We start from the raw sequence: 72,089 nt of genomic DNA, 5'->3' as shown, positions 1-72,089 counted from the left end.
ATCAATGAGGTTTCAAGTGAAGAGGATTAGCTTAATCCAACTAGTTCCCCCCCACCTTCCTTGGGGGTAAGGGAGGGGACCAGTAGTTTAGGTTTCAACCTCAAGTGATACCTCATTCATTTAGAAAACCCCCCAGCTAAGAGAGGAGATGCAAGGCCTCAAATTCCTTACACAAAAGAAAAAAAAAATCCAACATTAGCAAGCCATAATCCATTTGCTATAATAGCCATTTATCAGACCATAAAGAAGCAAAGAATAGACTAATTCAATTTTGCCTTGGTAAAGGCTCAGCTGTAAGTGAAATCTGAGCTTGCTATAGGTTTCTACTGGACAACACGAAGAGGGTAGAGAAGATGGATGTCCCTGAATCCCATGAGTCTGGGAGCAGCTCGCAGTACATGGAGCCATACTGCTTCCAAAGGGTACTCCCATTTGGTGACGGCCCAAACAAGACATCCCTTATGTGCACTAGATCTCCCAGCCTGCTGAGCCTTCATTAGCAGCTGAGCTTATTCGACAAAATCGGGTCAATTAGACAGCATTCCCAGGAATTAGATCAAAAGACACGCTGGCACCAAGGAAGGACAAGGAGGAAAAGCAGGAGCCAAAATTGCCCACCTTGCATTGCAGACCCTAGTGCTTGATACACAAATAATCCTATGGCAGCACGGCTCACCTCTGCTTCAGAGAGTTCTCATGCACAAAACCAAGGCATTGGTTAAACCACTCTAAAAGGCAGGTTCATAATGATCCAATTTTAATTTGATGTTTCACTTGGCTGAATTTAGGAAACCAAAATTTAGATTCTCTTTAGACAATTGACATTCTTGATTTTACAAAGAGCAAAGGCTGACATGAAAAATGCCAGAACTAAAATAATTTTTCAGTAAAGACCCCGATTTTTATACTGGTACTTGCCTGCAGTTCCTCAGTTACTGAGCACAAATCAGATAATAACCCAGGCAAATTGTTCACATATAATCAGCCATCTAATTGGGCGTGAAACTGTCAGGCTGAGAATATGCAAATATACCTGAAAAACTAATACACACATTCTGAAAAGCAGACTTCAGAAGGCCTGTGGCACCAGGACGGCATCCTGTTAACCAGCAAGGTCTAGTTCCAAGCATAAACATTAAAAACAATAAATAAATAAATAAAAAGAAATGATGGTACTCAGCTAAGGAATTCCCAAACCATTTCTGATATTTTGACTTTGAGGTGACTTTTCCTTGGCACAATGGCCCTACTAAACTGCCTTCCTTACTGTCATCCTTCACACAACACTGAGACCGATTAAAAATTGCAGCTTCAGTAGGGTTCTTTGTCAAGGTACGTGCACCAGCTCTGCTCCATCTCCTGGACAAGTTCAGAAAGCCGGTCACCCTCGCTTCAGTCGTAAAGCAGCTGACAGTAATTGCTTGTTCTGTCTTGCTTCCAAGTGAATGAGAACAAGGACCTAAGGAACAATAGAGCAGAAATGACACTTGTGAAACAAGCATGTTGTAAGTCCTGCATAATCGACTATGACAAATGCATTCATAAATGTATAATTGTTACATGAAGTTTGGGGGAGCTGGAGAGGTACTGTGTTCAGATTCACAAATCATTGAAATTAGAGAGGAAAAAGAAACGAGCCACCTGGGACCAGCACTGAAACATCATCAATGGTATTTCATTAATAAAAGGCCCCAAGGAAGCAACATATGGCTAAATGGGAAGATTCAAGAGGCTATTCAGGCCCAGCTAACATACAATTGCATGTTTGGAAATCCAGTCGTAATGAAGGCAATGATAAATGAGTAACTGCAGGCAAAAAAAAAAAAAAAAAAAAGGGGGGAAATAGAAAGATCCAAAACTGAATTTGAAAAATGAATAGACTGAGATACTAAAACTTGAGGTCCTTTCAGGATTTGTCTACATTAGCGCTTCAGTTCAGATCAGAAGCATGCTTTCAAAGCAAATCCGATCATCATTATTAAAGATGCTTTGCTTAGGAGAATGTGGTCCATGAGATCAGGCTACACCTCATCTAAAATGAAAACTTCTTGGAAACTGGAGAATGTGGTTGCATATTCTGAATACTGCATCCTCACCAGCGATTGTTTTACAGACCTGTTCCTACTTGCCTTACTACATCCTAATATATGCATAGCCTCAGAGTCTCGAAGTCATAAAACACGAATCTGAAATGAAATCCAAATCAGGAAATATGCAGAGTAATCTGGGCACTTACTAGTTTGGCTAGGCTTTAGGGGAACAGCTAAGGCAGACATTGCAATTCTGGGAAGCTGAAAGATTCCTTTGCATCAATCTTTAATGCTAAAGATGTTGAGAAGATGCCCATCACAAACACGCATTTTTTAGCTCCTAAAGCAGTCTGCCTCAGAGATGAATTTGTCAGCAATAACATCTTGGGCCAGAGCAGAAGAATGGATTAGAAAGCATCCACTTGCTGGGTCTGTAGTGGTAACCTTAATGAGTCTGAGTGAAACTTAAGTACAAAGCAAGTGAGGTTCTTGCAGAAATAAGTAATCTCATTACAAACAGTTCCTGTTTCAAAGGTTGGAAGGACAGCACAGGCTTGCACCTTTTTTCAAAAGGACTGAAAAGCAAAGATAAAAATCACCAAGCGTCACAGCTTAAAAGGATTTAAAAAGAGAACATGATGTCCTCAGAAAGACCACTCAAAAATAATCACTCTAACAAACACGTTTTCTGCCCTGCAAAATCTTATGATGTCATCTGTTTCCTTGAATATATTGATAAAGGCACTGGAGACCTGCCTGGCCAAGCTTTGCAGGCTCTCAAAAGGCTAACGGCAGGGAATGCTACTATGTACAAGTCGTAAAGTCTCTGCAAGGTAGTGAGGCAGGATTTATCAGCTGACAAGTTCTGGTATCTCGTGGTGCACAGTGGTACCCGAGTTAACACAGTATCCATCCTCTGCAGACACCAAATATCCTAGGCTGTGAGATCAAATATTCTTATGCAGCAAAAATGATTTAAAAGCCAGGATGCAATGCAGTGAGAGTGAACAGTCAAGTTTCCCCATGGCTGAAGGTCACGGTTGGCCCCTTCTACTGCCAGATAGGGTCTGCTGTGTTTAAGCACAAGCACTGATGACCTAGAAAGAGAATTACGCAGGGAGACAGCAACATTTCCAAATGGTGCATAGTTATTTTAGGTTAGTTAGACAATAATATTTTCCAGAGGGCTTGAGAATAGCTGTTTGACACTGAACAAAATTTAATGCTAATAAATAATAAACAGTGCAGAAGGTAAAACTGCCTTTACTTGTTGCATAACCCTACCATAACTGCATCAGCACAGCAGTGGGCTGTGCATGCTCACTTTAGATGAGCTCAAAGTACCTTGACTCAGGCACCATCAAAAAAGTAACTAACTAAGATGTTTTGGCTGCAGAAGAAATAGTCTGCACAATAACACAGAAAGATTATCATTCTGTTTTCCTACAGAAGTGGAAGGGCAAGCGCAGCTGGGAAAAAGCACTGGTCACCTCATTTCAAAGTCAGCATCACATAAGTCACTGCTACTAGCTGCTCTCTTGCTGTCCTCTTCCATCTGTCAACTCAGTTAAAACAAAGTAATTTAAACAGTTTATACAGTAGGGTTTTGCTGCCACACACTTTGATTGAAACTGGTTAAGGAGTATTCACACAGGCAGTTATGCCATCATATCAGAGATAAAATACCTTCTGTATGTAGCAAGGTGTGAGATATATGTAAGGACGAGCTTGGAGGAGTGGGAAGGAGTAGAGGAGGAAAATACAACTTTTGAATGCAGTCCCAGAAACAGGATGGATTGACTGTACCCAAAAACTGGAAGGCCGATTGTAACAAAGCCAATGTATCTACTCAGTTATCTACCACCAATAATCATAAGTGCATTTAATGGGTTTTAATGCAGTGGTTGATAAAATGTTTTGAGTACTGGTCTTATGAATCAGTCTTTCCAGGCTTACTGTGGTAAATGCTAATCCCTGAGGATCCTGAAGAGTAAACTGAGAACAGACTCTTGTTGAAATCTCTTCTTGGACATTCCGCAGGGCATTTGTGACTTCTTCCAGCTGCTAGCATCTAGGTGTAAAATGCTTGCGATCAGTCACTGGAAACTCCAAATTATTGCCAATATTATTGGTTAATATTCCCCTTCCCCTTCTTCTGCCACTATACATGCCCTCTTCTTCCCTCAGAGCACATCGCACGTAGTAGACAGGCACAGGCCCCAGCACTCACAGCATTGCTTGTGGCCCTCGTGGCAGCTAAGAGGCCTTATCTTCTCAGATCAGCAGCTAGTTTCCCATGTGCACTGCAGGATTCAGTACTCTCCATTCAATTATGCCATGTGGGGCACTACCAGCTGTGCAGATGCCTGTTCGAGTTCACCAAGATCTGCCATAGGGAAGGGATGGAAAAAAGAGTTGAAAGTAGATGGACATTGGCTCTACACACGATACTCCATTTTTGCCATTGTCAACACTTACATTTTTTGGCCAGAAAAGGATACGTACATTGGGACTGTTTGTTTGGGAATGAGGGAAGTGGGTATTACATTTATCTATTAACTATCACTCTCCCCCAATGCTGTATGCACTTGTTCTGGCAGCAAAAAACAGTATTCCCAAACCCTCTTATGCACACAAGTAAACAGAGCTTAAGGTTACTAAAGCCATGCTTACATGATCACTTTAATCCCATACAAGTCTATACTGCCTCTAACTGAAGCCTCTTGGCTCTCTCCTTTACCCCAGAGCACATGAGCACAAGTCCGTGCCTCGTGCCTTCATGCATCAAGAGTTCATGTAGCCAAATGGTGATCAAGATTAGGGAACTGATTGAAAACTAAGCTTTTTCCTTTGTCAGGTTGGTTTGCAGGCAGATCAACTCATCGATCTGGCACAGCGTGCAACTATGTTGGCGTTAATACCATGAGAGTCACAGTGGAAACAAGAGGACAAGGGAACAGAGTGGCCCTTTCAGCATGATCAGCTGCTTATGTGTAAAATATCTAAATTCTGCTGACAAAAGAAACTTAGGCACATACTTAAAACTGAGGTTGTGTCTCTGATGTTGAAAAGAGTTTTGTTGTGGTTTTAAATTCTACTATAAATAAAACTCTACAGTACTCTTAAAATCTCTACAGCAAGCTTTACGGAAGAAAAATTCTTTGTATATTGTGATTGTTCACATAAGGTAATATTTGTATAGTTGCAAAAAGTCATAAAAAGGAAAATCACCCAAGATCATCATCTGACTAGAGTTCCCAAAGTAAACGTTCAATTCAGAGCCAGTCACAACTCAGAACTTCTTTTCTCATTGAAGTTTGACATTTTGAAATTTCCTTTTAATCTGTGCTAGAATAAAACCAAATATTCCAGCAATTTCTCAAGGAATAGAAAATCAAGAGGGAAAAAAAAAATAAGAGATATGTGGTTTCCAAAGTCAGTTTCAGGAGCTGGAATATTTATTTTAAAATCTATTCTGATCTATGGAAGTTCTCTTACTTCATATTTTCATGTTATTTCATGACTAATCAATAGAAGTATGCACTGACTAATACTGACATGTCATAACATGACACATTGTAATTTAAATATCCTACCATTCTACCAAAATGTGTTATTTTTAAAACTATTAAGGGCAGTTGCTGCTTAGAACAGATCAAAACATCTTTCTTTCTCTCATAGGGTAGTTTTATGCTTTGACACAGGAAGAAAGGAAGATAAAATATTTCAGTCAGCATTGAGCAGAAGCTACTGTAAATTATATTTAAAATAAAAGAAAAAATAAAATCAGTGATAGGATGTTTGAGCTGTGTGTCATATTGTATGTACTAGATCAATGCCAAGAGCACATACAGTGCCACAAAGTACTTTAATATAATGAAAAATACAAAATAAAACACGATAAAATTATTCTGAAGTATAATATTAAAGGCAATATAAAATTAGATCATTTCCCAAAGAAAGGCACAGCCGAAGGAAGAAAGCAGCGATGCATTTCACTACGCTGCAACCTTCTGAGACCAAATGTGGCTCCATCTGCCTGATAAAAGCTGTTTCCTCCACAGCTGATAACGGTCAGTTCTGTGAGAACAGCAACAAACCCGGCTCAGAAAATTTCCTTTTCATTCTCTCAAAAGAGGAAGTGATAAAAATATACACTATACCAAACTCTTCCTTTTTTTTTTTTTTTTTAAATCAATATGGACATAGTCACACTTTTGGCCTATTGAAATGCTGAGAGAGAAGAAGCCATCCTTGCAGCGAACAGAGCACTGTCCTGTGACTGCTATGATGGTTGGAAGCTTTGCAGGGTCCACGAGCCAAAACTGGGCAGTCTGGTTTTTGGGACAGCCCTCTCCTCCCGTTGTGCCCACACAACCTCTGGCACAACTGGTCTGGGAGTCAGGTTACCCCAGATGAGCAGTCGCACCTTATTTCCTAGCTCCCTGTAATCCCTGTGGGGTCACCTGGAACACTGCAATAATATCCGACTAATTTGCCCCGGCGCACTGAAAATGCCAAGGTAACCTAAGTCAATAAACAGTATCTCCTTGACCTTTCTCCTTTTGCCAGGGAATGTATCTGTTTTTTTGTCTTTTTTTTTTTTTTTCACTTTGCCAAGGCTTCTGCAATGCCAAAAAAAGGAAAAAAAAAAAAAAAAAAAAGACTGACATGCCGCACGTCCACTCCAATTGCGCCCAGCAACCAAGCGCAGCCCTACCCAAAAGCAGAGATAAAACTGGAATTTGCAGCTGTGAAGCCCCGGAAAGCAGCAAAACATCTCGCAGCCCCCTAGTGCATGGAAACACATTCCTCCGGGAAGATAAGGCTGCGAGCAATGGCCCTTCGCAGTCGGCAATACGCTGGCACCCAAATAACACTCTGACACAACGGTCTCTTTCTTTGCTTTATTTATTTGTTTTTTTCTTCACAGAGAGCTCCAATGGATGCTGGCGGAGCCCCCCACTAACGCTCATCAAACTGACATCTGGAGTGACTAAAAACACAAAAAGCAGAACAAAAAAATAAAACAATTTTTTAAAAGTGAGTATAACCAGGCAGGCTATATTTCCCTGGTTTGCCGTCAGGGAGGCCAGGGCTCCCTCATGACCACCACAACCTGCCACTCCCTAGCAATCCAGCCTTGAGCCTCGGGTGACCCCCTGAAATTCCCAGCCGCCCGGCAGGAGCTCCCTGCCTTGCTCCCTTTAGACAGGGAGCCTGAAACAGGCCCGGCCTAGCCAAGCCCAGCACATGGTGGGTCCTGGAGCCATTTTAAAGCCACACGGGAGACAGAGAGGCAGGGGGTGGGCACCCCAGCTGAGCCTCCCTGAAATGGCTGCGAGCCCCTCCAGCAGGGGGAACTCAGAGGGGGAAACATGAGGTGTTCCGGACACCCACAGCCCCCATGCCTCCGTTTCTTTAGAAACTAAAGAAATTCTAAAATTTTCACTGCAAAGCAAGATTTTCCAACTGCTTGCCTGACAGCAAGGAGTTAACCAAAATACAGATACTGGAGACCATAAGAACATGATCCATGAGAACATGATCCAGGTTCTGGTAGTCTCATAGCGTCTTTAGAAAAACTAAAGAAAATAGTGAAGAGTGGAGACAAGAAAAATCAGCTTCATCACTGAAGGAAGCCCTGGGTTGCCGCACTCAGGACAGGGCTTGGGGAACCCACACTGAAGAAGGCTCTGTTGCTAGCTGAGCCCACAGGCCAAATTAGGCAGCAAAAATAAAACTCCACATCTCCTCAGAAGAAATATGCGTTTGAAGCTGCAAGATACCAGATCTGTATCTTACTGTGATGCTTGATTTAACAGGAAGCCGTTTCATTAATAGGCAGTGGAAGAGGCGAACGCTTGCTAATGTCACGCCATCTCCTCGTTGGACAGCAAATCCTAACCTAAGCATGGCCTTGGGTGGAGAGAAAAGCAACAGGACATGGTGCCACAACCCCAGAGCGACCCAGCAAGCTGTGAAGGGAAACTGCTGGATCTGGTTTCAAAATAAGTAGTTAGTTTCACACCTTCCTGCATCTATAAAGGTCATCTTAGTTACAACAGCACATGTTCACATGCAGCCTTTCGTCCCAAGTGGTATTTGGAGTGTTTTATAAACTCACCCGGTTCTGCAAAATTACATGTGCACAGATGCACACTGCTGCATTTTTGTCTGCTCCTGAGCAGAGGAAATGTAACCTTTTTTATTTATGCAGCAGTGAAAGGTGGGCGATTATTTAAGGAAAAAAACATGTCACTGTGTGTCTCCATTACCCTTGCTGGGTCTCAGGACATAGCAGCTGTTGAGTATCCACCCAGAGAGCTACATGCATCATTTAGCCAAACAGCTACAGCCATAGGGGAGCTGCAGTGACATGCAGGGTTACAAGGCTGCTCAGGCCCTGGCCCTGAGATCTTGAGGGCTTCTCATGCTATCCTGCAGCCGGTCTCTTCCCAGACAATTTTACGCACCGGTGTGGAAGCTGAGTAAACGCTCCACAAGCACGGTCCTGTGGCAGCTAGCAGCAACCACAGCGTGATCCTCCAGCTCACTGTCAACAGACTGAGACAGCCCTTCTACAGCTGGCTGTAGAGGGCTGAGCAACACAGAAATGGAAGCTAATGAAACGATCACTGAAATGCTAGCCAGCTGTGCAGAAGCTGGGGGCAGTGAGTGAGCAGGAAGCAAAGAAGCCACAAAACACAGGCCCAGGGGGCTGTAGGAAGACACCATGAGTCCTCCAGAACCTAGATCATGTTGTTATGGATCATGTTCTTATGGTCTCCGGTATCCATATTTTGGTTAACTCTTTGCTATCAGGCAATCAGTTGCAAAATCTTTTCTTTACAGTAAAATAAGGCTCTAATATGGGTGCCCCAGCCAAGTAAACCTAGCTTTCAAAGAGTCAGCTATAAGGCTGGGACCAAAAGTTCCACATAAGGAAAACAGGGGTAATCATAGAATGCTTATGGTTGGAAGGGACCTCTAGAGGTCATCTAGTCCAACCCCCCTGCACACGCGGGGTCACCTAGAGCATGTGGCGCAGGACTGTGTCCAAGCGGGTTTTGAAGATCTCCAGAGAAGGAGACTCCACAACCTCTCTGGGCAGTCTGTTCCAGCACTCTGTCACCCTCACTGTTAAGAAATTTTTCCTTAAGTTCCTGTGGAACTTTTGGTGCTTTAGTTTCTGGCCGTTTCCTCTAGTTCTGTCGGTGGCCACCACTGAAAAGAGACCAGCACCATCCTCCTCCCGTCCCTTGGGGTATTTATATACACTGATTAGATCCTCTCTCAGCCTTCCCTTCTCCAGGCTGAACAGGCCCAGCTCTTTCAGCCTCTCCTCATAGGGCAGATGTTCCAGGCTCCTGATCATCCTCGAAGCTCTGCGCTGGACGCTCTCCAGCAGCTCCACATCCCTCTTGTGCTGTAGGACACAATACTCCAGATGTGGCCTCACCAGGACTGAGTAGAGGGGCAGGATCACCTCCCTCGACCTGCCTGGAGACGCTTTTCTTAATGCACCCCAGGATCCCATTGGCCTTCTTGGCCACGAGGGCACACTGCTGCCTCATGGTCAGCTTGTCGTCCACCATGACACCCAGCTCCTTCTCTGCAGCGCTGCTCTCCAGAAGGTCGGTCCCCAGCTTGTACTGGTGTCTGGGGTTATTCCTCCCCACGTGCAGGACCTTGCACTTGGCCTTGTTGAATTTCATAAGGTTTCTCAGCGCCCAGTTGTCCAGTCTGTCCAGGTCCCTCTGGATGGCAGCGCAGCCCTCTGGGGTATCAGCTACTCCTCCCAGTTTTGTATCATCAGCAAACTTGCTGAGGGGCACTCTGTCCCTTCATCCAGGTCATTGATGAATAAATTGAACAGGACTGGACCGAGGATTGACCCCTGGGGGTTCTGATCTGAGACAGAAGGGTAAATTTCTCCTAGATTCAGATTCCAGGACATTAGGTGGAAAAACAAGATCCTCACCTTTTATGATTATTGAGATTCTTGCCACTGGACCTTGTTCTTATCTTTTTTTTTTTAGTCCCGCAGCATCCACATCTCCAGAGGTTTGCTTGGCCACACCAGACCAAATACATAACAGTTTGTCCTTGCTTATGCCCTGAAGGCTGACAAAGCTCTTTACAGCAAACTGAAAGCAGTGGACCATACAAGGGCTTTCAAAGTCAGGCAGATCACTCAGCAGTAGTAAATGTGCTGCTCTGGTTACCTTGACTTTATCCACATTGAGCTTGGAGATTAGTGGTGTGAATTGGTAGCATCAAAAGTGTCTAAAAGGGCAGACCTTGAATATAAGCTAACCCCCTCCTGCACCTAACCTTCCCTGCCTAGAAAGCAAAGTGCCACATTCCAGTCACCAAAGAAAATGAACACAGAGGCAATGTGAGCAGGGAGTTGAGGCTAAAAGCAGCCTGAAGTATGTAGACAGTACATACATCATCTGTGTTTATTCATTTTGATCTCAAACAATTTATGGACAGTTTAGAAACTCAGATGCGAGAGTGCTCAAGGCCATAATTTGGCTGATAGTTTTCTATAATGTATCTATAATTCAGTTCTTTCCTCACTCCCTCTTGAATATTTTTTTTGATAGACCACGAGCCAAATTCAAACACGTATTTTCTCAAACTATTATATTATTTTCCTTTTCTTTAAGTCTCCCCATTCTTCTTTCTTTGAAAAATGTCCAGTTTGGCCATCCCTTTTTCCTTCATCCTTCAAGATTCCTCCAACTAAACATACAAGTCTACAACAAAGAAGTAGACATAATAGACTGCTTCTGCAACGAGGCTAATAAGACTGTTCTTACTAGCGTTAAACTGTGTGTCAGAGAAACATAATCCTGAGCAGTATAAGGCTTATAAACAAGAAATACACATAGATTTCTGGTTCAGAAGGTGACATGCACAGCACCTTGTGCCTTCTTTGTTCTGAGCTTACGCCTTCCCGTTCATCTTTTTCCATTCTCCTGATGGACAATATGGTGAAGCTTGTCTATTAAAGCTGCCTAACATCAGAGGCAGCACGAGTGATAGCAAAGACAGTGGATAGATTTGGAAAAGTTCTGTACCTACAAAGAACTAGGCTATCATTTGATGTAAGAAAGACCAGTTTTTATCATATAGCTCATCTCTTTTTTTTTTTTTTTGAGGGTCCATGGAAGAAAGATAAGGTATATTTTAAATACTAACTCAATGGCTTTCTGAAACCTACAAGTGGAAACCTGTCCCCCTCAAACAGATGGCTGGTTAAAGGAAGCTGGGCAGAAACAACACTATTATATTTAACAGGGACAGTGATTACCAGTGGAAGAGGCTCATGGGGAAGCAGGCACAGGATGGGGTGATTGGCTTTAAATTGAAATCTTCATTTTAAGGTTGCTTGCCTTTTAGAGAGAGAAGCTATGCCAAACCAGACTTGGGCCAACTCAAAACAGCCTGGAGTATGGCAGTAATTAGATAACCAGTAGATTACACTAAACGATGTAAGGCACCTTCTGGTCTTACACAGATTCAACTGCATGATTCTACGAAGCCAGGAGAGTACGGCTCTGAAGAAATGCTCCAGGAGTTGTTGTACACCTCACCTGATCTCCTCTATAATCTCTGCAGAGGACATTTTAGCAATTTAAAGGCAGTAAGTTCCTCAAACAGTTGGCTGGCCATGGAAGAGCTCAATTAGAAGAACTGAAAAGAGAAGAAAATATTTCAGGAATGCACTGAAGAAGAGATGAGGGAAGTGTAGAAGAATATGTGAAAATTAATCTAATTATGGAAAGACACCTGGAACAGCTTGAAAGTCAAGTGAAAGCAAGTACCTCTGAATTGCAGAGTTTCCTGCTGCGAGAGGATTGATATATCCTGCTTGAAATGGTTTGTTTCCTGACAATGATGCCCAAATTAAAAGATAAAATTGAACTTGTTTATGGTAAAAAGTGCTGTAGAAATCCTACAAAGAAGTGGACAAAAAAATAGTCTAGACACATCCACTGAAATTCTGCCTAACCTGTAAGTAATGGACAGAACTTTGAAAGAAGACAGAAACAAATAGCTTCTGTTTATTTCAAGTCAGAAAAAGTCTTCCTGTTTTCCTAAGCATACTTACAAATGTGCAAACTTGGAGAATCCAGCAGGCTTTCCAGAAATTCCACAGTTAACTTGAATTTTACAAGGTTTTTTAAAGTAATGGGGGAAACAGAGCAAAAAGGAGAAATCTCATTAAACTTAATTGGGCCACCCAGAGAATCCTCTTTGTGCCAAGAGTTGCTTTCTTTTTCTTTTTAAAACTATTCTGTTGCTAGATCAAATTTTTAAAAAGGTGAATTCTCAGAGAAAACACCCAAGGTTTTTACTTTTACCCAAGTGTCAGAAGAACTCTGGTGTCTGAATGAAGAAAAAACTGTCATGTGGGTGAACGGCTATGCTTTATCTCTAGGACAAGAAAAAAAAGTATTACTTTTCAAGAAACATTGCTTAAAATCCTTTAGGAAGAAAGCTTTGATCTTTGAACCTGGATGTTATATAGGAAGCTGCTGATCCTACAAATTTTCAGGTACGTGGATAGCTTTATGCAAGTAAGCAGTCAGAGTGAAATCAATAGTGCAAGCCAAAGCAAATACACATTCTCCCCCAGATTCAAGGAGAAACCAGTGTCATAGGAATAAAACAAAGCATGTGCATGTGTTTCCAGGAATGAGTTACCTTGCTGACCATCTGGACTTCTTAATTTTCATATCCTCAAAAATACCTTGGCAAATATTTTTGGTAAAGCCATTGACTCCGACTGGAGCTGACCATATTTACCATTAAAGGGAGGCATAACATATCTGTGGGTTCTCACATGAGGAAGACCACTATTGTACTTTTTTAAATGCCAGCATTTAAGGACCATGTAATTCAAATCATAATAACACTCACAGAGGTTCTTGCTCTTACCAATTTATTTTCACAGCACAGTTAACTGGGGATTTTAGACCACAGCTGTTTTTAGAGTTTCCAGAGGTCAAGAGGAATGTCACGTGCAGGAGTGATTACAATGCCATAATTTACGATCCTCTTCACAGTCAGTCAGTGGCACCACTCATCCACGAGTGCTTATTCAGTGCTAACAGAGCCTGTGGAGAAGCACAGACCTACACAGGAAGAACTGCTGCACTTTTCAGCAGTGATTCACCCACCTAATGCAGTAAGACATCAGAAAAACCCTCCAAAGCTGCCTCCATGGGAGGGAAGGTGGTGCCTACATGGCCTCGCTAGCCTGCTTGTTGGTGCCCCTTCCTTCCCCGGGCCTCAGCCTTGCTCTGTCTGCAGGGAGCCCATGAGAACAGCACAGTTGACACAGTGGGCTGGGAACCTCAAAAGTGGCTTTCCTAGAGCTGCCCAAACCCCTCATGCCCACAGGATAACACGGCGCCAGGCAAACCACAGTGCCCTCAAACTGCTCCTTCCCCCACCACAGACACTGTGTCTCCTCAGAGGCCTCGCGTCATGCCCACCCAGTGGCACTAGTGCAGAAGCACCGCTGCAAGCGCCAGAAATTACCTGCTTGCTACTTGTCCTCAGCAAAGACCATGCCTGGCCCGTGCCACAGCCCCAGCAGAACCAGCCAGTCCCAGCAAGGCTCTGCAGCCATAGCACACCACCCTTTTTGCCATGTGCAAGGCGATTGCTCCTCATCCTCCCTGTCCCAGCCAAGCCTTCTTCACACACCAGCTCCTAAACCTCAAATCAAGGGTCCTGCAGAGGGGCAAACCCAGCCATCGTTGGCTGGGCAATCCCAGGTGGTGCCTTCATTTCTTGGGGATGAAGACGGAGTCCCATGTGAAGATCCATGAAGCACCTCCAGCTCTGGCCTGCCCATTTACCAGCTGTGATATCCCCAATCTCTCCCACGAGCCACGCGCCCACAGCTCATGCTGATTTTCCACCTACATTTAAGGCTAATTCTCAGCAGCAGCTTGGGCAGCTGAGCTGGCAGTCTCAGGCAGCCAGGCATGTGTAAACAGCAGGTGGTGGAGGAGGGCTCCTGGGGAAGGGGCAAAGGCAGCAAAGGAGACACGCAGGCTGAGCACTCGCCCTCCCAAGAAACATCTCCGTAATCCCCATGGCACTTCAGGGGTCGTAAAATGGGCCATGATCGTCAGCTCTAACCCAGCCTGCCGCTGTGGCCTGCACACAGCCTGATAAAGGATCCCAGGACTCTAACTGTACATTGAGCACATATATATTTTAAAGCCTAATCTTATGCCCATTAATCACAATTCTCTGTCTTTTTTTAATTCCATGGCCACAAAATAAAGTTTCCTTCAGCAGCATTGCAAATATCTCCCACTAGCTCTGCCAGCATAGTCAGCCTGGGGAGAAAAACCCTTTGCGGCTCTATCTCCTGATCCATTAAATCACTTTTCAGTGAAGCCTCGCAAGGATGCCCGTCCAAGCCAGCAGTGATTTTGCCACGCGCTGGCCACGGGAACAGCACGAACCTCTCCGCATATGGAGCAGCCACCAAATCAAAGCAGGGCCAACGCTACTGATCTGGATGCAAGTCAGATGAGGAAATTCAGGATGAAAGGCCCCTTGATCAGGTAGCTGAACGTGACCCAGCAAATCGATCCCCCACCTTCCAGCTCAGCCTGCATCCTGCATAACAAATAAAGCTTCTGGGTCTGGACTTTTCTTGAAAACTACTTTTCCAGCCCAATATTACGCAGATTTTCCTTCATGATGATAGTCGCCCTTCTTTGGCGGGAATCCTAAGCTCTCCTAATGCAGCTCAGATGAGTCTGACCAGGATCACGAGTGCATTGGTTGAATTTTCGTTTTGTTTATTTTCTGCTTTTTGGCTGGGTATCGCTGTTATGTAATTTTTTTCATCAATATAGGGGACGGCATTATTTATAGGGGATTACAGGGATTACTAAAGCAAACCCTTTGCACTTTCCAGTGGCTGGTGCAACTTGCAACAGCCTACCCTGCCCCATAGTTAGCAAGTTGGAGGATCAAACAATTTTGGTTTGATTCCCCTCCAGCATGCTGACGCAGCACAAGTCTTGTGTCTACACTTTGAGCACGCTGGGCACAGACCCATACCCACCAGCTGCTTCCAGCGCTCCTCTGTGCAAACATACGGATTGCTTTCGGGGCGGAGCGAGGGATGCGCTTCGGTTTCTCCCCGCAGCGTTTCTCCATGCCTCTGTGGCCTGCGCCTCGTGTGGATCCCTGCGGCTTCTCCACACAGACCCTTTGCTCCTTTGCCGCCCTCCTTCATCACACTTTTCACCCCGCGTGGTCCGTTATTACCTCAGTCGCTTAAAATTGAATGAAATATTCAACCCCGCTGCCACCCTCCTCTCCAGTGCTATCAATCATAGCATTTCTAAGGTGCCTACCTCCTTGACATTTAAGGAATGAGTGTATTTCTTTCACGACATTCCCACCCACTGAGTGAGAGAACGGGAATGATGCCTGTGCATTAATAAGATAATAAACAACCTGCTCTTTACATTTTTCCTCAATCATATATCTCCCAGGCACAAATGCATACAGGCAGTACAGAATATATATGACATTTCCATTCTACCTGTCACATACAGAAAAAAAAAAAAACAGCAGAGCAGATGGCCTGAGAGAAAACTAAGCAAGCAGCTAAGCCTTCCTCAGCCTGCCTCACCCCAGTGCTGCTTCTCAGGTGAATTACAAAGGGAGACTCAAAATTAAAGTCCTTTTTTTCCCTCCCTACATGATGTCACATCAGCCCTCAGCAGAAAGTTTAGCTCAGCTAAACCCTGCATTTGCTAGACTGTTTCCCAGAGTGCATCAACTAGCCCCTGCTCTGGAAAGTTGCCTAAATCCTCCTCAGCCAAAGCTCAGAAGAGCTCTACAAACCCTGCTAAGGTGGCTACACGATTTCTCCTGGAAGGCAGTAAATCACCCTGTCATGAGACAACTGTTCCTGTAGAAGTCCGTGAGAGGCCTCTTACTGATTCAGCGGAGCAAACTTCCCCTCCCCAAACTATGTCCAACATAAACGTGTCAAAGACTTTAATAAGCCAGATTTTCTACGTGGAAGTTACCACTCTCCAAACAAGGTTCACTTGGCAGCCTAAGCACAGTACAAAAATAACAGGAATGAAGCCTCTCCTTGGTTTACAGTGAATATTACTCCCCCTTAAAAAATGCTTTCAGAAGGCAACCTTGAGTACTCCAAAACTGGAATCTGTCAGTGCATCACTCCCCCTCTACACCAGCGTTCAGCAAGTGGTGACTCTCCCACTCCTCCGCAGTGTTGCACAAATAGCTTTGCAAAGAGGAGCAGCATTAGCCTAAGGTAGTCCACCAGCTGCAGCCTGCGTGTTTTTAAAGGTCTGTTGGAGCAGAGCTAAGAAGCCTACACTTTACATAGATCACAAAGAATAACACATTTCCTTCGTGCAACAGTTGGGAAAATGCATGTTTTGGCTTCACATCAACTCCCGCTGTTCGGGTATCTGAGCCTCAAAATTCTAGGAAGGGAGAAAATAATGATTCCCTTTTTAACTTTTCATATTCTCTTTCAGTGGGTGTAGGGATACAGGACCAGTCCCAATGAATTTATCAAGAATATCATATTCTATAGTTGTATTTTTTCTGGAAGCTCTTCAGTAAGATGCTATGTCAAAATCATGACAGCAACAAAGTTTGAAAAAAATGAATCATAACAGCTCAAAAATCTAAAAGGCCAATAAAAAGAATCTCATATTTTGAAGAGTGCTCATAATTTTTAAGCCAACAATTATACTCTGTGAGTTCAAAACACCTGGGGGGAAGGTTGCCTCATCATTCCTGAATGTTTATGCTGGAGATACTGGCAGTGTTGAACAAAGCCTAAGAGCTACTCTGAGAAGAAAGAAAATGTGGAAGAACACGAAGTCTTGGGAGAGTTTCTGTGACCCAGTACTCCAGCGGGATTGCTTTATGTTTTGAAGGCTCCTTTGCAACAGGGGAGAAACTTACTAAACAGAAGCAGATCTCGTCAAGTGGCAGGTGATGGGTCTCAGTGATCAAAACTTAGTTTAAGCACGAAAATACCATGAGTCTTTACAACTGTTGCCATTCTAGTAATTTTGGGGGAGATTTTGAGAGTCATGTAAAGGGTCTGCAACTGTGTTGCAGCGCAGCAGAGCTCCAACACTTTGCTGCTAACCAGAAGTTAAAAGAACATTTTCAGGCAGTCGCATTAAAACATTTACAGTCATAGAAATATTCTGTTGACACTGAGCATCGTGAAGATCATTATGTTCACACTGTTGACAAATGGGGTTTTGACAGATTATTCACGTGCCCAAGGTGCTTGGACCCAGGCTCTGTGGGACCATATCATTGCGAGCAGGAGCTTCCCGGGTCACACTGGTGGCTGCACCGAGGGCTTTGTAGGGTGGCCCTGGCCTAGGGAAGAAACCTCTAGAGGGCAAGATTCAGCCAAGTGTGAGAGAAACAAAAAGCGGTGATTGAGGACGCACCTAAGATGTTCATCATAACGCCACTTGTGCAATGTGTCCTCAAGTTAAGACAGAGAAAATAGGCTTGAGAAAGGGGAACTGCCAACTATTATTTTAATACTTGCCCTCTTCTCTCCACAATCCTCAAGCAAACAAAACAAACTGGAGCACATAGCAGAATAAAATATAAAATATTTCTCTTGCATGTTTGGGAATATAATCTAAGGAAGGGTAGAAGACCTGCAATATCAGCTTCTAGATGCATCTTTAAGTATAGGCATTCAAATTAGGATTTTAGGAATGCCAATGGAGTCCAGCATTTTAGCTATTTCACAAATCAGCTATGAAGTATCAAAAAGGCAAACTGGTCCCCAAACACACCTGAAAGCAGAAATTTTCCTTTTTCTGTAGGGACCATTCAGGACACAGTCACTAGCTAACTTCTTCCATGGCACAATCCAGACTGTTCACTCAAAACCAGAATCACTCAAATCTGGTAAAATCCAATGCCCATTCCAAAGTTTGAAGTTATTGAAAGGGAATGTGCATCCTGTTATATATTAGTTTCCTGAAATAGATAACTACTAGGCTGCGTGGCTGACTGGGCTAAACAAATTGTAACCCAAGACTCCTCTCTTATCCCCCCACCCTATTCCCCATTAAAAAAAAATTATGTTCGTATTAGAAACTATCAATTATGAAGAAAATAGTACATACAGTTGTAAGCCAGCTATTGAGCAGACCTTTTATAAATAAATCCTGCTGCTGAGAAAGTTTGAGTGCTTATATAACCATGCACGAATCCTCCAAATGTTTCTTTGCTTGTGGCCATTGGTTTCAGTGGTCAGTATTTCTATCCCAAAGGCAAAGAAGATTTTTGGTTGTCTCCCTTTATATGCTCAGTGACCCAGAATACATGAAAACAGGATTGGCACCGTCTCCTTATGACTTGTTTTGTGGCCAGTTGAGGCTGTCTCTCGGGCTGGCACTGCTGAGTTTCTTCAGCACAAAATGAGGACGAGATTGCAAGAGAGTCACTACTGCAGACCCACTCTTTAGAGGGACTGGACTCAGGACTCCCAAGGCTTCTTGCTCTTGAAATCCATGATCTTCTGTGAAGATCAAAAAGGGGCTCCACAGAAGAAAGAGGCATGAAAGTTTGATGGAGCCAAGATCCTAATTGGCAACAAACAATGTCATATTTAGCATTAAGCCCATCTCTACTGGGCACATAGGGTTTTCTTTCTGAACACGGGCCTCAAGCTAGAAATTAAAACACACTAAACACAAGATTTATTTCTACCCTATATTCTAGAAAAAGGGTATTGAATAAACATATATTTATATGTTTATAGCCTCTCCTGACATAATTTTCATTTTCTAAAGTTCAAAGCTTATATGTTCTCCTCTCTATTCAAATGAAAGACAGGACTCAAAGTCCTACCCAGAAGCAAAATATTTTTAGCTACATGTGATAGTGATTTTTTTACAGAACAAAATACTAGAAAAGTGGTCCTGCTTGTATCATTTTTGGTCTTCCAGTTCTCCTCACAAAAAAAAAAAAAAAAAAAAAAAAAAAAAAAAACAACCTTTGAATCGCTTGCACGTTTGTCCATAACAAAGGAGAATCTGCCTTGTTTTTACATAAGGAACATCAATGGTTTGTCTTTGTTGTGTGACTTTGTTGTGTGTGGCGTGACAAAAAATATGGAAGCAGGCTATTGCTAGAGCCTAAAACCCTGGAGGAGGATGGGATTTTTGGTGAGGCTTTAAACTATAGGCTTTTTGTTTACATTCTGTTTAAGAAAAGCTTCTGAGAAACTTTTGAGTAAAAACATGTTACTGCATTACCGTGCTTCCCTGTTTGCAAGCTCGTGCCTTCTGCACTGCAAATCTGAGCTTTCAGCAACCCACCAAAAGGGCAGGTCTGGGATCCAAGCCCATGACATAGCCTTACAGCTCCCTCCTGTCTGAACTCACACCCCTCTGAGGGAAGATCTGTCCTACAAGCAAAAAACCTGGGCAGAAAAGTTCTGCCTGGTGCTGGCAATGGTGCACACACCAACCAGAGGGACAGAATTAACTAGAGAAAAAGGACCTTCTTTGACTTTCAGTAAACACACAGTGCATCCTCTCTAGTCTACCACATGCTTTTCCACGCTGTCACAAAATGCGACAGTCCTGCTTTTGAAAGACAAACAGATTTTAAAACTGAAAAAGTTAAAGCCAACACATTCACACATGGTCATGTCTCCTGAATAAAGACACAGAGCAAGAAATTTTCCTCTTCTGCATTTCTATCCAATTTGCCATTTCCTTGAGGAAAAGAAGAAACCCAGGAAAAGCTAGTTGTGCTTTGCCCCACCAAATTTGTGTATCTAAGAAAAGAGGACAGCACTGCTGAGAAAGAGACCCACATACCTGCAAGAGAGTCGGCCGAAAGCCCCGTCACTGGGCCACGCGCTAGGCGGCAGCCATGTGTCAGCAAGGCCCGTCGAAGCTCCTGGGGATCTGACGATGGTTTCTAGACTTGGCCTCCCTTTGGAGCAGCCAGAGGAGATTTCCAAATGAAGTTCAGGCAGATGTCAGACATCCTCTTTGTATCACAACGTATCATAATGTATCAGGGCTACAAGGATGATCAGGGGCCTGGAACATCTGCTGTGTGAGGAAAGACAAGAGGGAGCTGGGCCTGTTCAGCCTGGAGAAGAGAAGGCTGAGAGGGGATCTAATCAGAGTCTGTAAGTACGTCAAGGGAGGCAGTGAGGAGGATGGTGCTGGTGCCTCTTTTCAGTGGTGGCCACCGACAGAACTAGAAGAAACGGCCACAAACTGAAGCACCAGAAGTTCCACAGGAACTTAAGGGAAAATTTCTTAACAGTGAAGGTGACAGAGCCCTGGAACAGGCTGCCCAGAGAGGTTGTGGAGTCTCCTTCTCTGGAGATCTTCAAAACCTGCTTGGATGCAGTCCTGTGCCACGTGCTCTAGGTGACCCTGCGTGTGCAGGGGGGTTGGACTAGATGATCTCTAGAGGTCCCTTCCAACCTTAAGCATTCTGTGATTCTACGATTCTATGATAACCTGTTTCGCTACAAAAATCCCCATGCTGCCCTGTGGTGGGAGAGATGGCAGGCACCATCCTTTAGCAACTGGGCGGAAATACTGGGCTCCCCTCTACAGGGCTGAATTAATGTCAGACCTGCAGGAGGTCGTACAACAGTAGTGATCTCATTCGTGCACTTCTGTTTCTTTTGCTGCTAGAAGAGCAGAAGAAAGACAAAATACCTATAAGACCTTTTTTTTTTTTTCTGACATTTTTCTCAATCAAAAGAGTCCACCTGAGCCTAACTCATGGTAAAACAAAGTATCTCTTATTCTTCTGTTCATACAGAAGCATGGTTATTCTCTAACCTGTCACCTGGAAATTTCTAGGTTTTTTCTATAGAATGATTGCCTTAAAGAAAGAAGTTTGAATTTTTATTTATTTTTACTTTTTTTTTTTTTTTTGCAGTGTAAGTTGTTTTTTATCTTGTACCTTTTTTGGTCTTAAAAATGAGTCAAGTTTTATTTTTAATCACACTTTTATTGTCTTTTTCAAAAACTCAAAAAACCCTTAAACAAATCACATATTATACTGCTCTATTTACACAGCAGAGTTTTTAATATCTTATGTAAAACATACATATTCTGAAGAAGCTTTCTTTAGGAAAGAAGACTATTTTTAGCCTTCTAATGATGGATAAATCTTCATTATTGATGTAACGCTTAAGGGAAAAAAACAATTTCTAGAGGCATTATATATCAAGATAAGCATGCAGATAAAGCCTATTCAAATTATTTTAAACAAAAAAAAGAGAAAACCCAAGTATTACAATAGCTTAAGATAACACACTATACCACACACGTTACATGATAAAACTGATTATTTTTCATGATCTGATTATTTTTCATTTTTATCACAATTGGATCCCAAAACAAAGCTATTTTTTTTTAAAATGTTTTGAACATGTTATTTGGAATATTCATTTCTTCTTGGCAATTAGTTTGTCTTCATAGTTGACTGGGATTATGCCACTGCATTCTTCTTTCTTTGATACTGGATGCTTTAAAAAAGCACGTCTAATTACATCAATATCACGTCCTAAATGATCCATCATGGTCGATACAATCGAAGGTGGGCCCTCAAAGTCTACCAAAAAATACCTGCAATGACAAACATACACACAATAAAACAAAAGACCTGCACTCCCAAAACTTTAAGTCAAATCACTCTTCTGCGAGATTTCTTAAATCAAATTTTCCAATTATTTCCTAAATGTTAGTCTCCAAATTGTTTTTGAAGAAAAGCTCGGCATTATTCGGATTTCAGATATGAGCAGTTCAGTTGCAGCAGGCTCAGCCTGATCTGATCTGTTGTGTAGCACTGCTGACATGAAGAGCTCGAGGGCAGCTTGCTCTCCTCCTACCCACTCCATTCATCTACACACCTCCACTCGAGCAGTTTAAAACCGGAAGGTGACACGTTCATTTCAGTTACAACGTGCACTCTCCTTCTCTGAATTTACTGCATCTTTCATGGGGGCAACTTTCCCATTTGATATTTGGAGGATGGAGCCAGGTCACAGGTGTCAGTGTGAAACATCTCAGGTTCATATGTATATGGGCATGCTTCTTCTTTAGAAATCCTGCTCCAGAGCTGAATGGATATTAACACACGTGCACAGGCACAGCAGAAGCAACAAGGAGATGGACGGAGGCCAAGTTAGGCACATCTCCATGTGAACACGGCTTAAATTTCCCAACTGCGGGTAGGAGCTGCCAGCTTGTGCACTTGGCATTTGAGGAGCTTGCTGTCTTGCTGACCCTGGCAGCAGTGAAAAGCTCTTACTTCCACACATGCAGAGCATGTGCAAAACATGCTGCTCCAGGTAAATAGTGTCCACGACCTACTTATCTCTGACAGATATAAAGAGAAAAGCTCACGTACTGCAAGTAGAGCATTGCTCCACGTTAATATGAGGTCACTGCAGTTACTTCTGCAATAAATTCCTTTGTTGAACAACTGCACTTTGTTCATGAGCTCGATTTTAATTTTGCAAGAGGCTTTCAAGTCTCCAGCACACGTGAGCAAGTGATATGGCCTCCAGGAGTTCATGAGCAGTGAAACCGCCTCGTTTCAGATTAGGAACCGCGACCACACACTGGCGTACTCTCAGACGTGTGAATTCAGATCCCTTATCTTAACATGAGATATACCTTCAATTCATTTGCAATGTAATGTCTACTGTTCCTGCAAGTTCTGCGTGGCCAACTGCCAGCCGTTATATTCATATAGAAAATAATGATGTTGTCTATCTCTCCTCCACTGAAATTCTCTGGATGAAGTGGCATTTTCAATCCAAATGCAATCAAGAAAACTTTTTGGTCAGTCAATCTGCATTTGTCATGGCCCTAACTCCAGTATAGTATAAAGATACTGTAACAGTTTCTCAGAAATCCCATTAAAGCAAACTAACTGCTCGCCTTGTTTCCAAGACCAGCAGTACTTCAAAGCTTCCCATTTAGCCATTTCTCTCTAATCTTTATGAATCCTCTTACTAAATCTCCCCGTTCCTCCTTGTCCATGCCAACACACCTTCCCTATTCAACTGAAGGGTCAAGATAACATGAAAGTGGCATCCCTTAAATGAAGTCACATTACATATGAAAAAAAAACAAAACAAACCAAAAGAACCACTCCCAAATCTCTTGTGCCCAAACAGGATTGATTTAAAAATTCTCCCTAAGCCCAGGATTTTGTTCTACAAGAGGTCCAGGTTCTTATTAAGCCAAATATACCGTGAACATCACCTGCTACAGTCCAGTTTGTAACGATAATCTTAAATGGTAAGTCCCCAAGAACAGAAATGGAATAGGGACGAGAAGAGGAAATACAGGAGATGGGCTCATCAACAACAAAAATGCAAGTTTTTCACGCTGCTCCCCATGTGCAGAGCTAATTCTCATGCAAGTGAGTTACACAGGGTGATATCAGAAGATTCACACACAGAGCAGCAGGTCAGAAATGACTCAAGCTGGACGGCCGCACAGGGGTGGGACCTGCGCATGGAAAACCCCACGGAGGAGCTTTTCCACAGCCAGACATGCTGCTGGTGGCGTTCTGCTGAGGGTGCCTACACCAACAGCCCCAGCTGAGCTCTGGAGTCCTTTTCAGAAGGACCAGACGGAAGCACGGAGCTCTCACACGCGAGGGCCGCGCTGAAGCAAGCAGGCCTGCGTGCACAGCTGCCCAGCTGGCGCGGGCGGCGCGGAGCGTCACCGACGCCGGGGCAGCGGTGCCAGCTAAGGGGCATTTGCTCCTCCAACTGCAGTGGGGCTATTCAGAGTTGCGTGGAGTAATTGGCCTTAGGAGAGGCTTGGCGGTACCATGGCCTGCTTAGTCCTCCGTGCAAATCCTCAAAGGCTTCAGCGGGGTACAGGACTGGGCTTAATGTGTTTCAGAAACTGAGCTGCCTGCTGTTCTCCGGCCTTCAAAAATAAGAGAAATCACCCAGGCACGACTTTAAGGAGAAAAACAATTTTTAAGCTCAGACGATGCATTAGAAATACTGCGCAGCAACTGCTCAAGGATGCACACCCTGTGAAAAGGAAAAGGCGCATTTTCTGTTAAAGCCATTAAAAGCCATTGGTAAATTTAACAGATGCTGCTTAAATCTTCTCTTTTGGAAGAACCTTCCAAATCCTCTTACAGTTGCAACTAATAAAACAGGGGGAGGGGGAAGAAGGGAGAGAGAGAGGAGGGAGAGAAATTGCAATGGGTAATACAACAACGCTTACATGCCCCCTTCCCCCGGGATCTGTCTGCAAGGACATTCATTTGATTTTGCAAACTGTGGCCTTTTCTGTATCATTTTAGTCCCACTTCTCTAGAATTCCGTTTCATTTCTGCTCGCAAGTTGTATGCTGCTTTTCATTGTGTTCCTAAAACGGCAATAGTTTTTTTTTTTTCTTTCTCAAAAGGCTGCTTTGCAACTTTGTGCTTTCTCTCACATTAGCAAACGGTGGAAATTTCCACTGACGCACTGTTGATAACTGAAGGAGAAGTGGGGGCTGGGAGGATGAGCTGTTACAGCATATCTTTATGACTCCTCTCAGGATAGGTATTTTATCTGAGGATACAAAACTGCTGTAATTGAGGACAATGCAATTAAAAAAAAAAAAAAGAAACAGCATTTTTCAACATAACAAGCAGCAATTGCCTTGCTCTGCCCCCCCCAAAAAAGAAGGAAAAGAAGGGCAGCATAAAACATACTATTCCCTCATTAAAGAAAGAGACAAGAAACTAATGGCTGCAAAAGAAACCACCAGAAGTGAAAGTGCAATCTCTGAGATGTAGAATGTTTCCCCCAGAATATATGTATTTATTTCATCTGTTCTGAGATGTGTTTGTTTTTTAAACCCACCTCTCGATGAGGCACGCAGCAACCTTTTAAGCCAACGAACTATGACCTGATACACGGTGTTGTGGCTACTATTTGTTTAGCAAACAAAACCAAACCCCGGTGAGATTTAAATACGGGGGAAATACAGGAAGGCAGGAGGGAAACCACCTCTCTCTTGCAAGCACAAATCGGCAAGAGTTGAGGCTCTCCAGGAGTCAGCGAGTCATCGGGGGAGAAAGGCAGGAAAATTCCACTGATGCGCTCTGAGACCACAGTTTTATTTTTGTCGTTCTGCCGTACCGTAAATAGAAGGTCGATTTAAATACAGGACAGCAGACTCACTATCTACTGAAACATCATATTAAAACAGTGCATTAACGGAAAAGTAAGCAATATCATATGACTGCAAAAAAGGGAAGACTTGCCTTTACATATGAAATAAAAATGCTGAATTTCCTTCATTCTTCTCAATGTATCCAAGCCAGAAATTGTTTGAACTTTGAGTCCTAAGGACACTCAAACAGTTTGCTTTCAGATGGACATTCTTTGACTTCCAAGAATCCTGAAAAGCACCTGGATCAAAACTGTCTTTTAAGCCCTCCTGGAATATGGCTCTAAGGCTAGGTGCAATGTGCCTGGAGAGACGAGGGGTAGCGCACACAGGACTTGGAGGAGGCTGTGTGATGCCACAGCTGGGCCTGGAAAACATGTGTATGCATAACCATGATAAGCGTGAACTCAGTTACCTCTCCTGCTTTCAAGATAAGTCTGAGTCAGCTTCGCCAGTGGGGAAGCGGAAATATAAAGGAAAGAAAATGTTCTGGTAAACAGGTAGAGCACCTAAGAAAGAGACAGAAAACAGTCTGGAGGAAAAAAAAAAGAAAAGGCACTGGTATTCTTGTGAAAGCAGCTGCGCATTTGTTCTCATTTAATTAATCCCAGGTTAATGAAGGCATTTTGCTACCTGAATGATCATCTCGTCTTCGGGCCCACTGCGCTTACTCTGCAGAGGGGCAGCTCGCTCTTCTTCCCAGCTCTCGTGGCAGCTACTCTTCCTCAGCAGGGCAAGCAGCCAAGTTTATGCTCTGAGAGATTTCCAATTTGTAGCTGGAAGGACTAGTTAACATTTTACGTTTAGCTTTCAAAAAGCATATATGGAACAGATTAAGTCGCCTGAAAATTACCAGGACAGCAACTGGCAAGTACCAGAATAAAACCAAGAGCTGCACCCACTAACTAGACTGTGCCACAGGAGTGATGCAAATAATCCACAATGAGCAAATATTTGGGGCAAAATTATTTCTTGCCATCCAGAGTCTTCAGAAATTTTATTTGCCAATTCTAGACCCGGACGCCTGTTATTACACTAATTAAATAACGGAAAGGCATTTTGCAGCGCTGCAGAAAAATAAAAGAAAAAAGTCTTACTGTTGCACCGCAGAAGAGAAACTAGTCTGACCTATTCTGTGTATCTGAGAAGTCACTGGATACTTAGGTTTGGTCAGCTCTCACTGGGGTAGCACTTGAAAAGTCTGCTCAACTGTAACAAGTCGGGCTGTAGCTACACAGGAGGCATTAGTTCTGTGTGGGTCACATCTTGGCTTCTGTATAATACAAGGCTTAAAAAAAAGAGAAAAAAGAAAAAAAAAGAAAAATCCCATCCCACCAAGATCATTACTTAAGAGCAATCCCTGCATTTAATCAACGTGCTTACACAAGGATGCTGCAGAATTTAGAGCATGAGGCAATGATACTGGTGCCTTAACATCACCCACTACCGTGCTCTGCCATTTCCTCAGAGATGCTCCAAAGCCGTGCACATTGCCCCGCTCCAAACAAGGGGCAGGCAAATCCCTCCGCGGCTCTAAACCTGCGGCCCGCGCACGCTCACCAGGGCATGAGTGCGCGAGCAAAGCGCCCGAAGGGGAAGGAATGGTTCGATTCGTCAGTGGAGAAAGCCCCATCTAGTGGAAGAAGATAATCAATTTAGCAGAAAATGCCGCATATGTGCCCGATAACTCAAATACTCCAACCGCTCTGGTTTTCATCCTGCAGCGTTATGGAAACAGAGCACCTTTTTGCTGATGCAGTTCCAGGTGCTTCAGGGTCTGGGCAGAACAAACATGACAGGTTGTGCATTTACTGCAAGTTTAGCTCGGTGGCACTAAGAAGGGAAAGTGTGCAAGCTCTTTAACCTGCTTTTCGTTCTTCCTATTTGCCCCTAATCATTAAATAGCCATGAAAATAATCGAGAGAGTCTACCTGAGTGAAGCTAAGTATTTTAGTATATTATCAGAAGAACAAAGTCCCCTGATGGCAAAGGTTGTTAAAACTTGCAAAAAGAAAAAAAAAATCCAGAGAGCAATTCTGATGGGCAACTATCATTTTACTCTTCAGAATAAAATAAGTGAAGCTATATCCAGGCAGTGCAGGTTATTGGAATGACTATTTAACATTCTCTTGTCAACATGAAATACCGTTCCAAAACAAGCTGGCTTGTTTAAAAATAAATTGTGCAAGTATAGTTCCTAACCTCAGATGAACGCTCTGAACATGTAAAATAATTTACATAGCTATGTTTCCAAAGTATTCCAATCTATTAACATTACACTCAGCGACCAGACCGCTCCTCCTCATAACTGCCTGTGCCTGCTCCACGGGGACACTGAGGCAACCAGGAATTATTCAGTGGTCTCTCTGGCCATCACTAGGGTCCCTGCACACCTCCAGCAGAAAGTTCTCCACGGCACATGTTAAGATAAGCTCCTAAAATGCAATTCAGCAAGAACAAAAGAAAGACCCGAGTTTGCTATTTCAGAGAACAAGTGGGTTGATGAGATAACTGGAATGAAAAGCAAAACAAAAAGATTAAGAGACAAGCAAGCAAATAACAAAAGAAAATTGCCATCTTTTCAAAATCAGATTTGAAAGGGAAAAAAACAACAAGGCAGTGAAAACTGGCAAAAGAAACATGAAAATTGTTATGAATAATCAGAATTATGCATAGTTTAACTGGAGAACTCACGAATACAGTAAATGCATCAGTCTGAAATGCAGGGAGAAAGGTCTAAAAATTACTAAATTACAGGTGGATTAAGTGGGGGGAAAGCAAACACACACACAGAGCAAAGGTAGAGACCACCAAGCTCTACTGATTCACAGAATAACTTGACCTGAGCAGTGACCAAGCTGATATACAACAGAGGGAGAACCAAAATATGAATGGCAGCCAGAGGACAGCAAGATACCAGGTATACGGCAATATTGAAAAATCCAGAAAAAATCTGGACACTCTCTTCTCCCCAGAAAGCCAGCTATAGCTCCTTCCTCCAGCGTACTACATCTCTGGTCTGTTACATGTTAGAGCCATCATCCCAAAGCAGTGTCTGAACCTTGTTTTGTAAAGATCTCTTTCATAGACTTCCTTGCACCAGCTCTCCTAGAATAAAAATATCCCATAAACTAACCACCTCCCCCAAAACAGCTTATTTGCCCAATGCCTTGAAGCATGAAGTGTCACAAGATTAAGTCACAGCCTGGCAGCGCGAAAGCCAGCTCGGGTATGCCAGAAAACCCAACCTGACCCACAGATTGTGCTACAGGGATCCAGCTTTTATGAGCAGCTGCAACATTCTCCAGTTTAACACTGACCAGGTGGGCAGCAATGGCACTGTAATTTCATCCAGTGCTTTTCTGGCCACTTTATTTGCAAGCTGCTTTAAGGGATACAGTGCTTTTGTATCACTGTAAATAGCAAACAAATCTACAGCTTAACATTCCTTGCATTGAAATACTAACATACCCATCTTATTTAAATCAGTTCACCTTTGCTTGTTCCAAAAATAAGCACTTGATACACGTGATATGGTGTAAGAGAAAAAAAACGTACCAATGTATTAAGAATAATTTAAAAAGAACTCATTAAAAATAATAAATAAGTAGTGGCTAGAAAACCAAATAGTCACAGCAAACGCTATTGCCTTTTAGCAGATAAATTTGGGAATCCTTATCTACTATTCTTTTTTAAACCTACACAGTGACATGGGCAAGTCACTTACACTCAGTATCTCAAAAAAACTTACATACCTACCCCACATTGGAACCAAGGTGTCCTTGTTACTCATTTGGTTCATCCATGGGATGAACAGTATTTGCTACAGTTCTGTGAAACGTTACAGAATCTACTTGAACCACGATCCTAAATTCTGTAAAAGGAAATATGAATTCCTTATGGTTATTAATATCAGCAATTAAATTAGTAGCTACTTTAACTTCAGGTTGAAATATCAGTAAACCAATGATTTAAAAGTTTTGCTCTTCATATGCATCCACACAGTCCCTGAAACATACATTTTTCCTAATTACTTAAATACAAAAGCTGTCAATATTAGATACTCTAAAAAACGAAGGTGCTTTCCGCCAAAAGAGATACATTTAGGACCTAAATCTGTTTGAATATACTTTCAGCACACATGCACCACCTCCTCAGTGAATATTGTTCGCTGAAAAGGAACAAGTCAATGAGATGTGTGATCTGCGGTCTTCAAAGCTGCCTGGGGGAGTGCAACTCCCGTTCATCCCAACAACAGCTGCAGGCACCAGTCCCCGATGGAAGCCATGAAAAATCTCCGCGTTCCGATCGGCTGCCAGTAAAACTCTCGTTCTCGGAAAAGTCTCCTGGAAATTGCTAAATGCATTACGTGCCTTTAATGCGGTAACAGCTTTCCGAGTTGATGCTGAAGCACTACGGAACTCGTATGGAAAAAAACTGACCTAGAATTGACCTAAGAATATGTATTTTCCAATTTAATTCTTTACTAGTCATGGAAGACCCTACAATAACCTGGCTAGGTCCAGTGGCAGTTTTGCTGTGAGGATTGTGCTGCCGCATTGTTTCTGTCAATCATTCAGTTTTATTACATGCTGCTGGTAAACTCTTGACTTCTATTTAAAATGAAATTAAAGAAACACACAGCAAAGGGATAGAAAGCAAATGGCAGCTACACACCACAGAGCTCATGCCCGTGGAAAATGTATGTAGCTGGATGGTGCAACACAGATCACTCAAGTCAAGCTAAGAGAAACAGACTGGGTAACACAGGAGGAGTTTTATAAGGAAGAAGAACTAGACACTCTACACTATTTTGGATGATAAAATACCAATATGTTCTCTGATCTATTTTTCCAGGTAAGCACTCTTGAGGGGATCCTATGCCACCAAGTGACAGGGAGGGGGTTCATTCAATGGTCACGAGGACAAGAGCTGTCTCCAAAAGGCAGATTCTAATAAGCAGTGACCCACGCTATCAATGTGGCATTGCAGTAATTTTCAGACCATTTACCAGTGTGGAGGTCAAAGAAGTAATAGATTCATCATACATCCCAAGCCCAAAAGCTCTACATGCTATAAGAAAGAAAAAGAAAAAAAAAAGAAAAAAAAAAACTTAAAAGATTTCATACTCTCCTCACAGCGCAGCATCATCTGTGCTCGCAGAAATCGTTAATGAAAATATTGATGAAAAGGTGACACGCTATACTATTTACACCAAGTTACTCTGCAACACTCTATACTATTCAAAACCAAGTGGATAAGAAAGGGGAGGGAGTAGGAAAGAGAGGTTTTTTTCTTACTAAATAAGATCTGTTAAGAAAACAAAGACAGAATTTAAAAAATATTATGAAGGAGGAAAGATCTTAGGATCTCTTAGAAAGTATAGGTGCATATTTAACTTACTGAGATATTCTAAAAGCTTATTTTTTATCAAGTCTGGGTTTCTGTTTTTTTTTTTTTTTGAACACCTTGTCCTGTTAAAAAGAAGATTACTTTTACGTATGTTGTAAAGTAGAACTGATCAGTTTTTAAAAGGTGGATAAAGAACTGGCTTTTCACTACTCCTCTCTCTTTGATATCCCGAGTTACTCTCCCAACCACACAAATTATCCGATGGTCTATCAGGAATCCACTGCACTCAAGCTGAACTGCAATCTCCTTAGCAAAATCTATATAAATACATTCTCCCACATTATCAAATACTGAAACTGCCTGCTGCTTACCATTATAATATCTGGTTCCTCTTGAATTTGAGTTTCCAGCTGAAAGCACAGAAGTAGTGCACTCTCTCCATCAGCTTCTCTCTTTCAAGAAGCCAGACAATTCAGAGCAGAGAACTGTCGCATTCAAATACAGAGAGACAAAATCCAGGGCAAGCAGAATGACCACTAAATGTTTTGAGAGAGTTGAATAGGGAGGTGCAAGAGGAATAACGATGGTGATATTAATTTGATGGCTTCATGCCTATGTATCAAGACATGATTGCAATTATTTTTACTAAAAATCTGCTTCACTTGGAATGCAATATAAGCCTATGCTGAGGACTCTGCAGGGAAAAGCACTGCATTCTGCAGATCCCCTGCTCTTGCTTATGAACCAGGTGATCTGTTACTTCTTTAAGGGTCTGGAGGAATGGATTCCATCCATCCCTGCTTCCCACCTCCTTCGATACTGGTTATTGTGTTCTTCTTCTGGCTTCCCAGCTGAAGAACTTGAGACCTGATCTGCAGAAGTGCTGCCACCCAAGTTGGGAGCAGCGATCTGAGTGGGAACTGCTATCTGAAGCAATGACATGTTACAGCACGTTAAGTATTGCAGGAAAAACAAATCTAGAATGTAGAAGTCACAGCTTCAGCATATAAAATTAAAGGAACTTAATCCTTCTGGCTTGGCTCCCCAGTGTAAAATGAGTATAATACCAGATCCCTGTTCTGCTTAAGCAGTCCAGGAAGAATTTAGCATTCAAAGAATGCTTCTATGCCAATGGAAGAATGATGTCACCAATAATTCTGTCTTGAGGGAAGGCTTTCATTAGCCTCCATGTGTAGTCAACAGGGATTGATGCTAAAATACGACCGTCAGGGTCAAGAGATGCTTTGAAGACAGCCCATTACAGGCCCCATGGAAAAAGAGCACAAGACCATCACGGCCATGACACCAGTGCTTTTGGCCAAGAAGCACAACACAGAGCTCTCTTCCTCTACCCTTTCCATCAGTCACCGCTGCCAACGCTCCTCGCAGGAGAGTAAGGAGGTCTTCAGAAGAAGGAGTGAAACCGTGAGTGAGCCCTGAGGAGATGAGCTGAGGGCAGCTGCAAAGCCAAGAGGCGACCCATGGAGCCCGCTCGCCCTGCCCGCGCCAGCCGCGCGCACCACGGAGGCAGCGCCCGCGCGGCCGCCCGCGCGGGACGAGGAGGCGCCTGCCGCTAACGGTTGTTTTGGCTGTTGAGTGCGGCCTCCACGCAGTCGGGGTTGCCTAGCAACACGGCTCGGTCCTTGCGGAGCGCCGGCGTTCCTTTCGGAGGGAGCCCTAAGGAGCAGCGAAACATGAGGGCAAGCAACGGGCGGATGAAATCTGCGGCACCTTCGCACTTCATCCCAGGGGGAATCCGCTGGCTGATACCTGAATTGGGAATCTCAACAATCTCTTTGGGATAAACGTGCTTGTTTATCCTCAAGGAGGCAAACAATACACCCCACGAATTAGGCGGTCATGGCTATTAAAACCTGTATCATAAACACACACAAGCCTCACAGGATATATGTGGTAATTAACATTTAGTTCAGATGCGTTAAGAGAAAAAAGAATCAGTTTTGTCAATTGGTAGCCAGCAGATTAGATAAGACTTTCATCAGTAAACAGCATGACTGGCTTGGAAAATAGTTACGTAAAAATGACATAGCAGAATAACATTGCCTATGCCAGGGGAAGGAGTTACGAAGGCCTGAGCTATTCATAATGTGACAGCTAAAAACTGTCAAAAAGCTAACAGTGTACAGAATAAACCCCCCAAATACTTACAGCAGGGTGCAGCATGAACAGCCACAGAACACCTTTTGGAGGTGATAAACATTGCATATACTCTCCCAAGTAGCACACAGAAGGCCAAACCATGAGAATTGCATATGAACATTTTAAAGAAGCATTTGAAATATTTTCAGGAATAATGTGTCATGCATACCCTCCTCTTTTGTGCCGCTCTTTGTGCTTGGAGATTTTATAAGGCAGAGACCTTTCGCCGAGGTTTTCTAGGTTCCTCACAACGGCTCCTCTCTCCATAAGGGCCTCAACAGTGCGCTTCAGCACAGCTGCAGTCTCAGGCTTTAAAAGGGAAAAAAAAAAAGAAGAAATGTACACAGATCTGGTCATTCATATTATGCAACACGTGTATTTGCACACCTAACTGCTGGGACAGATCATTTAACAACAGGTGATTGCAAAAAGGAAGTACAAGTAGACTTTCCCATAAAAAATCCAGGAAGAACAGCAACTCCTGTAGGAATTAAGGCACGAGCAACAGCTTTCACTGATGTCCAAGTTAGGCCACACCAACAACAGCAAAAGGAAATAATCAATGATCTTAACTCACCTGATAACACTCTGCCTGACCTCGCACAGACCCAAGTACATATCATAAGTCATACATAAATCAAACAGCAACTATCAATCAGCAATAGCTCTCAGGTCCCTGGATCACTGATGCTAATTAATACTGTTCACCACAATAGTTGTTAACAGTATAGGGGGAGCAGGAATCTGTGACTCGATACAGAGTCAACAATTAGCACTGTGTTCCTTTTGTATAGTCATTTCAGCTGCAAGCTGTAATACACATTTGGACTCTTGGCTAAATCACTGTACATTTAATTGCTTTTACATAGCCAATGTCCAAGTTTTTTCAAGAGTTAAGGAATTGAAATGCAGTAATTAATCTAACATGCAGAGATTTCACTTAGAAAAACAAGCTTGAGGCAGCCAAAAGCCAACAGGTAAAATGAATGCAAGGTTTTCTTGCTTACACATATCATGGCTCTTAAGAGCACTGAATCATTCCAGTAATGCCACTCAGCAATATCTATGAAAATGATAATAAAGTACGAATTAGAATGTTTTGAAAACAACTGCAAACTTTGTATGTTCTTGGTGACACGAAGCATTTCAAGAAAACAAATCTGTGACAAGAAGCATTTCAAGAAAACAAATCCCCTGTAGAGAAAGGAACTAAATGGATGTCCAAGCAAACACAAAACACACCGTATGGCTTTCTTCCCTGCCTCCCCACATTTCACATCAACACATATTCTCAAGTCTACTTGTCTTGTGAGATGGCAGCAACTGTAAATAAAGAAGTAATGGAAAATTAGCTAATTTCCAAAGTATCTGGTATTTTGTTAAATAGGACCATCGTATTGATTCGCCATCCTTTCATAGAAGTAAACTTGGGTAATCTTTCAATCAGTTTATGTACAGGATGACTGAAAGTTAGTTGCCTAAACCTATGCTAGAGATGCAAAACTTAGCTAAGAAACAAAGCTTTTTAATGCTCAGAAAGCTTAATGGAAATTGGTGAAAAACATGGTAAAATTCTGGAAAAAACATAATTTTACAATACGCAGGATAGTCCATGCTGTGGCATGTGAAACTTCTCCTTCATTTTACTGAGGATACAAGGTGATATGAAAGAGCTCCCAAACGCAGAGCAGAGATGTCCAACATATGACATCTGGCAAGGCTGCATGCTCTTCAAAAGGCCTGTAGTACCAATCATCTGAAATGTTTTCCTGTTCCCATGTTCTTACTGCCCTGTGACATCCAAGAGTCAATCAGGTGGCAGCACGCATTACTCTTCACCATCATAGAGAAATTTCATTCCTCCCGCTTGTGACTAGGTAAACTACTTGGAAAAGTCATCTTCAACACACAGTGCCTCAACAGTTACGAAGTGAGCAAAAATTGACTGTTGCTTCCTGAGCATTTGTGTAGAGTATGTGGTAAAACCATTATGGGGACCAGCCAAGTAGCGTGCATGTAAAAAGAAGTCACTACCCTACCAAAATTTTCCAATGTATTGTAACTACCGTTTCCTAGAAGAGAAAAATACTAAAAGTATCTCTTGTCGTAATGTGAACAGTTAGGATGAAGGAATTATTAAGAGAGCCTATGGCTTATACTGTATTAATTTAAATTACATTTTAGCCTAGAGTCAGAGATAACAGTATTTTCAGTTGACTTAGGGTGACTGTGTCCATTACCACTCAATACATTTTTTTGGAAGCATCTTTTACACTTAGGATCTCCTTCCCCAAAAAACATTTGCAAAACTAACTCAGCCTCCTTCAAACTCTTTTTGGTCTCCTGCCACAAAGCAAACCATTTCCAGAAATCTGATTTTCTGAGATTTCCATCCCTATGTTAGGCACCTACACGTTGATGCTACACCTGATCATGCTGATCCACTCATGAAGCTGATCATGTTAATCCCTGCACTCTCCCCTTTAAATCTATCTCCCATCTCTCAAATATTTCTGGATTAGATGGTTTAAAAAAATGATAAAGCATTTCTTTTTTGAGTGAGTACTGTTCAAAACTCCATAATTAGAGTCTCAGGAACAATCATAACACAAATAACTGAAATTGGAAAGACAAAATGAACCACCAAGTTTGTTTGCTTTGCCGGGTCAGTTTTTTCTCTTAAAAAAAAACCCCTCACAATTCCCATCTACATGAAGACTTAATTTCCAGAACTTTGTAGCCTTAAAATCTCTAGTCATTATTTGTATGACAGTTGTGCATAGAGGTCTCTGCAACTATCAGGACCCCACGGGACAGGGAGGATACATTACACGTACATTAACGAGTCAAGAAAATAGGAGACTTCCTAAAGACACCTATGAAGACGCTGGCAGAAGAATATGTTCCATTGGATATAACTGGATTTGCAATTTTCTGAAAAGGAAAAGGGCTGCTCGCAAACATTAATTTCTTGAAAAAGTTTATGCGTATTTGCAGTTCACTTGCCAAAGCTGAAGAGTCATCTTACACCAAGCTGGAGGAATAAAGTGATCTATTCTTGCCTTTTTACAACAAACTTTTTGTCCCCCCCACTATCTTTTTTTTTTTTGGTTCTTTTCATTTAGAAAGGAATACGCAGCATCTAACAAAATTGCAATGTATTGCCCTGCCACTCAATCTGAAGCTAATTGAGTAATGAGATATAAGCTGTTAGTACACTGGAAAATAATAAAACGCCTATATCATTTAACAATATTGCATACTAACATAAATGAATTCTACACAGAGTTTTATAGTCCTTTAAATTTAGTCCAACACAGTATTTAAAAAAAAAAAAAAAAAAAAAAAAACACAAATCAGTTTCTATCGGACCTGGCTTCAGAAAAGGTCATGTATTTTATTTTTTATTTTTCAGGTTGAACAATCATTATAATTATCACCTGAAGAGTTTATTACTGCAGTGCTAACCCTCCTAAATAATATATCGCTATGGAACATATGACTGCATTTCTACCCATATTGTATTTCCAAAACTCCTTCTGTATCTGTTCAAATGATATATAAGAGCAGTCTAAGATAACTATGGCAGACTTTGCACAGATGTCTTGATGCTGTAATCATGCATCACCCACACTGAGGCAGAGGGACAAGTAACACCCTGGAAATATGAGTTTCCAGAATGCATGGGCATACTTGCATCTATTCTATGTAAAGATTATTTTCAAATAATGGTATATTTTGGGTGAAATGGCATGTTTGATTCCTCCTAACACAGGTCCTATCCAACTCCTACTGAATTTGATGCAACACAATTATTACCTTAAACAGCCTTTTGACAGCACTTTGTATTTCTGTAGTATCAGCTAGCATTTGCAGACACCTTCCTTGCCCCATAAATCAAAATTATATATTAAAATGATCCCCGCATGCCTTTGGTATAAGTGGGAGCACAAAGCTTGACGAGCTCCTGCCCCAACCCTCAAAACAAGGACAGGCAGGTCACAGGAGGACTCCTAACACCACAAAACATCAAAGATCCCGGTCTCATGTGGTAAGTGTGGGGTATAGCTGCAGTGCCACCAGCTGTACTCATGTGGACTACCATCCACAGACAGCAGTGAACATTTTAAAATACCGTATGCCCAACACAGTGCTGAAGGGACTCAGCTTTTTGACTGCCCACACACCTTTCTCATAGAATTTTTAAGTTAACTAATCTCCTTCATCTCATTGCTGCTTTTTTTTTAAACACCTATCAACGCACACACCTTTCTAAGTGAGATTCCAACATTTCACCTTCTAAGCCTAAATTTAGAGCTGTTCTGTAATATTCATAAACACCACACACTAAGCTAGTGATTGGATGACCAGCTGTACACTTGCCAATAGAGAGATTACTTTTCTATCTATCTATAGATTGAATCTATAGAACACAGATTTTACAGAGAACCATGAAAGAAGTAATGGACAAAGAAAAGCTATTTAACTGGCACATAAACTGAGAGAAGGGACATTGCCTAAATGATTAGCAAGGAATATAACAACCAGTTAGCTCCAAATATTTTACAGAACAGATGGTTTTGACAAGGGAAGTCAAAAATATGGGAAATGACTAGAACAAAAGTACATCTGGGGGGTTTCAAAATGCCCTCTGCCCTGAGCAGACGCTGGGGAGCTGCTCAGCTAAAACAGGCAATCACAACCCACTAGGGAACTAGAAAAACTAAATTCTGTCCAGGTCACCATTGGGCAATGCTTTTCTTCAGGTATAATTAACACATAAAAACTTTTAAAACCTCTTTTTCTCTAAATGTTTTATTAAAATTAAGTATTTTGCTTTTGAACAACTGTCTCATCCCTGTAAGAAATGCAAGTGCTTGAACACAATTTGCCCTAGTAGGTAAGTGTGGGCAACATGTAAGATATTGAGAGCCAAGAGCAGGGTACTTTCAAGGTATTTCAGCAAAGTATTTTTCCACATTAAGAAAAAAAAGGCTGGCATCAGGATACCTGAAGACATATACATAAAAATAGGAATGGGCTTTTAAGACAGCAATGGCAACATCAAATGCACTTATGGGTATGGGGTTCCTACAAAAAACCATCAGCCCTATCAGTGCTTACTTCTGGATTGAAGGCTGGCAAAATTTTACTCTACGACAAGAATTTTTAGGATTTAATAATGAAGTTCAGATTTCTTCTTTTCCCATGACAGCACCATTTCTCTCTAAAAGCTTTCAGCGATAATCCCAAAGTAGGCAGCAAGCGTTGCTCCTGTGTTGTCTTCTAGATTTATTGTTCATAATGAATCACTAGCTTAGCCTCCTTATCACTCACCAAAGCAAATCCAGAGAGCATATTCCACCAACAGAAGTATTTTCCACTAAGATCCGATTCTTAGTCTTCCCTACATGCTTATATTTTGCACTGCTTTCCCCCCTCTGTCTGTATGACAACAACTACCTAGCAGTCACACCCAGTCCCCCTTTTCCAAAAACCCAAGGAAAGGAGCGACAAGCAAACGCTGCTGTGAAGAACTGAGAAGCAGTCACTACAGCCATTACTCCCTCACTAGTGCTTTAAGAAATATTCAAGGATTGGAAAAAGTCACTGGGAAATCTCCTGCTTGAGCCAACGGGCCTGACCGTTAAACAAAATCAAAACACACGTATTTTTTATGTAATATACTCATGTCATGACAGAAGCTTTGTAATAGCAACAGCATCTCAGTGTTGCGTGGGTAAGCTGAAAAGCAGGATACTTAATTGCTGGTGTTATTCACAGTACCATGCTGTAAAGCTACCTGAAACCTGTCCTGAATAAAGAGGAGAAAACAGCTATTGCTTTTGTGAAACAGGAACCTTCTACTGTCCAGAAGATTTTGCCTCTGAAATCACAATCTGACCGCTAGCATTTTACTTCCCTACATTAATAACAGAAACAGGCAGTGTTAGGAGAGAAAGGGCAGCTAATCAAACTGCGAGCGCTGCAGTGCACCTGTAGTGCTTCCAACAGCAGGTTGAAAAATATCCTCTTGCAAAGCACTAGGCCCTGCCACTCAAGCCCTCTCCTGCAGTGCCTGCGGTGCTCAGCGAGGTTGTAGGAGCTACCGTGGCACTCAGGCAATTATCACAGGAGAAATCTGCTGGGCCAGTGAGCAAACATACTGCTAGGTTTTCTGTTACAACTTGTTTTCTGCTTGCATAAAAGATGCTGGATCCTTAAACGGAGCTCTGTTCAAATCAGACCCTCATTGCTCATCTTTAGCCGAACAGCTGTATGTCCAGCTGTGTGACCTACCCCTTCCTCTGTCAATAACTGTGCATGTGTAAGTTGAACACTATCGGAGAAGTGTATTCTTCCACATCCCCTATAAGATATATAAGGTGTTGGTCCTCTTATGCAGGCCGACCCATCAGCACGGCCAGCGCGATGCGCAGTTTCTGGGCACAATGAAGCCTAAGATAAAGTCCTACAGATTTCAAAACAAAACAAAACAGAAGGAACAAGAAAAGAAAGCCACAGATTTCTACATTAAGGATTGTAAAATATTACACTTTTCTGCAACCTCGCCATTTGTGGGAGTATTCTGAAAACACAAACTAATTGTCGGTTTTGCAAGCTTGTCACTGTAATCCCTCTCATTGCTCCCCTCCAAAAAAGAGCATGGTTTATCATAGCTTGCCTAAAGCCATCGGCCAAACTATATATAGGCCAGCTTTTGCTAACCATAACATCCACAGACACAGGTTCCTCGGTTTGCCTCGGAGCCAGAGCAGCTGAGGACATAGGAAATGGTATTGTCTGGCTCCCAACGCGGGAGCCACAACATTTTTTCCTGAACAGCCAGCAGTAATTCTCCTACCACAAATGTGGGGAAGCAAAGAGGGAAAGAAAAAATATGAAGGGGAGGGAGAGGGTGGGCTGCGGAGAGAAAATGAACGTGGTGCCGGGCGAGCCGTGCTGCAGCGCTGGGACGAGCAGAAGGAAGAGCCTGCAAGTGCTGGTGTGTAACTGCGAGCCCTGTCCCCGTCCCGTGCGTGCAGGAGCGGTCACCTCAGCGCTGCACATCCCCGCATGTTCCCCCAGGGGACGGAAGGCCCGGCGGACTTTCCCAGTGTTTCTACTCGAAATACTCCTCCTCCCGAAAACAGAACTGGAGGACAGCTATCCACAGACCAAACTAGCACACTTCCCCACACCTCCCAACCTTTAAACTTGTAGCACTCCAAGAGAAAGGTCTTGTTATCTAGCTCTTTTCCACAAACTCGGCACCCTTCCACCAAGAACCCCGTTAAGTTTAAGTTAACCCCCACTATTCCCATGTGCCCAGGAGCGATTCATAGCCCTGGATGTCACACGAACTACCATCCTTGCATGCAGAAAACCGACTGCACACACGCTTCTCTCATACCTCTGGCTTCTCCGCTTCTCTTCACCAGCCTGTCCTCAGTCCCTGCTGGGGGAGGATGCAGTTACCTCCGAGGCAGCAGAAAGCTCTTTAATGCACCCATTTCATCAGCTTCCAAAAAAAGAAACAGATGGAGGCACCCAAGCAAGCTCTACCTCAGAGCACACCTGGAGCCAGCCTGCAGGACAGCACAACTCCAAAACCCTCTGTTTGAGGGGAATTTACAACACCAGCACAAGAGCAAACACTACAGCACTGCTATCAGCCATGAAGGACTCACATGGCAAGCTGCAAGCATATTAAAAAATAAGCAAAGAGAAAAAAAGAATGGGAATACTCTGACAGTGAAGGGCTTCTTGTGCTACCAGAGGCCAAATGGACGTGAGCGTGTCAGCCATGAAGCTGCAAAGAGGACTTAGTAAGCCCCATATGCTGTTACCCTGAGACAGACCAGAGACTTGGCAACAGCTTGAAAAAACATGCTTATAAAGCTGATTTCTTCTAAAAACATGTAGCCCAATCTCAACAGAAAAGACAGCTCTGCAGCTGGAATCAGAGCCATGTAAAAAAGACTCTTCACCACCACTCAGTTTTTGAACTAACTAGCTGGACAGAGGTTGCTGAAGAGAGGACAGAAATTCAAAAGACAGAAAAAGCAGCAGGCCTTTAAAGAAGCTTTCTTGAGCCACCAGGGCTCTTCTGAAAAGAGTCCTGAGAGCACGGGAAGGAAATCAGACCCGAAATTCAGTCAACAATTCGGTTAACACGAAGTAGAAGGTAGTAATAGTAAACAGAAATAAAGCTATCAAAATTAGTAAGACAGTTTTCTAATTCCCTTTCAGATGATACTAGCAGCAGAAAATCAGATCTTCTCTTGGTTGTGGAATCACAGAATCACAGAGTGGTTGAGGTTGGAAGGGACCTCTAGAGATCATCTAGTCCAACCCCCTGCTCCAGAAGGGACACCAAGAGCACATGGCACAGGGTGGCATCCAGGCAAGTTTTGAAGATCTCCAGAGAATAGTTATAAAGGTTCTTCTGAGATTAGGTGTTGAGAGGCGGAAATCAAAGAATGCAAAATCCATGCTGAGAAGAAAACTGCAAGTCAAAAGCAGCAAAACTCTAGGGAAAAAAATGTCTTTATCACTACTGAATACATAACTAAACACTAAAAACTTGTTAGTGAAAATGACAAACATATATATTTGTGAACTTGCCAAGATCAGCTGGCCTAAGAAAGGAACTTTATGACAAGAAATGAGGCAAAACCGGGAGTCATTTAGTTGTCTGTTTCTGTACAGAATTAAAGCACAGCAGAGAGATGAAAAAAAAATAATCAATATATGAAGATAAGACAGCATGAAAAAATACTGTAGTAACATCAGTAAAAATAGTAGCTATGTATACAACACAGTAACCAGTTGTTCTTTATCTGCCTGGGAACAAACTTGGACTCCTGGTGCAAGACACAAAGCTGCAATTACTGTAAAAGCGTAAACATCAGGGAAGAGCAGTCAGAATTAGAGTACGGCCATTGAAGGATATATACTCTTCAAAAAGACATAAAACTAAAGATAAAAGTGGTAGATGAAGTGAACAGAAGGTGTGTTGGCCCTGCTGCACATGTGCTAAAAATGGCCCGCATGTAACCAGCAAATGCAGTCAGGATTTCCAGAGACGGAGCCACTCAAACTCGGAGCGCTCTGGACCAGGGCCTGGGAGATGTGACCGGGATAAATGTCACGGGGAAACTGGACATTGGCAGTTACAGAGCGCTCTGGAACTAAGAGAGTAAAAATTTCCAGATATAAAGGAACAAATGGGAGAAACCAGGTGTTTTTGCATGTGATGACCATTTCAGAGTTCCATCTGAACAAAACTGCACAAAAAGGCATGGTATTATTTTAGAACTGGATTTGGGAAATAGCGGGTATAGAGGAAAAATCACAAAAAAGGGGGGGGGTGCAGTCAAAATTGACTCAATTTGAAATAATTATAACATCCCGTTCCCAAACCATGTCTTTAATTATAGTTCTGATAAACCAAGGGGATAAACCAAGGAATGAGCAACTTCACTTGAGGTGAGTAAGAAGCCCACAGACTTGGATACGGAGCAAGCAGCAACTTCTAAGCCAAAGTGCTGCTATTATCTTCACTGTCTCAAGATCTCTTTTTTTTCCTTCAGAGATTTTAAATTCCATAAACCTTTTTGTTTAATCTTTTGTTTAACTCAAAACATAGTTTTGTTTAACTTAAAAACAAAGGAAACTGTCAAAGCTAAGAAACTGAACCAAAACCAAGGCAATGCAAGCTTATGTACGGTGAAAATATCAAGTCTGGGTTAAATTAGCACATTAGTCTCAGCATTGAACTGAGTTAAATTTAATTCATGGTAGATAGCATGAACCCTTTTAAATTCTAAAAAGAATTTTAGAACATGTCTGTCTAGTTATAAATCTAGTTAAACAGTTTTGCCAACTATAACCATATCTTCATGATTCCAAACCACTTCGAAGGTTTATTACTAGAAACCATTTAACAACTGACAATAACTTGAGAACCAATTAAGCACCTTCCTTAATATTCCACGCAGAAACTGATCTTCCCCTTCTCAACCACAGTGCTTTACGGTATGGATTTCAACATAACACTCCTGGTCAGCTGAAGTTCTTACCAGAAACTTCCCAAGACCAAGCTTACCAGAAACTGCAAGTTAAGTTTTGCTTCTCTTGTGACTTTTGCATACAGAATATACTTCAACAAGTTGGGTTTTTTAAGCCTAAAAAGACAGACCAAAAAAAAAAAAAAAAAAAAGCCCATAAGGAGGGTAATCAACTGCACATATTAAGAAACTCTGAAACCTTTTCTGACTTAATCTCTTTTCCTTGGATTCCTCAACATTTTGCTCTGCAAGTGCCCAGCCTCACAGTCCACCTTCAAAAGGTCCTAAGAAGTAAAGCCCAACCTAACTATGCAGCCTACTGCAATCAAGACCCATATCAGGTCATTCTTAAGCAAGTTAGAAAATACATTGTATGTATGACAGTATTTTAGATGAATTCAGAATTTTAAACATCAGAGAACATGAATTTTTTTCTCTTTTCTCTTCCCTATCTTACAAGACAAAATCTTGCTATATAAACCCTCTTGAGAAAGCTGGCTATGACTCCTCTGGATAAGAGGTCCTTTGGTATAATTTTACCTATCATTAAGAGGTTTAATATAAAATAAATCTTATGAAAATGGACTGCTCAAGAAAAATAATATGACCAACATTCACTCAATCTATCAGCAGAATAAAGTTTATGTTGGAACTTAAGTCTGGAAGCTTCTCTCTCAAGAAAGTTATCTATACAATCACGTTTCTCAAAATCAGATTAATCTAAAATAAGATTCTTAATTCTGGATAAGATTCTACTTTCAGATGAGCTCAGTATCTCCCAGCATCTCTCCTCTTATTCAGCCTTATATTCCAGGGTGCATATGTATCCATCCCTTGCTCCCCTAGTATTTTCTTTCATCATTTTTCTTCATCTTTTCATCACTTCTTAGTTCTATTCATCCAGCTTAGAAGACACAAGCACGGATAGAAGGGATCCGAAAGTGATGGCTGCTCCTCAGAGTTACATTGAAGCCAAAAACAGCCACTGCCACCCAGTTGCAGCCGCTGCTTTGTTTCCTAAACACTTCAGAGACAAAGCGATTTCATCAGCAAGGAGAAGGGCTTCTCTGCAGTGCAAATAGCACGCAACATTACCAGAGTTTACAGTCCAATTTCTGCTGCCTCCCTGTCTCCCCTGGATGCACAATACTGAGTGCAGCACTTGTCCCTGCAGGGAGTAACTCACTGTCTCTAACAAGACACTCCAAACCAGCAGTGTAATTGCTCTGGACACATTCAGCATGCCAGGTATTTTCCGAATCAGTTTTCACACTTGTGCAATTCAGGGAAATGTGCGCAGCAGCAACGGGCGCTGCGCGGCCTCCGGAAGACACACAATGGTTTGGTTCAGAGTCACAAGCTGCAAGGGTCAAAGACAGATGCGTTTTCAATCCTCTGGGTCTGACTCTTCCAGCCTTGGAGCTCTTAGGTTTTTAGAGAATTATGTGCAACTGCCCAAAGCATTCACTGTAGCAATCAAGTGCTGGGACTCACCTGGAATATACCCCAAACTCTCAAGACCAAGCGAGGACCACAAGCACTGTCTGGACTAGTCTGGGTTACTGAACAACTCCCCCTCAGTAAGAGAAATCTTCTTTTAAGGACTAGAAATAGAGGCCCGGTTCCTATTACTTATCTGTTATAGCATCCTTACTGAGGTATGAGAGAGAGGACTAGGAAAAAGCTCAATGTGATAAATAGCCAACCTTCCCCATGGTATGAGGACCATGACCGTAATTTTTTAAACCTCTTGCTTTTAGAGGAAATTAACTATCCTTGGCTCAGAACCAAAACAGCATTTAGTGTGAAGGTCACTGCTTTGACCCACTGCTGTGCACCAGCAAGCCTGAGCCGTCGCAATTTCTTAGTCAGATTCTCTAGCATGTAAGAAGGAATATTCAAAGCTATCTTAGAAAGCTAGTTTCACAACCTAGATAAATATTAAACATGTTTGTGACTAAGGACAAGAGTTAAAAACATAAAACAGCCATAAGGGGAAAATGTCATCTCACTTCCGTTAGTCCTTGAAGCCCACAAAAAATCATCAGAAAGGCAAGTCGCTAAGCACAACCTGGCTCAGTGTGCTTGCTAGACCGGCAGGAAAAACAGCACAAAACCCAAACGTCCTGGCTTGTTCACTTTCCTGGCACAGGAACATGCCTAGCGCAAACCAGGAGAACCACATCCAAAGAAGGGAGAAGTCACTTTGGAGCCAGTAGGCAAAGAGTACTTATTACCACCACCTCCTTGAGTCCTTTTTTCCAGTGGACCCTCAAAGTAAATGCTGCCATAGCATTTATTGAACCTGCCCACAACCTTGTCAGGGCCAGGACTCCACACCCAAAGGCAGAAATGGTCAAGTCTCAAACACTTTCAAGTTAGGGATTCACAACGTCTTTGCTAACTATTGAGAACGTCCCTACAGAGGGACAAAGAGGCCTCTCAAGCTCCTCTTAAAAATCAAAGAAAAGTTCTCACCGAATAGAAAATCACTTACTATGCTAGTTAGCTAAGCAGTTAAGAAATTGCTAAGTAATAAAAACACTGCATAAAGGAAATCTGGAAATCACAATTTCAAACCCAAACTGCAGGCAGGAAGCTCTGCTCATTTGGCGTGCCAAACCCAAACTTTCCCCTCCAGCAGTTTTTTTGTGCCCACTCCTTCAACAAACAAGCAGCCCTCTAAAAACATAGTAGCATAAGAGGATACTAAGAATAATTTTGATGAAAGTAGCATCTCCCTTGTAGCTGAAAACCTGGGTTTACTGTCCTCCCAGTAACTTGTGGGAACATGCTTCCCACCTCTAGGAGAGCATTTTCATCATGACCCTATGGCTGGTTCACACAGTGCCCGTCCCTGCTCTTTGCTTCTAGTAGTGTCAATGAAGAACCAGAAAACCACCAGAAATGGGTTTCCATTGCTACTAGTTCAAATACTTCCTGATGAGGGACAAGTGTGAGAGCGAGAAGGCCATGAAGGACACTGTTTGGTTTCTGCATCCAGAAAGTGATGTTTTGGGTTTTTTTTAATCTCTCTTAAGTTAAAATCCTGAGCAGGTACCCCCTCCTCCCACCCCAGCAAAGGCAACTCTCTAGTGGTGACTACAACTGACCCGTTCAAGAACTGCTTAGGCAGCAGCTGAACAGGGGTTTTCAAAATTATACACATACATAGGTCAAAAATACACACAGACATACACATCCGACACACATGCACACACACATATCTATATCCCATCACAGTCAGGGGCTCTACCAAGCAAGGCTGGAGTGCTAAATAGCAGCTCAACCACATTGCGTTTGCAGACGCTGCTGCTCTGCTTTCCCCCCTACCCAGCGAGCCTCGGCCTTCAGCGTTGCAGCCAAACTCTACAACCGTATTTTGGTTCTTCTTGCAGTTTTAAATAATCTATTTTTTTTTCCTTTCTTAACTTCTCTAACTAAAAGCCATCATGCTCTGCTTCAAGAGGTCTGCCTTTTTGTGATGGGTGCAGAATACGAAGTATTTATCCAGAAGGATGCAAGGCTTATGACCAATAAGAACATACGACATGATTATGTACAGGTTCTCTAAAATAGCTTCACAAATATCTACTCTGTTGCTTTTTTTTTTTCTCTATTTTTATTGAAATTTTGTACAGAAGTTTTAAACATTTCCATACAATACTTTTAGACAGGACAAAATGCCATGGTAGAGGAATGTAAACTGCAAGAAACACAGTCTGAAGTATCCAAATACTCTCTAATAAGAGTTTTAGTCTGAAGACTAATGCAGTAGGCAAAATAATATGCATACAGTATACAAAGAACAGTATACACAGGGCCAGCAATGCTAACTATGAAAATTTTGCATCAAATTTACTTCAAAGATTTATAGCAATATGATAATTCTATACACTAGACCAAAATTAATTTATCATACATTGTTTCTATGACAAAAAGCTTGTCATTATGGACAGTAGCAACTTACAAGTATAATTAAGCTGTATTAATTTCATTAACACTTCTAAATCTATATTCCTACTACAATATTTTTTCTGTATATTGTCTTATAAGATCTTAACAGACCTTCAGATAACACTTGACCAAGAGAGACCTGGACCCAGCTATAGTGATCTTATCTACATGCCCATTTGGCTTATTTCAAAAAAGGAAGGGACAAAGGAAAAGGCAGGTTTCAAATGCTATATGATATCATTTGGTTTTGGTCTGAAATGTATTTTAGTTGAATAGTTAAAAAAAAAGGCAATTCATTAACTGTTATTTTATATAAAATCTGCAGAAAAAATACAACAGCGACAAAAAAAACAAAAATACTTCACAGATATCTAAAAAACATCAGAGATACAAGGTAAAGCAGCATCACTTTGACACTGTGCTTTAAAAATAAGAAGATGTATGAAGAGACTGCTCTAGTGATATTAGAAAATTTGCTTTCTTCTTGAAGAAGACTACTAACATTTTGCACAGCAACTATTTTTATAACCACCTCATTTAAAAACGTGTATTCATAGACACAGAGAATTGTCATATCATTACCATTTTTGCTCAAAGTGTCCGACTTTACACAGTGAAACTGATAATGCTAAGTGTCACCAGATGTCACTATACCATGAATTCAATATTAGAACAGAAGTGAAGCAAATGCCTTTAAACCAACACCATAAAAGAAATAATAGAAAGTGTTTTGTAAACAAAACAAACCACTTTGCAAAACATGAGAGTTCAGAGATCTCACAGTGAAATCAGAAATCCTAATTATATATGTTTACATTCTAGGACTACTCTTTACCTTAGGCCAATTAAAGCACATTAAACCATTTAATTATATACAAACATTTTCTTAAAAAAATTAAAACATTGCACACAAGTTTGCTTTTGAACATCACATAACAAGGTTAGTTTTATTTTCAAAACAATTACATTTAAGGGCACAGAACATACAGAATACCAAATTAACAGATGAGTATTTTTGCTTCTCTATACATGCTAAATCCAAAGATTTCCTCAAAAAAGTTAGAGTAGTGACTCTTAACTTCTTCCATATATCCTGTTCTCTTAAAGGGAGCAACTCCCAACACCTCCTTTATCTTAGGATTTAAAAAAATATATATATAAAAAAAATAAAGCTGTACGTTTTAAAGTTGTAAGCATCTTCTGCTTTAAGTGTTCATGCAGAGATCTTTTGATGGCTCTGCCCACACCACTGTAACTTGGTGGGAAATCCTTTTCTCTGCTCAGTTACAGTACTTACACGACTTGCATCAGAAGTCTCATGCTGGCCTTTCTGGGATTAGGGTGAAAACGGGAATACAGAGCTGGAGAAGTTAAAAATACACAAGGGAGAGGCATCCTGAAGGCCATCTTGATTTCTTACAAACTCTTACCATTTCCTTTCAGTATTAGTAAAAGCTAAAAGAAAACAATAACAACTTTGGCAAAGAAAAGCATCTAAACATTCATTTAAAAATTAAATAATTATAGTCTCCCACAACATAATATTAAGCTTTCAAGAAGCCTTTTTCTTTTATTTTGCTTTTTTAATAATAATAATAATAAAAGACTCCTAACAAATTTCTGGGAGAAAATTCAAATACCTTAGCAGAAAAATAAGTTAAGGGGAAGAACAACAACAACAACAAAAAGAAAGGTGTCACTTCAAAGTAATGTTTTCAAGACTGTCATTCGAAGTTCAAGGCAATAAATACACTATCCCCACAGAGACAGAAGCGAGTATCTTTCTGGATCTATCCCTGCACAACCAGCGCGTCCCGCGTAGGAGGAAGCCAGTCGTTAGATGTCACTGAGCTGACTGTCCCCTATGGGAGATAATTTGCAGTTTTACAAAACCAAAACGTTGGTGTTTAAACCAAAACATACTAACCTGGGTTTGTACCTCTTCTGAGCAGATCATGATCAGAAGATTAGCAAAGGCATGTTTACGCTATAAAAACCCTGAAGTAACTTCTTACACTGTAGTCTACAACACAGGCCAACGTACTTGCTAACCAACAGACAGGTTGCATGACGCTTTATTTTTCTTTTTTTCTGATAAAGGGCTTTCATTAAGCAATTATTTGCAGCAAGGAATTTTAGCAAGTTCTATGATCTCTAAGACACGAAAGAGCACGACGAGGGGGCCAACATCAGGCAAAGGGTGGCACAGAAACGCATTTTTAAGTGACTGGAGAGAAAAACCACTGGAGAAATAACTTGCTTAAAAGCTTCTTCACAATAACAGTTCTAAAGATGGGGGGATGCAGAGTATTACTTTATTAAGATTCTGACTTGCTGCCAATTATTACTGTGATTAATATGGCAACTTGTTAGCTTAGCAAAAGTAAGAATTCATTAACTGGAATCTGGAGAATCTCAGATTCAAGAGTCAGAGGTTACACTGCACATTTGCAGAGGATTATGCCTCCATAAAACAGCCAAAAGATTAATTTCATCATGGACCTGATTGCAATTATACTGAACAGGATACACACATCCTGTATAATAGCTATTTAAACAGGGTTTTGTTTAAATAGCAAATGACTTGGAGAGAGAGAAGAGGAAAAACAACCTGAGAAAGAGACATCATAAGCAAATTCAGGTGGCAGTAAAGCCATGCCTTCAGCTTCATAACCACGTAAGGCACCCTGGAAGAAAAAGCAAGGATGAAGCAAGAGCAGCCAAGCAGGAGGGTCCCTGAGCTAACCTGACTTCACAGGTTAGATGGTAATGCATTCATTGACACTGGAGCAAAGAGGACTGGTCTGGAGACATCTGAGTATCAGCAGCTGATAAAATGATGTGCCAAGTTAGCAAGGGACAGTGTCTGGCACACGAGTCTTCTTTCCCTGGGCCAAATCAGGCACACTAGCTAGATCACAGCCTTTTAAGAGGGTATCATTGGTTTGAGACTTATTCTTACTCTCTGCAAACTGTTATTCCTCACCCCACAGCGATCAGACATGTTTTGCCCTAGGTTACTTCTTCCTACATAGAAAGTTGACTAAGTTTTACATCTCTTTCTGCTTACAGCATCATCCTTCCTTATCTCAACCCACTGTGTGTGTGCTACCCCACCATATTTCCTGATACAATACTCTCTTTTCCAGTGGCCACAAGTAAATATAGCAGAGAAAGGTGGGATATCTTGTCCTCCATTTAAAATCTCAGAACTAACAGTACTCAATTGCTTAAAAAAAAATCTGGAAGTTAACCAGTTTCTCTGCCAACATGTATTACATATCACGCTGCCAAAAGCTGTTTAGACGGCCTACAGATTCAGCTTCCAAGGCCACTGTACTGAAAAAAAAAAAAACAATTTCTCTGGCAGTCAATGGTAGGATTTACCCAAATTTCACCTCCACAGAACTAATTCATCCACTAAAGTTTGTGTCTCATGTATTAGTTAATTAATGCCAGGGAAACATTAACAGAATCACAGACTGGTTGATGTTGCAAGTGACCTCTAGAGACCATCTAGTCCAACCCCCTGCTCCAGCAGGGACACCCAGAGCACGTGGCACAGGGTGGCATCCAGGAGGGTTTTGGAGATCTCCAGAGGAGACTCCACAGCCTCTCTGGGCAGCCTGTTCCAGGGCTCTGTCACCCTCAGTAAAGAAGTTCTTCCTCACATGGAGATGGAACTTCCTGTGTTGCAATCTGTACCCTTTACCGCTTGTTCTGTTGCTGGCCACCACAGAAAGAGCTTGGCCCCATCTCTGTGATTCATAGAGTCACAGAAGGGTTGAGGTTGGAAGGGACTTCTAGAGATCATCTAGTTCAACCCAGTTTCTTGCTGTCTACCTTTTATGCTAATACAGGGTGAGCATGGTCCCTTGGATGGCTTTGGTCTCTCCGGTTAGCACCATCCCAAACAATTCCCAAGACAAGTTCGGGCACTAGGACAACAGCAGGGATCCTTCTCAAAGGCAGTCTAGATTTGACACCCTGCTTTGGAGCCTAAGGGAGTTTTATAGCACGGCCAGACTGTGTCAGCTGGCCTCAAGGCCAGAAAACTCGTCCTGAGTACACTTAGTTTATGGGAACACATGCAGCCATGCAGAAGTTTGACCAAGTCAGGGCTCTTGAGCTCAAAGTACCACCCATCCTGCTAAGGGTGAGAGTATCTGGGATGGTGGCACACTCCTTTATTTCCTAAAGGGGGAATTGAAAAAGAAACGTGAAGATTTAGGATCGAACTCTGCAACCTTTCATTCTGCCGACTTCCATCTGCTGCCTGCACGCAGAAGTCCTGGAGACCTGGAAATGGTCTTGGGTTTCTCCTGTGGGAGAACCAAAGCTCAGTGCCTCAGGGTCCCTAATCTTCTGCGCTTGCCTGGGAGAAGGTTTTGGGTTATTTTTCAAGGACTCAGAAGAGCTAACCTCAATCGGCAGCAACACAGGTTACTACTGTGTTCGTTTTCTCTCTCCTGACGTGGACGCCCTCGTTAGCCATTGCTTTAAAAATAAAAATGTCTGATGGGGCAAGAGGGGAAGCAGGAGAAGACATCAGGTAAAAGACTCTGGAAAATAAGAGCCACTTCCACCTATTTCTCCATCTCCTTTGTCTTCCCACTTTTCCTACCCTCACAAAGCAGGAATAAGGTTGCAGAGTACTTCCTTTTAGCTGCACACAGTGGTGGGGAGGAAAGATACATTTCAGTGTGTTTATCAAGCAAACGTATACAAAGGCTGGCATCATCCATCTCTTTTTCCTTGTGGAACCTATGTGGAAGTCTTGCCCAGATAAGAAACTAACCCTAATTGTGTAAATGACAAAAAAAAAAAAAAAAGGCTATAAATTGGGGGACTGAAGAAGACACTGAATATGCATTCTTGCCTTTGTATTTATTGCAAAACCCAAATAAAGAGAACACTCTTTTTTTTCCCCTCTCCTCAACTGCCCATTTGTCCTCTCCAGGGTTTTTCTTACTTTTTTTTTCTTTCTGAAATACAGCATTTTTCTATAACAGCATTTACAGTGGAAAAAATCAAAAATTAGACAAACATTTCCTTGCAGAGAAAAATGACAAAAAAGCTACTAACAGGTATCATGTTCTAAGTATTATATGATGAGACAAAATATCATCATGTTGCTCCCATAAGAACTGAGAAACAAACAACAACAAAAAAAACAGAAGCAGTGAGCAAAATCAGTAAGTATTATGTTGGCCAAGGTGATACAGCTATGTAACACAGACCACCTGTACAACGGTGAGCATCACAGTCTTACATCTGAAGTCTTCCAACACAGCTTTAGTCGTTTACATTTTACACTTACGTAAATGATCCCTTGTTACCTTCACCTTAGTGCTGACTGAGCTTGATAAACGGACCGACCTCCACAGCCACCTGCCCGCCTTTGGTATATTTATATATGTATACACGGAAACAGGAAAGGTTAGTACTGCAAATGGGGAGTGGGAGGGGTGGGAAAGGGAGAAACTTGGAGGGAGAACAAGAAAAGGAGGCCCCACGCAGTACGTTCTGCCTCGAGCAGCAGAGCTAGCACGACACGTCTCAGATGGTCTCTAAATCAGCTAAGGTTGATGTGACAGTTATAGCGTAAACAATGCCTGGGTTGCGCTCATGTTATTTGGAAAAGAGAAAAAAAAAAAAAAAAGAGAGAGAGAAACTCCAGAGACCTGTATCAACTTCTGTATGTTTAGCCATACCCTTAAAAGTTCACTATTCACTCACAACGAGAAATAGACAAACATGAATATTCCGAGCGAACAGACACAGACCAGTCCAGTATTTAGTAATAGTTTAACTTTGGGAGTCTCTTCCAGCATTTGTAAACAGACAGTCTCTTCCTCGATCTCCCGAATGGCTCGCTTGTTCATGTTTTTACTTTTAAAGCCACAGAACCAGTCTATGAATTTCAAATGTCTCTCTCTCTCATCACTTTCTTCCTCATGCTTCTTCTCGCCCATCAGAGCCACTTGTCCGTTCGAGTAACAATCCACTGGTGTCTCGACCTCAGAGTGACTTACAGAAATCACCGGGTTGCTGTCATCTCTGCAAGTTACCAGAAGATTGATATCCTCAGGCTTAATATTTTTAAGGTTTTCTTCCGATTTGCCATTTGGAATGATATGGTTAGCGTTTTCATTGCACTTTAAGATGCTCTTTTCTTGCACTTTGTACAGCTCCCCCTTGGCAGCCGTCTCCTTTACGCCTCTGTTCTTCACAGCCCAAAACGTGGTCGTTCGGACCTGCTCCTTGGTAGGCGGCGGCGTAAGGAGGCTCACGATAACCGTCACGATCCCAGTGATCCAGAAGAGAGCGGTGGCAACGTACATGTAGTGGATGTTTTTGATAAAGCTGGGCCTAGTATCCGGCTGGTTGCACTCCGGGGCGCGATAGATAAAGGCCAGCACCAACCGTATCGCTCCGAGAGCAAAGCCGGCCATGCCGCCGTAGAACGCGCCCTGCTCATTGCACCGCTTCCAAAAGATACCCATAAGAAAGAGCGCGGCCACCGGCGGAGTCAAATAGTCTGCCACCTCTTGAATATAAAGGTACATCTGACCTCCTTGCATCTCCACTATTATGGGAACCCAGGCAATGCTTATAACTACCATGAACGCCACAAAGACTCTTCCTACGATCATCAGTTCTCTAGACGTCGCGCTCTTCCGAATGAGCTTGTAGACATCAAGCGTAAAGATGGTGCTGGCGCTGTTGAATATGGAGTCCAAGTCGCTCATGAGCGCGGCAATCATCACGGCCATCATAAGTCCCCGCAGACCGACCGGCACGAGTTTCATCACCAAGCGTGGGTAGGCGATGTTAGAGCATCCAGCCCTGCTGCCGCAGACTTGGAAACAGTGCTCTGGATTAATACAGGCGATATCGTCCGCAAACAGTATCCGAGAAATCATCCCTGGGACAACTATAATAAACATTGGCAGTAACTTCAAGAAGCCTGCCATCAGAGTGGATCCTTTGGCATGAGCAATGTTTTTTGCTGCTAAAACTCTCTGCACTATGACTTGATCAGCGCACCAGTACCAGACAGAAGCTGGAGTCTGTCCCAGCAGAAATCCAGGCCAGGGAATATCTTCGTCTGTTGGCTCACGCAACATTTTAAGAGCGTCAGGCTTTGGGTCGACATTGCAGGAATTGGTATTGGAAATGTTGTAAGTCAACAAGATAGACGTAATATTTGGTGATGCTAACATGTACCGTCTTTTCACTTCTTCAAACCCACCAACCTCCGTGATACTTATGATCATAAGTGTGAGGGCACCAATAATCATAAGCAGAGCTTGAAGCGTGTCTGTGTAGATGACAGCCACAAGACCTCCAGTCACAGTCAACAGTGCAGTCATTCCAATAAGGAGGATAACCGACAAATAGAGGTTCCAACCTAGCGATTCTTGAATAAAAAGCGCCCCTGAATACAAGTCAACTGAAAGTTTGGTGAAGATATAAAGAATTAGAGACAGTGCTGCAAAATATATTTGAATTCTATGCCCTCCAAAACGCTTGGACAAGTATTCAGGCATGGTGTATACTCCTGACCGGATGTAGACAGGGACGAAGACCCATCCTAAAAGCTGCAAAAGCATTAAGGCGTTGAATTCCCATGCACCTACTGCAAATCCACTCGCCGCTCCAGATCCTGCGAGCCCAATGAAATGTTCACTTCCAATATTGCTCACAAATAAAGATGCACCAATAGCTACCCAGGTCATAGAACGCCCTGCCAAGAAGTAGCCACTCACGGTGCTCCGATTGTATTTCCACATGGCAAAAAAACCTATGCACATTACCAGCACGAAGTACAGTGCCACAATGGCAATGTCTGCCGTTTCCAAAGAAGCCCTCATGTTTGTAAACAAAGTGACTTCGCACAGCTGACGTCCAGTTCTCGCCCCCCAGCAAACGTCTCTTAAGCAACACGTGAACCAGTTAACATTTATCAACACTGCGGATCAAATTCTTTGTCCCTTGGTTTGCTGTCCTGATGCTGGTGGTTGTGGTACATTTACTTTCTCCGCTTCTCAAATGGAAATTTGGAACTTAGCACGCACTTTTAATCCACATTCCACAAGAGCATCAGCCTTAACTCAGTTGATGTAGGAGAAATTCTTAGTTGCAGCTAAGTTTAGTGAGGCCTACTGTACCAACCCTGCAAGGCAGCAAAGACAAAAGACAAAGATTGAATTAGAGAAGAATTTCATGAAGTAATGAGAAAAAATTTGAAGTCTAGTACAACAATCACTGAACACCACAGACTTTTCCCCTTATATTTCCTGCTATATTTATGCAATTCATAATATACAGCATTAAATATTCATAAACCTAAGAAGCAATGCCTTTTGTAAGTCAACTTTAATGTCATATACAAGTATCTTAAGGGACGCAGCAATTCTGGAGTATTAAGTGACCCAAATTCCCCCACAAACAAGGCAAGAAACAGAAATGCATTTTAGTATTCTTTACTTTTGGCTCCTGCAGGATTCAAGTCTATTTCTCAAGCTGCTCAAAAGGCCTTCCTCATTCAAGCAACTGTAGGAAAAACGTCACTAAAGAATGTTACCCTGGCTAATCACTTCCTGGTTTGCTCAACCACTGCACCCCACAAACCTTGACAGATTCTCATGTCACATGCAGGCACTTGACACACCAGCTGGCTGCTATGACTAAAAAAATCAAAATGAAGTCATAATGGTGTCAAGAGACAGCAGAGGCTTACGGCCAACTGGAGAATCAAGATTATTCTGCAAGTTACAGACATGTTAGCATGTGTCTGGGTTATGGATTATCACAGAGTTCCATTTTACTCTGACAGTTCTTCATAGATATTCCCCATAATCTGAGGGGAAAAAAAAATAAAAAAAGAGCCATTTGTGCCAAATGACACGAGCAACATCCTGACATCTGGCTCCGGGGCGTTTCTGTCTGCACCTGCTCGCTTCACGATTCCTCGGGAGCTCTGGAGGGCACCGGCAGGAGGAACCACACGGATTTGGGCAGCAGTCGGTCGCCAGGCTGTCGGGAAGCGCCGTTGCCAGCATCGCCCTTCCAGGCCCGAGGCTGGGGAGGATCGCACGGACGTCAGGAGGGTTTATGGCAAAGCCCGCCTGTTCTCCTGAGCCCCCGCTCCCATCCCATCTTCCAAAGCATTTCAGGAAACACCTGTGCTCATTTAAATAAGCAGGACTGAAGTGAGCGAAGGGGAGGGAAGGGGATCACGAGGGGAGCATTCAGGGGCAGCCCAGGGGGAAGTGGTGCCGAAGAGCTGAACCACGGCTCCTACCCCCAGTATGTCTGCCTTGGAAAACATCATTCATTTACACACACCCAAACCCACGCCATGAGCTCAGAGAGTGCTAGGTACAAGATTCCTCTACTTCCTACAACAAATAGGCACAGCAAGGGAAGAGATGTTCCAAGCAAATGCAAAGTGCTGAAGACCGCGGTTACCACAGAGGAGTTGGGAACAGGGTTTCGACTCCATTCCCCTTTCCCCACCTGCTGGCAAAAGTAATGCAAGCACAAAAATCTCTGAGCCTCGCTCTGCCCATAGGGTCTATGGGAAGCGCTACCAACAACGCTTTTAGACGTTCCCCTTTCACCCCGCTTGCGCGTGTTTCCCTGTTAGTTCATCTGTGGGCAATGCAACCACCTGGACACTGTACATGAGTATTTGGCGTTTCCCTGTTTAGCATCCTCACAGGAATTTTATTTTAAGGGGGAAAAAACAAAAAGTTAAAAAAAAAAACCTACAGATTCTCAGGTGGCCCATAATAAACTGGAGCTGACACTGAAACCGCATGTGCATCCACTCCCCACCTCACTGCATGCCCTGCTGAAGGCTGCAAAGGTGCTGATGTGAGAATGTGTGTTTCTCATTAAGGCAGATACATTTTTATTTTAAAAGCTTGCAGCAAGCCACAACTTCGGCCTTAAAGAGAAATGCACAATTGTGTTATTTGTACCAGCTGGCTGTTTTTCAGGAGTAGTTCAGACTTAGAAAAAGATAATAAGGGTTCCCCACCACCACCACCACCAGGCCACATGAGAATATAGATATTCATTCTGCTGGAGTTATAGCCAGTAATGACAGGCTACAGAGACATGGCACAAAATGGGCTGATTACAGTTGTGCGCTAAATTTAACATGCTCATAAGCCTCAAACCACAGATGTATTTTAAATTCTTCCATAAAAGAATTCACATTTATCCCCACCCGCAAAAGGCAGCAGAAGTTAAATGGTCTACTCCATGGTTTAGTTTAATCCAACGTAAAATTATAAACACTTCAGCTCGTGTGACGCCACTAGTTACAAGTAATGCAGTTCTTAGTTGTAACTGCTTTTGTATACTGCTCTAAGAGTACTGCTTCTTTTACTACATTCTGCTGAGATTTGCAAAGCACCCATACTATAATGTTTATAATAAAAATATAAATATTTTAAGGCAAGTGGAGGAAGAGATTTCGCTGAGACACAGTGGAAAGGAAAATAACTACTATACATAAAATTAGAGTAACAGGCAAGCTGAAAAACTATAGAAATATCTGTATTTTCCCTCTCCTACTGACCTGTTCTCTTAATGAAATACTCTAGACTTGAACTTAAGTTCACTTCCAAGCTTTTTCCCTCCAAGTTAGTGACCTCGCAAAACTATAAAATAACCTACTTTTAAAAAATGGTATTTTATGACACACTATTTCATGCAAGAGGTACCCAGTGCATAGTATGAATACTACAAGCACATTCAATCTCTCTGGAAAGCATGTAAGTAGAAGATGCAACTGCCCATAAACAAATGGTCCATTTCTCAATTAGGACACTTTGCCAAACAACTACGGGCTCAATATAACCAAAATAAACAATACCGGAAGAACCTTCGTGTTTTCCACTGGAAGGCACAGCCAAACCATCTTAAATAAGCAGTTGTCTAGAGTCCTGAACCATCACCTTTGTAATAAACATCCCAAATTTGCAGGGATCAGCTGGCTTAGGCAGGAAGGTGGAAAGTTTTCAGTAGCCGCTATAAATTTGCTGCACTGTCGCCAAATTACTGTACTGAGGTGGCCTCTTGTACCAGTTTCTTATTAGACCTAATTCTAAAATAATCCTAGAACTTTTTTCATTACTAAAATGAGACTCGTCCCTCTGAACTTTCAGCAAGTTATGACCTCAAGTCTTAGGAAGGACTTTGGAGACGCCCCATGCGAGTTTAATCTCAAGTTATTAGAACAGTGTAAGCTGTGGCACTGACAAGGAAAAAAAAAAAAAAGAGACAGCAAGACAACACTGCTGCCAAGGACTGCAATTTTCTTCCCTAAAGCTGCTTTCTGGCTGGATCATATCAAAGACACCAGACAATATTTTTCCCTCTTGTCTGAAGATAGAAGGCTACAACTCTGGTGAAACAATGCATATGTCTCTCCAACAGACAGCTTGTCCTTTAAGGAAAAAATAAAAAAGTCTCAAAGAATTCCCTAAAGAGAGATTACATGATTTGAAGCAGATTTAGGGTGGGATTTTTAGGAGGAATTTGTATGATTGTTTTAAAGGAAAACTTTCTCCGAGGTCCTTTTGTAATAAGGACTTTGAAACATGCCAGAATCAAACTCCTCCAGACTCAAAACACTTAGGATGATGCATAAAATCAAGATTCTACTTTGTGTAGTTCTCTTTCTTGAAAATGGAAACTTTCGCTGTGCTCTTACCATTCAGAGCTTCAAGGAAACCTCAACAGCTCCTTAGTATTAGCAGACCAACCCCAACCAGCAATTCTTTGAGGAGTTACTATGATGATGCAAGTAGCCCCCTCTTATCACACATGGTAGCACTCACTGCCAGCAAGTTGAGCATAGGCTTCACTTTGTTCACATCCTAGTGAGTAGTTTTGAGGTCCTTCCTTAGAAACAGGGTTTCTCCTCTCCACTCCCACCTTCTTCATACCAGGGTACGTTAACTCGTACTACTAGCACTACCTATTGAACAGATCACCTGCATGAGAGAAACAGAGACAGATTGCCCGGTTCAGTATCTTCTATATGGAAGACACTAACCTTCTCTCTCCTGGAAAACAGAGCAATAAATACAATATGCAGTAATAAATACAATAATATGCAGTACCTCGAGCGGGCTGTACAGTACTCAACCCCATGAGTACGTTGCCTGGCTTGCTCGCACTGTAGGCTCCTTCCCAGGCACCTGGAGTGAGCTCCTGCCTGACTGCTTCTCCACAGTAACCACACGTGTATTCCCTGCTCCACTGTAAACACAAGGTTATTTAAGGTACCCTACCTCCTAGGAAATAAATATATAGATATAAAGGCTGTATTTCAGTGCAACATACTAGCACACAGACACATGATCACGCAAATGTTCTTCGCAAAATGACTGACATATCTCAGCTAATCCTCTGGTGAAAGCAGGTGCCTCCCAGTACAGGCTGCTCAGCAGAACCCTGAACATCCCACAGCAGCTTTGGGATTTCTCCCGTGAACGAGGAACTAGGGCAGATGGGCCGGGGCAGACTCCTACCCAAGGCAAGCACAACCAGGGTATATATAGCAAAAGCAGGAAAGCCCAGAGGCAGAAGCACAGCGGGAAGTTGGACTGAACGAGCAAGGTCTGGACAGCGTGGAGCAGAGGAATACAGCTGTGGAGCAGGGGAACACAAAGTTGTGGAGCTGCCTGACTCAGCGGTGACTCAACTTCTTGCCCCAGACCAGCATGGGTAGCCCCACACGGTGCTGCTTTCATCCTGCCACTAGCCTGGGCGAGCAGAGGCACCACGGAGCTGCTCTAAAGCACCGCTGCCCAGAAACCTCGTTGCTGATGCGCGTTGCAAGGTTCAAGCGTTACTGTAACTGCGTAATGTGCTTTTCAGTCTGGAGTTCCAGGAGTTTCCCTGGTACCGTCCATCATTTTGCAGCACCCTCAGGCTAAGCAGCTTGCTCCATAACACCTTCTTCTCCCTTCCTTTCCTAAAGGGCTGCCCTAGAAGGCTCTAGAGAAATAAGTTAAGATCACAGTACGCAGTTCAGCAGGAGACAAAAAGAGCCCCAGAAAGCTGTACTACACTTATCTATTAGAAATGTAAACCTGCTGTGGCGTATTACAGCAGCAGTGACTGGAATAAGCTAAGGCCAAGTGAAGCTGAATGGCAGCGTGACTGAGTGTTAGGGCAGTACTTCAAATTACCTTCCCTTCACACTGCTTCCTCCCAGCCCAGACGTACACACCTATCTAGGACAGGGCCAAGTTACATATTTTAAGGAAAAACAGAAGAAAGAAAATGCAGCTTTATCGTAGCGCGCAGGCAGTCCTCTGCAGGGAACAGAAGCTGCTGCAGAACCACAAAGCAGGAGGGAGATGGCTCATTTTCTGAAGACTACATTGCTAGTAGCAGTGCCTCAGCCAGCCACTTCGTGCCACTGCCTCTGGCTTTCACATTCACTTGGCTTCTTTCCCCATGAGTCTGCAGCACTGTCGGGAGGAGCAGATTAGTTGCTTCCACTGTTCTTCCTAAAACCTCAAACATACAGAGGGAGGCAGGCAAGGACAGAAAAAAGGAGGCAGAAAAGTTCCCTATTACTTGTTAGGATTAAAAGATACCAGAAAGAAAGCCCACGTGCTTCACATTTACCTAGGCACACTCTAGTCTGTTACATAGGTCTTAAATCTCAGCAGATGGATTATTCCTTTACAATTTAAAGCTGACTACAAGCCTAAAGAAAATGTGTAGGTAAGCATTTTCCCCTCGCCAAGCCAAAAAATTGGCTTACATCTACACAGGTGACAAATCACCTGAATTCTAAAAGAGCACAAAGTGCCACTGCTCAGCATCATGGAGGCACCAGGCTACTCTTCTCTGGCAAACAGGTCTTCATAGTAACTCACACTGTTGATGACCAGAAGTTCAACCGCCCCATAACTCCTCCCTCAGCAAGAAAACCATGCTTTTCTTTGCAGACAGATCGAGCTTTCACTTCTATGCAGCAACTGGAAGTTAATGAGGAAGGAGACAGGGAATGGAGAAGTCACATGATTTATGGCAAATATATAAAAAGCCCAGCAGGTCACACAGGAAAAGTGAGCAAGGCATTTTAACAGGCAGGGGGTAGAGAGAACCTGCCTCCTCCAGGTGATGGCAAAATGACTGGAAAGAGGCCAGCTGACATCTTCTGTACTGCCAGCCACAAACACTGAGCCCGGACACTCTCCTGCCTTCTCAGAGATCACAAAGTCCAGACGCACAAATATTTTCATTGCCACAGGCAAGGAGAATGTACCAGTGAATAAATTAGTTTAATGAAGCGCTGAGGTGGACTGTGTTCTTGGGGGACATGAAGAATAACCTCCCACAGAAGGAATCTGGTAGCCTCTTTCTTTCCTCACAGTACCAGGAGTTCACACACTTGTTTTTCCTTCCTCAGAGACCAAATGCTACAAGCTCTCTCAGTGCTTTTCAGTATCCACTATGCTTAGGCATAGCCACACATAAGCCCTGAATGGGTAAGCTAGAGGCAGATGTTTTACCACGTATGCCTATCTCTCCTGTTATTTGTGTAAGTAAAGATATGCTTCATCAACCCCCTACTAGTGTAAAACTAGCTTCTACCATTTATACTAGGACAGGTCCCTGTACTTATTTTTCCTTAAAGGACCACAATAGTCAAACTCATATGAAGTTTTCTGATGCTTTAAATATGTATTTGGGAAAAATGCACAGCACTAAAGCAAGCAAGCTTTCAGGACAGCCTCAAGTTCTGATATATAAAGATGACAAACTGCTTCAGTTGGAGTAACAAACAGAAGTGTCTACATTTCAGCTCACCAGAAGCACAAGCAGGAAGTGCCATTCCTCAGAAATACACATGAGCCTATGACCTAGCTGGTGGTTATCACCATTTACCAGTAGTGGATGCAACTGGCACACTCTTAGCCTCACATAGAAAACTGTGTTGGTTCATCCCATTTGAAGATTTTGGCTAGCAGAGCACAAGCTTCAGAAGCTATCTGAGGATGAAAGAATGAACAGTGGAAGTGTCAGCTACCTTGCAACATACTAACTGAGATGAACAGAGGAAAAAAATCCCACCAAAAAAAAAAAAAAAAAACCATCACACACCTAGAAAAGAACACACATATACACAAACCCTCATTAAGTTTATTTAGGACTTCAAGTTCCCATCACTTTCGTAGCAGCCCACAATCCTTTCAAAAACATAAAGCATCATAGGTTTTACTGATCAAAAAGACAGGAGTTTCAGGGTATATATTACCCTAGATTAAACCTGAGGCCCGCTAAGCTTTTTCAATAGTTCAGATGCTTCTTGAGGGATTTTAAAAAACAAAGAGTTAGGCTTAAACAAAATTGCCTTCATTATAAGACATCTAGTGCTACTCTAATCAAACCTGGCAGCTAACTACAGCAAAAACTACTAAAGGTATATTTTGTTACCATTTCAAACACTGACTCCCCTGAACATACTGTCCTCATCTAACTATGCTGTGTATGTACCTTTATTTTTTAAATCATTATTCCTTAGATGTTTGCATAGCTGAAGCACAGTGACCAGCTTGCAAGTGGACAACCTAGGATTAAAAGCCTTTCTGCATGGTTACTCAAATTCATATTTCTTAGGGTCACAACTCTTCTCCTATAGCATCTGTTGTCCCATGCTCATTTTCCTCCTCCTTTCTTGCCAAGGGGGCCTTGTTCCTGTAGTACCTCTTTTCCAGCATCAGTACCTTGATTAGTCTTCCCACAGTACAGTTCCTTAACTTGCACCAATTCTTGCCTTGCTTTTTGCATTATCTCTTCCCTATCCTTCATGTCTCCTATCTACAGGAGGAAAGAGTATTTTGCCCATCTGCTTTCTGCTTGATTTCTTTCCCCTCTCCAACCCCTTTGCTTTCTTACTGACTGAACAGTCACAGGTTTCCTGTTGTTGTTGCTGTTCCTGAGCTTCCTGTTGGTTCCAGCAGGCAGGATGCTTTGAAGACAACGACCTGGTGCCTGGGGATGTCCCCCACCGCCGCAACCAGGCACTGCGGAGACAGGTACAAGCAACGGTTTCAGACAACTGCTTCCACAAGGTGAGCTGCTCTTATTGCCACAGGTGCATAGTGGAAGAAGTCTGGGCAACTGTGCCTTAAACAGCGGCCTGCACAGGCCAAGTCTGACAAAAAGCAAGGCAAGTGACTCAACATCAACAACGACATAAGTAAATTTGCAGTGGAAGTTGCTACCATTACAGCTCTGCAGCAAGGGAATTGGAGAAATCGGCTTCTGGAAGAATATTTAAGACGACAAGAGCTTCCATAGTTACAAAGTCTGCCCTGTATCAGAAGCAAGCAAACATACAGACACGTGTTTAGAATAATCCTTTAAGTTAACCTAAGCAATAAACGACATCCTACAGTCAGTGACTTTTGGCTGATTTTCCAACAGTGGAGAGCAATGAAGCAGCTTGGTCAATACAACAGGTTCTCCTTCCTTCTACCTCAAAAGTTAAAGGATAGAATATAGTCTCATGATGAAGTAAACGAGCATCTCCCTAATCATATACATGATGTGTCAGTATATAAACAAGCACAGCAGACAAATGAGGAAAGACACAGCCAACAGAACACAGCGCTGAGTAGATAACAGGGGCAGAAAAGTCTTCTCTAAGGTTAAAACACACTTTCAGTAGCCAGGTTTAGACCTTTTTGTATGATAGAATAATCCTCTACTTCCCCCATACTCAAACTAGGAACATATCCCACACTTGGCAGAAATTTAGAGAAGAGGCTATTCCCAGATGTTACCATAAAACATGGCAAACTTCAGCCAAGAAGATACTACTCCTAAATACTATCTATCCGTATCACATGCTTCAAAGTACAATTACTCTTATGGAAAAGCTTAAGGCAGAAAACCAGCTTCTTACAAAGAAGACTGCTATGGATCTCATCACATTCGGATCTCATCTTTCATTTCCGACTGTTTGGCCTTCTTTCCACACCCCCCGAAGTACCACTCCTACTACTTCCCCTCTTGTGATAGTAGAGGAAGAGCAGCCTATTTCAACCTACTGAAAAAGCCAAAGATGACAGCAGAAAAAAAAATCATCCTGTTTCAACCTACTAAGCTGGGGGAAAAGGGAGAAGGGCACATGGAATACGTAGGTTAACCAGAACAGAATGAAAATAAAAACAGTATCTGTCCGCTCACTGCCCTCCTTACTCACCCACCTCCTGCTCCCTCCTACCAACAAAGTTATCAAAAGCCCAAACACTGCAGCTGCCCACACTGCAACTAACAGTCAGGATGTCAAGCAACACTGCTGACCATTGCTTTGGCTCCCCCAAAACAGCCAGATTCCTAGCAGATAAGGAATCGTGGAAACATGGCAACCTGCTCAGGTGCTGAGCACAAGTTGCGCTGTGTGAACATGCAAGTCCAACGCAGACTGAGATTCACTTCAGCATTACAGCAGCTGGAGCAGGGTCCCTTATCCCAGGTATGTGCTCAAACATGAGAGATGAACTGGTATTGTGTGCTTATTTGCACCCTTTGTTACAAGTGAAATGGGGAGAGAGCACACACCAACATCAAAATATCAGAATGCTTTCTCCACCCCCCCCCCCCTTTTTTTTTCTTGTTAAAAAAAAAGGCAAGACTCCCATACAAGGTTATTTTGAACTGCCCACTCATTTCAGCCACGAAGTTGTCTTGTTGGAGACAGGTGTCCCAGGGAGCAGGGCAGCAACAGGCTGGGGATACCTACACCTCGCCTGCCCCGCGTGCCCCAGGCTGCCCGTGCTCCAGGGAGGGCATCTCCTATTGCCGCCCCGTGGCCAGCCTGCAAAACGGCACCGGAGCGATAGGAAGCCATTTCCAGCTCCTCCTTCCCTGCCCACCGCTCCGGGCACTTCCAGCAGCAGTAGGAGGGAAGCCAGGGGAAGCTTCCCCAAAGGCTGCTCCTCTCCCCAGGAGGCAAAACCTCTCACAGATTAACTAGAGGGTCACTACCCTTCCCTACCGAAGGTGCTACTCTCTGTAATTCCCCTGCTGGAAGCCAGCTCTCCTGAGAAGAGCTTGGAAATACTCTACAATTCACCTACTGCGGCAAATAGTAAAGTCTGGAGGATGAACAGTTACGTCTTCACTTTGTGCATCTCTCTCCACAACTGCGGACCTGGGTGTAGCTCAATGAGGACAAGCAGTGTCTTCATACGCGCCTCTACGTTACTAGTAACGTGAAACAAGCCTGCTGCCTAGCCCTCCAAGCTCTTCACATTATTTGTCAGAAGTGTATTAGTGTCACACACAGGCAAAATCCATTCTTTTCACTGCAAGTTAGACTTTACCTTACTGCCATCATACCTTTCTTTTCCCAAACCACATCCTCCACACGGTCCCACTAAAGGGTTACGTGATCCAACTCTCCGACTGTAGTTACTCTTCAGAGAGTATTGCAGACCACACACACACTAAAAAAGTGCAAGTGTTTTTGTGCAGTTTTTTTTCCTCTTTTTTTGGGGGGGTGGGGGGGAAGGTGCAGAGGAGGATTTTTTTTTTCCCCCCCTTCTTGCAAGTTAACTCACTGGTTCTTGCAAGCCACTTACTGGGGCACTGCATTTTAAAGGCATCGAAAGGAAAGCTGAAGGGACTTCAAGGAAATTGCAGAGCCGGAGGAACATGGAAGCATCAGGCAATAACAGAGGGGTCCTGCTTTCCTGCATAGTGCCATAGTCACACAGAGGTATCAGGGTAAGAAAAAGACTGGGACAACAGGCAGAGTGCACAGAAGGAAACAGAAGCCACATGCAAGGGCAGAATGAGGGATTCCCAACTCAAACACAACTAGTACCAGGGAGCAGAAACTGAAGCAACAGTAACAGCGAAGTGCACGGGGGGCTCATCCTACCTAGATCCACACAAATGCTGTGACAACTATTGAAAATACTGTGGGTGGGGGGAAACCCAAGAGAGTCATGACGCCAAGTCTCTGAAGAAAGAACAGTGGAAAGGTACAGGACTGTAGCTCCAAGCAAGTTTTTGCTCAAGCTACTAGAGAGCCTCCAGGAGTTAACAACAGCCCTGAAGCGCAAGAAAACCGTGCTACAGCGCTGATTTTACTGGAAAGCCCAGGGGCTGTCAGAGGCAAGGGAGTATGCCAGGAGCCCAAGAGAGAAGCCAGCATTTGAGCAGGTCTCTGAGTAAAACAGGAGTAAAGAGCATGCAGTTGTAGTATGGAGGGATCACTAAGGTTGAACATCTGGTGAACACCTAGCTTTATCAAAAAGCATAAGTGTTAAGCAGCAGGGTTAATTTATTTGGTACCCCATTAGATGTACGAGCACTTCATCTTCCATGAGGAAGTGCAATATAGTCACTGCATAATTTCAGAGCATTTTATTAGACTCCAGTTCAGGTCTCCCTATCTGGCTAATGCCAAGTTAGCGCTGTGCCTGAGATTAAGCACTGTTACAGAGGCAGGACATTAGAGCAACCCACTTGTCACGATTCAACAGAATCCCTCAGCATAATCAGTACTCCAATGTTTCTGAAGTACTTTCCTTTTACAAGGAAGGCAACAGCAGCAACTTATCTGTATATATTTAAAAAAAGCACAAGTCTGGTGGTCTGTAAATAACAAGAAAAACAGTATCTAGAGATGAACTCTCTAGATTCTGGAATTATATGGGTAGATTAAGAATAGCAGTATTCTTAAAGCAAAACTTAGTATTTTCCCATAATCACAGAGCTTCTTTAAAAAAATAATAAAATTAAGAAGTACCTCAAGAAACACCTCTTACAAAATAGAGTCTCAAACTTCAAAGAATAAAAGGTTGCAGATGTTAAATCTTCCAAATGTACTGACTCAAGCCCACTGGGAGCATTTTACAGCTGAAAGCTTAACCCTGCACCCTAACCTAGTGCTCAGACCCTGGGAAGCCTAGGCCATTTTCCCCCAGCCCAGCACTCCATGACGTCCTTTAGGGACGGTTTGTTTATTAGTGCCTCGGTGCCACACCAGGTTTGCTCCGCTTCCTCTCCCCTTCCACGCTCTTGGTGTTTGCACAGCAAGAGGGACCTCCCACACTAACAGCAGGTAGAGAGAAAGCATCTCATCACCTATGGCTCACGTACAGAGGGGGATAGGGGCAGGCAGGCAGGGGGATGGCACCTGCACAACACCAGCGCACTGGGGGACGCACCTCGGGGCAGGCTGAGTGAACGCTGCTCCGCGAGCGGTTGCGGCAGTGCCACCGATTTTCCTTTCCCACCCCCCCCCCCCCAAATTGCTCTATTTCTCCACTAGGGGACTCACCTGACTAGAGCGCCTGCAGTTGAAGCCAAGTTTAAAAAAAAAAAAAAAAAAAAGCCAACCCTGACATGTGGATGCTACATGTAAAATGAATGGAAATGTACTAGTATATGTAGCACACGCAGCGCATGAAGACATGCCCCAGTAACTACCGGGGGGGACGAAAGCCCAGCATTTTGGCTTCCCGCTGCTCTGGTGGGCGCAGACGCGCCACAGAAACGAGGGTTAAGGCCAGGGCAGGCTGGAGCCCAACAGGAGCGGGATGTGCCAGGGCACCGGGCGGGCAAAGGCAGCCCAGGGAGGGCACCAGCACCACGGCAAGGGTCCCACCTACGCAGGAATCGCCCCTTTCTTTAAATGTTTATTTTAAATTGTTTTTATACACCCAAATATACAAGTACCATTTGGGAACGGGGGAGAATGTTTAACCCCTTTTTAAGGGCGAGTGTCGTGAGGGGCCCTGCGGGCACCGGGGCGCAACCGGTATCAGCGACCCCCCGCCCCCTCCCGGGGTCGTTCACGGAGAGGGAGAAGGGGGCAAAGGAGCGCGGGGAGAGGGCAGGAACGGGGGCAAATACGTACACTGGGGTAAGTGCGGGGGCCGCTTACCTGTGGGCAGAAAATACTGAGGGGGGAAGAGCGGGGGGGACTGCGGTGCTACGCGAGCACGCTATCAACAAACTCACCCGAGGAGGAGGAGGAGAGAGGGAGGGAGGACAAGGAAGGAGGAAGGGGGCCCGGCAGACACGCGGAGCCGGCAGCGCGGGCCGCGCGGCAGCGCCCGGGGGAGCTGCAGGGTCGCGTCCCGCCCGCCCGCCCGCCCACGGGGTCTCCCCTGCCTCCCGCACTCACCCTCTGCATGGCTTTCAGGATCAAAGCCAGTTCATAGCGGGGCATCTCAGAGGCGGCTGCGGCGCGAGGAGCGGGGGCGCGCAGGGTGGGGAGGAGGAGGGGGTGGCGGCGCTGCCCCAGCGGGGCGATGGCGGAGGAAGAGGAGGAGAAGGAGCAGAAACGAGGCGAGTCCCCCCCGGCGGCGGCTCCTGCCCGCGCGGCTCCGCGGCTGCACAGACACCCGGGCGGGCGGGCGGGCGGCGCGGCTTAAAGGGCGCCGGCAGCTGCGCACGCTCCGCCGCCCGCCCCTGCCCGCGCCAAGCGCCGCCCCCGCCGCCGCGCACCCGCCCGCCCGCCCCCCTGCCCGCCGGGGGGCCGCTGCCCGCCCGCCCGCCCGGGCTGCCCCGGCGCCCCGCGGGGCTGCGGGGGGCGGCCTGGCCCGGCCCCGCCGCTGGGGAGCGGCGCTCGGCGCGGCCTGGCGCCCCGCGGCGGCTGCGGGGCCTGCGCCCGCCTTCCCGCTTCCCGCCGCGGCGGCGGCGGTTGTTGCTGCTGTTGCCGCTGCTGCTGTGGCGGCTGCTGCTGCAGGGAGTGGAAATTTCCACCGCGCCCGCCCCTCGCCTCCCCACCCCCGCCGCCGCCCTCCGCGCCGCCGGGCTCTGCACATGCTGGGGGAGGAGAGTCCCGGCGGCGCGGGGACACCCGGCGCCGCGGTCACGGACACCCGCGGCCGTGGCCACCGCGGATCCCCCGCCCGGGAACAGGCCCACGCGGGAGGCACGGGGAGCTCCCCATTCCCCCACGCGCATCGGGGTGAGGCCAGGGCCTCCCCCCCGAGGCCCCTGCCTGGCCTTCTCTTCCAGAACCTTCCACGAGTGTCTCTGGCCGGGCCTCTGCCCAGTGCCCAGGGAGGGATCCCCCACGGTAGCCATGGAGCGGGACAGGCAACGCGCTCGGCCCCCGTCCCAGGAATGGCGGGGTGCATCCCCTTGCAGCACGTGTCCGCACAGCCACGCACAGGGTTTGTATGGAGAGTAATTACAGGGTCCTGCACCCATCCTCAGGCTGCGTGTGCTGCTCGCCGACAGATGCCCATGGACATGCCTGGCCTGCCCCATGGACAGAGGCACCAGCCACCCCCCTGGACCATCTCTGGCCCTGATACCCACGGTTGTTTCCCAAGCACGCGTTGGGGTTCGCACGCGGCCGTCAAGGCCGGTGACGCGGTAGTGGCGCAGCGGCGCTTGCCAGCAATGCGCCTGGTGCCAGCGTCCAGCCCTGACGGTGCTGGGAGCAACCACCTGCCATGCCCGAGGAGGCGCGTGGAGGAGCCTCATGGCAAGGCAGGTGTCTCAGGCACATTTCTCCATGGCACAGCCAGGTGCTCCCAGAGGAATCGCCCGTTCTTGTACACATAATACTCTAGAACGTTCTGGAAATATCTACACCTGCACTTTCTTTAGAAAGAGACATCACAAATGAGGTTTTGCTCTAGGTTTTGAAGTCCTTCTTCCCTGGCTCTGACTCTTCTTCCCAGCTGGTTGCAATAGCACGTTTTGCCTTTCTGCATCAGTCCTCTCCGATAGGCCTCAGCTCTGCTATTCCAGATGCAATTTGATGGCACTTGAGGCCTTCGCAGGAGGCAAGCACCTGGAGCAGGGCCATTTTTCCTTCCTTTTGTCCCTAGTTCTTTCTTTTATCAGCCAAGATACATCAGAAGATGAGAGGAGGGTGAGCACAAAATAGTGGAGTTTTGTAGAGTGGCAAAACATAATCTTGATGGGGAGAATTGGCTCCCTGAGAAGAAGGATGGGCAGGTGGGGTCTGGGCAAACTTACCTTTTTCTGTAAGGGAAGGATGACTGGAACGAGAAGGAACCAGAGGGAGAAGAAGGAAATGAGGGGTGTGTCTTGATAGTAGAGAGTAAAAGACTGAGAAGGTTTAAGGTGAGCAATGCTGTTGTTGCAGGTCTTCCTCATCTTCAGCAAATAGGTGCTCCAGGTAGTTCCCTGCAGGCACCGTGCTGCAGGCACCGTGAAGCCAAACGAAGCCTGCATGCCTGCTAGGAGCCATTCTTGTGCACCACAGCAGACTATCAGCTGTTCACGGTGAACGGTCTATAAAGAAGTGATTAACTCCCAAACTGCACCCCCCCAGCAAGCACCTGTGCTTTGGCAGGAATTGTCAGTCAGCTGACAGGCGTAATTTACTGCCCGCTTCTGCTACCACTTCACTTTTTTTTTTTTAATATGTTGTTGTCTGGAATGAGCTGTTGTCCTGTTCTGAACAGCTGCCTGGGCAGTCCAGAGAAAATCCAGATAACTTGTGAATGATGGTCCCCAATGGAGGAGAGAATACCCAGATATCCCTGCCTAGCTAATAAGAACTGACAGTAATTCCCACCCTCCAGATGTACCCTGCTCGTGATGACATAATTGCAAATGGACCACACTGTTCTCTTCCACAAAATGAAACCCCCACGCCCTACTACGGTACAAACTACGCGCTTAAAACACTTGTGTTCCAGAAAAAAAGAAACACTTTCACCCTGGTTGCTGCAGGGTCTTTCTTTCATACTTGCACAGAGCTTGTATGCAAGTCCCCAAGTCCAAAGTTTCTAGTACCACTTTCAGATGTGAGTGTGTGATTCTTATCTGGCCATACACTTAGATTCATCATTCATACTAACTTTTCACTACACTCACCATCCAAGCCCCACAAAAGAGACCTGCACATGGCCAATAAACCCTCCCTTCCTTGTTTTCTGCATCACTTACATGTACGTACTTCACTGTTGCAGCTCTAGACCCCACAAACGTATGATTGAGCCTGAGTCCACTTCTATATCTGCTCATGCACACAGAAGCACTTGGTCATGAGATCTAATAAACTCACCTAGACAATCCTATATGTATTTCCTGTGTATAAGCTTGAGGGTGTTTCTCCTTGTGCATATTAGCAACACAGATGTAATGACCAGATCTGCCTGTGTCAGTGTCACAGTTACATGGGCACCTGGTCTCATGCATTCTGCCTATGTGTAGTTGAACACACACACACACACTCATGAACTGTTTACTGCACCCATCTGCAACCCCCTGGATCTTTGCAAGAGTTCCTAACACTGACTTTCTTACATAATTATGTAGTGTGTTCGCCAGGTATGAGCTATCTTGAATCTCACAGCAGTTGGCTTTTTCCTCAAAGCATTAACCACAAGCAAAGACTCTAGGAAACTCTTATTTAGCATTTAAAAGCACATGCTTGCAGAGGAAAATCTGAAAAACATGGGAGTGACCATTCTCTAAATGTTCAGAAAGCAATTATAAAGTCACCCTAATTCATCATTTTCTTTAAAGAATTAATGAATGCTAGGTAAAACTTACGACTTTGAGGCATGACTTTTTCATGCTAGAGGCTGGCGTGCTGCAAAGGGAAATTCTCCAACCTATATCTTACTGTCATGTACATCCTGGATGCCAGAAAGCAGCACATTGAATGCTATTGAATAATGTCACTCTTTGTAACAGAGCACAAATTAAAAATACATCCACATGCATTTTATTTGTATATATGCTGTGGACTTTCTGTGGAAAAGCTCTTGAGAATGTTTAAGGGAGCTAAAAATGTGATGCAAATTTCAGGGGCAAAAAAATCCAGTCCAACATGAGGTGAAAAAGAGAAAGAAAAATATTGTACTTTTCCGTAGTACAAAATATTGTACTAATCCTCAGTGTTATCTTTATTATCTAATTATATTGCACTTTTATGATCTCTTTCTTATGATGGAAAGTACCCAGATTTGAAATAAGAATTCTGTGCACCATGGAAAAGCCAGTTCTCTCCTATTTCCAACAATACAAATTTTCATTTCTAGCTGTGTTATATTACACAATATCAAATCTTAAATTTATCACAGATTTAGGACCAGGGCAGTGCTTGCCTTGAACTTTTAATCAGGACAGATTTTCTGAGAGTTCTTAGAAACAGGAGTTGCCCCTGCTGAAAGAAGAAAAAGTAATTCCATGGACAAGTATATTTCTGTTTGTTTGCCTTTTGTTTTGTTTTGTTTTGTTTT

The 72,089-nt window shown here is 43.5% G+C and overlaps 2 protein-coding genes across 2 annotated transcripts; both read right to left on the bottom strand.

Moving 5' to 3' along the window:
- Positions 1–21,493: 21,493 nt before the first annotated feature.
- On the bottom strand, positions 21,494–68,123 carry MRPS6 (mitochondrial ribosomal protein S6). The gene is made up of 3 exons (XM_088529003.1): positions 68,036–68,123; positions 32,979–33,118; positions 21,494–21,727 (listed from the first exon to the last, which is right to left on the bottom strand). The coding sequence occupies exons 1-3, from the start codon at positions 68,078–68,080 to the stop codon at positions 21,547–21,549; spliced, it is 366 nt and encodes a 121-aa protein (XP_088385129.1). The 5' UTR covers positions 68,081–68,123; the 3' UTR covers positions 21,494–21,546.
- Positions 51,910–68,129, bottom strand: SLC5A3 (solute carrier family 5 member 3). The gene is made up of 2 exons (XM_088528987.1): positions 68,036–68,129; positions 51,910–55,018 (listed from the first exon to the last, which is right to left on the bottom strand). The coding sequence occupies exon 2, from the start codon at positions 54,714–54,716 to the stop codon at positions 52,575–52,577; it is 2,142 nt and encodes a 713-aa protein (XP_088385113.1). The 5' UTR covers positions 54,717–55,018; positions 68,036–68,129; the 3' UTR covers positions 51,910–52,574.
- Between the last annotated feature and the right edge of the window lie 3,960 nt (positions 68,130–72,089).

The sequence above is a fragment of the Tinamus guttatus genome, unplaced genomic scaffold (genome assembly GCF_059628265.1).
Source record: "Tinamus guttatus ecotype Peru unplaced genomic scaffold, ASM5962826v1 Tinamus_guttatus_pri_ptg000318l, whole genome shotgun sequence".
NCBI lineage: Eukaryota > Metazoa > Chordata > Aves > Tinamiformes > Tinamidae > Tinamus > Tinamus guttatus.
This window is presented reverse-complemented; position numbering and strand designations above follow the sequence as displayed.

Coding starts and splice junctions, on each gene's coding strand:
- SLC5A3 (XM_088528987.1), bottom strand. CDS start 54,716: ATGAGGGCTTCTTTGGAAACGGCAGACATTGCCATTGTGGCACTGTAC.
- MRPS6 (XM_088529003.1), bottom strand. CDS start 68,080: ATGCCCCGCTATGAACTGGCTTTGATCCTGAAAGCCATGCAGAGG. Junction 33,119..68,035: donor TCCTGAAAGCCATGCAGAGG/GTGAGTGCGGGA, acceptor TCCCTTTTAAAG/CCTGAGACTGCAGCTGTGCT. Junction 21,728..32,978: donor GAGCGGCACAAAAGAGGAGG/GTATGCATGACA, acceptor TTGTCATTGCAG/GTATTTTTTGGTAGACTTTG.